Raw genomic sequence first — 62,329 nt, 5'->3', positions numbered from 1 at the left:
TACATAAACCATGCCATGGCAAAACTTTCCATAACATCCAATAGAAGTTTAGTTATTGGTACCATGAAGTAAAAGTAACAATTCAAGTGCATGCTTTCGGATGGAAAAAAATGCATGGTGTATTGAGTTATCTTAGCCAGCACTGAAAAAAAGAAAGGAAAGTTTGTAGGATTTGCAGACACAGGATACAAGGCACAGGTGCATTCTTGGGTCTAAGATGTTAAATGAGAGATGGCAACACAATGCTCTTTGGTGTTTGTTTGGACATAACCTGAGCCACCATCGTTGTGCTGATGTTTGAGGAGCATGCAGGAGATGGTGCCAAGTACCTTTGGTGCCCAGGATGTAGGGTTGCCCCAAGCTCAGGACCGTTTAGGCCTCTGCTTTGAGATGAGAGCTATTGGTGCTCCTCAGGGAACTGTGTGAGCAGCTGCACTGAGACACGGATTTTGCAGGGGTGAAGAAAATTTTGGTCCATGACAGTAACTCTGGGAATGCATTGCAGTGTCTTGGAATGAATGTCAAAGTTTCTTGCCAGTCTCCCAAAACAGAGTGAGACCATTTCCATTCCTAATTAGCTCTATAGAAATTGAATTAGCATGAGTTTCCGTGGAGAGCAGGGCAGCCTCCAGAAGCCATTCTGCTTGTGGTCCAGATGCCAATCAACATCTGTAATGTCTCTGTCCTGCCTGGGCCGAAATCAGATGTCATGTCAGTAAATACATATTTATTGCTTTATACACATAAATTTGCACAGAGCACAGCCCACAGATACACATGTATTAGTCTCTGTATTGCACACATATGAATTTCCTATTTTCCAAGGATGAATTTGTAGCTGGAAATAATGTCTGGAAGCAGATGGGCTGAGCAGCCTTTGATGAGCAAATGGTTATTGTTAGTTTCAGCAACAAGAGCGGTCATCAGTTAGGGAGAGTGCCACTACAATTGAATGATGATGGGTTTTAGTATTTCTTTGTATAGAAAAAGGCTGAGCTTTAAAAACCAGTATTGTGTAAATGTTTTATCTGAATAGTCAAATTTCTTTTCTTGGTCTAGCTTGGGAAAAAGTCAGATTCATGCAAGATTTCTGTGTCTGTGAAGCATTTGTTAGGGCTTAATTTAATTACAGACTTAGATATTTTTTAGGGCCCGTTATGTTTCTTTAGGAGTCTTTTAGTTTGCTCTCCTCAGATTTAGAGATTAGCATTACTTTCTGAATGGGAAACAGCCTTGTAACAGGTGGAAAACTAAATTTTTTGGGACAAAATAGGCAGTACAATTCACAATATAAGAAATCATTTAACTGAGAAACAAAGTCAAAATCATTGGGTAAATCACTGTGTGCATGGAAAGGGGATTCCACTGCAGTGAGTGAAAAGGCACCAGACCTGTGCTTGAGCTGAACCACTTCATCAGGGCCAGCTCCTCAACCCTAATCAACAGCAAGGAAACTGTGAAAGAGATGTCAAATGGACTTTGCATGTTCTGAAGTCTAGGTTTTCTCTTCATGACAGCATGATCTTTTTTTTTTTCCCTGAAGTCTGGCTTCAACATACAATTTCATTCCTGTTTCATTCATTTAGAGAAGTGGGTCCCTAATGTAGCATGTGACATTTAGAGTACGTTTATAGAAATATATCTACAATTAGGCTTCCTGATTCTCCTCTGCATTAACTCTAAAAAACATACAGATAATTGGGTTAGTCTAGTGATTGCCATTTACAGATCCATACTGGCCCACAGGATTTCTGTGATAGGTTACAACAGGTACCCTCAGAGGATTCATAAATGTAGTTTTTAATACATAACTTTAGTTAGCCAATATAAATCTCTCTGAAGATAATTTCCTGATTTTGTTTGGTGGCAACTGTGAAATAGAAAGGAAAACCCATGCTTTAGGATCTTTTTATACTTTACCCATTTCATAACTGTAAGAGGATGAAAAAAACTCACTAGATGTGAAGTACATTTTTTATTTTGCTGCTGTTGTCAGTGTATTATCTTCATAAAAAATGTAGGTTCATTTTAGTTGTAGTAACATTTTGAACACTTGTACAGTCCAAGTCCATGCATTTTTTGACACTGGATTGACATTATGGGAGGTGCTATGAGGTGCTATTTTTGATGTGAAACTGTCCAAGAATTAAACAATTTTCCTAGTCCCATGACCATATCTCCCTCTTGCTATATGTTCACATTTTGGGACTGCAAGGCAAGCAGGGATGAGCCACCAAATGTTCCAGCTTTGTGAGGAATATTTTACTCACAGAGCTTTTCATAATCTTTTTCCTTTGAAGAGTTCATTGGAAGTCACATAACCCTGTGAAGTCCTACATCAGCTACGTACAGGAGATGGGGGAGGAAAGAGTGAAAGAGATGACTGTATATGCATGGTGCTTGCCATCTCTTGCTTCACTTTCTCTTTGAGTTAGCCTTATTTGCTGCCTCTTGATCCCCATGCGTCAGCCCTGGGAGGCTGCAGCCACACAGCCCAGCATGGCCGTCACCATCAAGCCATTCCTGGGATGTCAGGATGCAGCTGGGTGCAGGATTTCAGTGACTGTCCTTGGCACCCTGTGGCGAATCCAGGCAGCCAGATAGATTTTTGGCCTCTACCTCCAGTATTTGTGGCACCTTGCAGGTACAAACTATCCTGCAGATGGGATCAGTGGAGATTTTTTCCATTCTGAGGAGAGAAGGGAGCTCACTCACAATTCACACAAGCTGCAGTGAGCTCTGACTTCCAGACCTGCCCGGAAGGCTGGACTCACAGCAGGGCAATGGCTCCAAAAAGTTAAACCACCTCAGTTCCCACTCTCTGGACATACTTCTGCCATTGCTGGGGATGTAGCTGCCCAAGATAAAAAGATCACAAGCTCTCATTGTTCTTAACTAGCAGCATTTCTCTGTAATTCTCTAATTCAAAGCAGGCTTTGCTCACTTTTGTGCTCTCTTTACAAGCCACGATGATGATAGGATTTCCGAAATCAAAGCTGAGTGCTGAACTGAATTAAGAGAGAAAAAGCCTCACTGCCTGGTTCGGGAGAGCGGAGAATAATTGCGGAGGATCCTCCCAGCTGGTTTGGCAGTGGTGGTGGGGGAATGGTTTTCTTCTATCAAACTTGTTTTATTTTTATTGTAAAATAAACATTTTCTGGGCACTGGATAGCAATTACTCACTCTGCCCCTCCAGGGATGAGGTCGCACCAACCACACATCACAGAAGAAAGCAAAACTTTCCCGTTTAGATTAAAACTTACATCAAACAAAGTGAACATCAGTGGAGTAACTTGGTGTTTGTTCCTCCCAAGATTGGCTCACACTATTTCTCTAAACACTATGTATTAACACACTGGGCTTTGAACTTTGATTTGACAGACAAACTGCTCTTCAGATTTTTGCCCCAGTATGTCAGTAGGGCTTATTCCATATTCCTTTATGTGCTTTGCAGGAAAACTTTTTTGCTGGGGCATGTTAAATAACTTCAAGTACAGTATTAAAGAAAGTTAATTAAATGGGGTAGTAAATGTATTGAAAAATGACTGATTATTAGCTAAGGTCACTCACCATGGCAGAACATAACAAAAAGAGTAATTAAATAAGCTGTTTGAAAAATAATGTGAAATTGAGCCTAGAGGAACAGTTATCTTTCAGGATGACCTATTTAAACTGCACAGCTCTGCATCACAGACTGTAAAGTCAGAAATATGTGATATCTCAGCTCCTCAAGGTTTTCCTTCCAAAATATCTTCCAAATTTATACTGAAAACAATAAAGTGATATCAAAAGATACATTAAAAAATTTAAGTTTTCCATGAAGCTACAGCTGCCCTGTTAACAATTGTTTCTTGCTTCACAGTGAGAAAGCAAAGCAGTCTAAATGCCACTTCAGGGTGACTGGTTTGCTAATGCTGCCTAAGTAATGGTTACCATTTCACTTTTATTGTGCTTTGTTAATTAAGTCCCACAATTAAAGAAAATAGAAATTCAATAAGAGGAAATGGAGTTCTTAAGTTATTAAATGCCATACATCTGTGAAATCTGGCTGAGAAATAAGTTTTCAATACTACAACATGTAGCATTTAATAGTTTTTTATTAAGTTCTGGGAACTGAAACAAACGTTCTTTGACCTACATAGCCTAGATAAACCTATTTTAAATGTTGCTGAAGGTAAATAAAGAAGGGGGAAATGCTATCTGCATGTTAGACTTAAAATTATGTGTGCAAAATCATGGCCTGTTAAAGTCAGTGGGAATTTACTCATACTGGCTTACGATCAAGATCTGTACAGTGGGCAGCAGCAGACCAGAAGCTGGACTCACTGTCTCCTACCAGGGCAGCTGTCTCTCTTTTGTGCAGGGTGAGTGATTGAGACCTGTCTCTGAACAGGCATTACTCACATGTGGACCAGATGGACAGATGGATGGACGGTGGGATGCTGCGAGGCAGCCCAACCTGGAGCAGCATCCATTGAGCATGTCCTGCCATGGATCATACTCAACCCTCAGCTGCTGATGAATTAGTCACTGATGGTGTCACTGGCCATCCATGCACAGTCACTACTGGATCTTGGTTACAACTTTATGTCAGCTTTTCTGGTCCACTGCAAGTGTCTATGAAATCTAAAACAAGAAGGCAGAAATCTGTTAAACATTGAAACAGAAAATCATAAAGGATCTGAACTGTCTAACTAAGCAACACTCTTTTTCTTTTACTTTGTTGATCAGGCATGTTTACTGGCCTATTTGTTATCCAGGCTACCAAATCTATAGCTCTGCAGATTCCCAGGAATGGGATGTGACAGCAGTGTGATGCTATTCGATCACGTCAGTGACCCCAAGCACTTGTACTGTGGCACTTTGGTTCTAGCACTGCTTTATTTTACTTTCCTTAAGGTTACACAAATATACATTTTGCACCAGAAATATTTGATCAGTAGTGTGATGGAATTGGCTTCTTTTACCAATATGAAAAAGTATATTAAAGACTGTACTTGGATAGTGCCTATTGAACAGCCATGAAATTATCTTTCAGAAAGTTTTCCCATCTTTCTCCATGGCAAAAAGGCACCCTTTTACTCCTGCATTCTTCAAATTCCAAAATTTACTTCCTTTGTACATTAATGACTTTTTAAACTTTAAATATTTCTGATTTAGACTGTAAGGTTATGTACTAGTTGTACTCTGCGTGCATTACCTGACTGCATCTCTCTGACAAAAGTTGAAATCTGCATCAGCTTACCTTTCTTGCACTCCACCTGTTTTTGACCATTAGAGGTGACTGATGAGCAGAAAAGAAATGAGCTTTTTAATTTTTTTCTCTGTGGTATATAAAAAAGTTCTTCTCGCATTAGAAGTTCAGACTTAATCTGTCCTTGAAAATGTTATAGGTTGCTGTAGGAATTAAAAAATTGAACACAGTAGTATGAGGAAATAGGAAATTGTTCTTATCCCACTGGGTTTGCAAATGCAAAGCCTGCTGTGTAGGACAACTGTTCCTGAAAATGCAGAATCATGGAAATTATACCACATGATGTATTCTGTTTCATGTGTTGATATTTGATTCAGTTATGTTCACATGCCTTTTAATTTTAATTTTTTAATAGTAACAGTAAATGAACTGTGAAAATGCGTGTATGATATTTCCATGGCTAGTTCAAGTTTAATTATAAGGTTTTAGTACTTATAAATATACATTGTAACTATTTGATGTAAACAGATAGGAATGGATGCAAAAATACATTCTTAAGTGCATCAGGCTAACCTGTGCTGGTAATGTACCATATTTAAGTGTGAAAGGGACAAAGATTTCATCATTCCTGTATGTGTACAAACATGTCTTGTAAAGTTAATTGTTTACAAATCTTTCATAGGTCTCTGGTAATTCACAAGATTAGAATACTACATTCACAATATTAAAATTAATAAAAATGCCAAATAACAAAAAAGAAGTAATTTTTTTTTAGGCTGTATGCAATATGTATGTTTTGTTGACTTTGAATTAGAGTTTTCAAACCTGACATGAAATCACAGAATCACAGAATGGTTTGTGTTGAAAGGGACCTTAAAGATCCTCTAGTTCCAACTCTCCTGCCATGGGCCAGAGCACTTTCCACTAGACCAGGTTTCTCAAAACCCTATCCAGTCTGATCCAGCCTAGCCTCCTCTTTACTGGCAGTCACTGCTTCTTACATAACCACGAGAGCAAAGAAGCTTTCCTATGATGTCTGTGAGCAGCCTTAAATTGTCTCCCCACTGCCAGGTATCTTTGCCTTGCAAAGCTTCTTCATTCCTTAAGTGTCCACACTGACCCACCGTAGGTCTCCTTTGTCACCGCTTTGTAAATCAATGCCTGCAGCACTTTGGTGTCTGCCCTGCTCCCCAAACTGTTGCATTGCTAAAAATACTGACATAGCAGAGATGGTAAGAGAGCCAGATTTTTAATCTTGGGCGTGTCTGTTTGTTTCTGTGTAAATATTTGAGTTAAAATTTAGTGTAGTACCAAACCACACACTTTGGAGAAGTTCAAATAAACTGCATCAGTCAACAGGTTGCCTTTATCAACAAGAAATGTCATCTTCTCCAAAACAGAGATAGTTTGTTTGACGAGATCTGTGCTCCTTGAAACCCTACACGCCTGTGCTGGTTCTGTATTACTCTCATAATAATCTTTTTTTGTTGTTGTTGTTTGTTTAGAGAGAATATGTTCCATTATTTTGCTTGGGTAGAGAAGCAATGTAGCAGTTCCTGGGTAGATCCTCTCCTCCTTTTTCAATCTTGGAAAAATAAGAATGTGTTGAAGCCAGGGGAAATGCCAACGTGTTTATTGCTAAAGTATTAATTTCAGCAATTCCCCAGTTTTCAGGACCCTCTGGGGTAAGATATTTGGTCCTTTTGATTTAAGAAGATTTAATTTTAGTCGGTCTGGCTTGCAGTGCTTTGAATGTGTGTCCTGTGAGTCGGATCAGTTTTTCCGCTTTGTTCTGAAGGCAAAAGCTTCTATTACGCATCTACAGAGACTTTGTTTGAGCTCCTTTTCTCCCTCATGTGTTTTATGTACTGCATTATTAATGCCACTGATGACTGAACTTTCATTAATTTCTTTACCTTTTGTCTGTTTTATCAGTTGACTCTAATTTCAATTTGTTCCTCACGTCTTGTTATCTACTTTCCTCTTATATTCAAACACAAATGTTTCACTTCTGTTGTTCTGTTCAGATACCCTTCTAACTGAGATGTTTTTGTGGCCAGAATAACTGTTTTTCCCCCTTCTCTCTCTGGATTTTCAGTCTGGGTGCATCCAGTAGTATGTCCTTGAGCAATTTCCAGCTTTTGCTAATATTTCCCACTTCAAATGATGTACATTGCAATGGCAATGAATCAGGAACTGACAGATAGAATTAAAACCAGTGTTCAGCCCTCCTCAAATTTGTAGAAGAAGTAATGGAATAAACAATGTCAGAATAATTTAATACTGAGAGAAGTTATTGAATTAAAGCCCTTTTGTGTACATAATGTCAAAATGCATAAAAGAAAGTAAGAAACCCATATGTGGAAAGGAAATACAGATTTTCAACAAAATCAGTTTCAGAACATGCAACGTTCCTACAAATTTCCCTGCTTTGTAAATGCAGACAATTACTCACTTTCTTGCATAAGACGCAGCTGACAGCCTGATGTTCACCCTCGTATGGAGCTAAAACACAATGCTAAGTCTGTACTGCTGCATCGGGGTTTTAGCACCCAAAGATCTCAGAAGAATCCTCTTGTAGGATGTGATGAGTTACCCCTGGAACTGTCTTCCCAGTGTACTTCACTGAATTTGATGTTATTTTATTCTACTCTCAATAGCTATCCCATGCGCCTGTGGTTGGATGAGAGGAGAGCCATCTGCAGGGAATGCCGCAATGGAAGGTCCATTGGGGCTGGGGAGTGCCAAGCCACATGGTGTCCGAGCACAGCAACAAGCTCATAACCAGACCAGGAGGCAACACAGGGCTACAGCTCAGGCAAGTTGCTCTGAGACCTCCAGATTCTCAAGGAAATATTCCCTAAATCTGGAGGTGCTGACATGCCTTGGGATACATAAAAGTGAGGCTAAAGCCTGGTAGGAGGCTTTCTCACAGCTGGACTAAGGCTTAGGAATGTCACTGATGTCACTTATCTTGGACCATGGACCCAGAGAGAGATATAGGGTCCATGCAGTTGCCACCTCGGTTCTTGAGGCAGTCTCTCTGCACTGGGCTGTGGTAAAGATGGCAATATGAAAAATATAGGATGCTGAATAATTTCATGATTATTTGTACATAGCAGATGCTCTCACCTCAGTATTCAGGATCCAAATTCCAGCCTGAGAAGAGACCTGAGGGGTATTCTCCAGTTCTTCAAGGATGTCCCTTCACATCTTGCAATATGTCAGTCACCTGAGGTGCATATTGCAGACACTCATAGGAAGTTTATTTGGTAATGTCACCTCTTCCTTGTGGTCAACACCAACACAGCAGTGTCTTGTAGGCTGGGGTGTGGGAAACTGCCTCAAAAGCACACCCACCGCCTTCCCACCAATTCACACATCCTTTTTATACACATTCTATTTATACTTTCCTGTGAAAGTCCAGATATTTTTCTTCATCTGTGCTCCCTTTGGTTAGAAGTGAGTGAATATCTTCATAAAGGAAAAGGTCACATTTTGCTGAGAAGAGATCAAATAGGAGGAATGGAGATAAGAAGGACTGGAAACAAGAGTTTACCTAGATTACTAGAGAGCAGGAGTCATCCTATGGTTGAATGGATCTGGATACTGTGAACAGGTGGGTGGAAGAGATGCTAGTCTGGGGTAAACACAGAGCAGAAATTTTGAGTTAGATCTGATGACACAATGCTCAGAATGGGATGGAAATACCACAGGTTTCTGGAAGCAAACTTGAATATTACCTTCACAAAACTTTTAGAAATGTCAGCATTTGTGAGGACTGGTCATGGTTAAAATACTATCAGAAATTATATACTTTTGTCTCCCCTTGGAATTTATAATTTAGAGGATGTCTCAGACCTTTTTTCCCTACTGCTTCATTCTATTACTACTGAGATTAAACTGGCCTTGTTTCTTTTAACATCGGCTATTGTCAGTTTGAATCTTTTTATGCCAACCTCTATAAATACTGATGTTTGATAGTTTTTCAAAGTAACGCTTTTCTTTCGAAAATATTATGCATGTGACAATGTAAAAAAATTTAATTCTTAAAAATTCTTATTGAACAGATTTAAAGATTTCACCATCTTTCCTTACTAATTTTTCTTCTGTGTATCAGCATTAAGTTATGGTGAATTTAGCTCCTTAATTTAAATATTTTACTACGAACAAAAGAAATGTCACAATCATTAGTGCAAGGTAGATGATCCATATCTTATTTTCTGGTAAAGTGTGGGACAAAAAAAACCATAACAAAGTTGGTTATATAATCAACATACTGAATGTATGGATGGAAAATTTGAACACACGTTTCCAGGTCTGTCACTGAGGATTTTCTCTGTGTCTTGAGAAGAAGTTCCAGGCAACTCCTCCCCACCTCTGCTTTTAGGGGAGTTTTGAGGCATACCAAACCTGAAATGCATACTGTAGAATGTCAAAAGACAGCACCAATTTCACTAATGGCAGGCACTTTGTTTTCAGGTTTTCCTAATACTTTAAGAACCAGAGACTACATTAAATACTATGCGCAGCTTGTGGCTGCAAGCCAAAAGGAAGCCCACATGACATTTAGTGCCCTTGTCTGCAAGCTGATAAAAGAGTCTGGGTTCTCTAAACTCTTTAAGTGCTCAGTGTCAAGCTGGAATTCAGTAACTGCAGGCCGAACAACTTATGTTATTTAAAAATGCACACTTAGCTCTAAGAGGTTTCCAAGCACTCTAATGCTGGGGTATTTGAACAGAGTAATGGGGTGTTTTTAAGAAAGCTTTTTATTTTGCAACTTTGTTTTCTTCATCTTGTTCAAATATTATTTACTTTAGAATTCAACTGATAGACTCATAAAATTAAACATGCCACTCAATATAATGGGACAGGGCTCTGACAAGCCTCAGGAAACTAAAAATCTTTGAAGTGTTAAGACTTCACTATATCACAAAGTAAATTTTGCACGGTATGAGTGTGAGCTATGAGATCACATAAAAGTGCTGGACAGAATTATTCCCTCGAAGTCACTTGACCTACCCAGACCTGATGGTTTGTAATGTGCAGAGGAACCTGTGTGTTTGCTCCTGCCAGGAGCTCCAGAGTTGTGGTAACTCTGTATAAAATTGTGCTGAAATCTCCATGCAGGACAATCCCAAATATCACTTAGCAGGCTCTTTGTCCATTCCAGATAGGAACTAAATTTCCTGTTCTTTGTCTTGCATGTACATGAGCAAGTACAGCTCCTAACTCACTGCAGGTACTACTACCTCTTGCTTGCAAAGATATCATGTTCATTTAGATCCTTTCATCTGCCACTGCAGATCCATGGCAGGGTGGGGGAATCATAGCCTCTTGGTAAAACTTTGTAGAGTAGTACTGCACTGCATCCTCAATTCCTTTAGTTAATGTAATTATTCACATTTAAGTGAAACATGCTGTGCCTGTGGTGTAGACTGAGCATATTCCACAATCTTCCAATGAATTAATGGAAAATTGAATTTCTGAGAAAACAAACTTTTTTTTTTTTCTGATCTCTGCAGAAAGAAGAGAATTTACAGCTAAAATTAAAAATAAGGCAACCTCTGAGACTGAAAATAAATTAATTCTCAATGGAATTCCTAAATTCCTAAATCCTACAGCTCTATGGAGCTGTATGCTTTATACCTCTGCAGAGCTTTGTCTGTTAGCAAATTTATCTCCTTCCCCTGTCCCACACCAGTGAGACATAGAGCACAAAGGGAATTCCTTTGGCTTAACATTAGCATCTTTTGGAATCGTGCAAAATGGAAGATGATTTTGAATTATTTTGCCTCCACCGTAGTAGCATCTAGTTCAGTGACTGAAAGACAACTCCACGTATTAAAATGTTTTAAATGGTGCTAAAGAGGGCACAGGAAAGGTTTGTCCATCAGCAGTGAAGCTCTTCACCACCCTGAGATGCAGGGTCTGGCAGCTGGGACCAGTGGTTAGCCAGGTGCATCCAACTGGGAGTTATCCTATGCTTCAACCAGCTGAGGAACATTACCAGTGAAAATCCTGTGCAGAGGAGTGTGGATAGAAAAAAATGTGAGCAGATCCTGAGAATTCTTAAAAGGAGCTGCTTAGATGGACAAAATAGATATTGATAGAGAAGTCATGCAGGAGAGAAGACAAGTTTGTGTTAAAGCTCATTCTGGTGCAGTAATGAATGGAGAACAAGTTAAAAATGAAATAAATAGTAAATGCTCACTTCCCCCCACCCAAATGCCCATGAACAGAGATTGCAGGTTCTGTAGTAGAAAACAGTGAAGAGGAAAGATGAAAACATTGCTGGCGTGACAAGCTGGCACCAATGCAGAGCAAAGGACATTGAAAAGGGAAGCTTTTTATCTGTATCAGGAACAAGAGAAATGGAAACAATGATACAGGACCAGTATTTGAAAGAGAGATGGTAATGATATAAAATAAAATATTCAATAAACCCCACTATTTTCCATTTAGGAAATAGAAAGATAATGGGCTACTGCCACGAGAGGATGATAAACGACTTCAGTCTGTTAAAGACTAAGTAGGCTGCTGGACAATAGCTATTAGAAATAAATATTTTGAATAGCTGCAGATGATATCTTTCATTTGATGATATTTATTTGTTATAAATCTTGAAATACCTTGTTAATTTCAAAAGTGCCAAGGAAAGTTATAATGATGCTACTTTAAAGAATATTTGGGTGGGTTGGACAGTTATTAATCAGAATTCCACATCAGGGAAAAACTGATGCTGAACTCATTTACAAAAATTATCCAGAGCTGTTAGGCTGTTTTAATTGGATAAAATTGGATTTTTCCAGTTAGGAACAAAAATATGCAACAAAAGGAAAGCCCATGTCCTAAAAGCAGTATCTATGCAAATTATTTAGGGTTTCTGTGGCTGAAAACTGCTCAGCACGGCCCAAAAACATCTAACATGACCTGAATATAAGAAGAGCAGTGAAAAGATCAGAAAAAGGGTTACAAATCTAAGTTAGATCATCTCATCCTGCAAAGTCTTTTCTAGGTCTGATGACTTCACAGTGTGCAGAAAAGAGAAAGAAATAGATTTTGGAGATTGAAACAATGCCTTATAGTGAAGTACTTTAAACTGCTCATTCTGGTTGTTTACTTAGAAGAAAGACAGAGATGGCATTGTCATTTTATAGAATTCATTCACAGCATATTCAAGGGCTCTTCCTAAGTAAAGAAACTCATTGAAAGAGGAGAGAGAGGCAAATTTATACCTATGAAAGAGATCAGTTTTTCTCCCTCCTTTTATAAATTCCATTGTTTGGGATTTGGTTTTTGTTTTGTTTTGTTTTGTTTTGTGTTTTTTTTTGTTTTGGTTTGGTTTTGGGTTTTTTTGTTGGTTGTGATGTTTATTTTTATTTCTTTGGTTTTTATTTTATTTTATTTTATTATCACAAATAAAGAAGTAACTTAATTTTTGAAGAACTTTGTCCAGATTTCCTGAAAAAAATGTGCAAACTTGAAACAAACATCTGGATTGAGTTGAGACCTTGGAATGAAACTGCAAACCACAATAATTTCTTGCGGTTTCTAGTAGCACTGGTATTAATATCACCTTGAAAGTATATACCATACCTCTGAGTTGCAGAGGTAGGTCTGCAGCAATACTTGAGACTATAATCAGATCACGAGCTGTTCAGTAACCTCTGCTTTAAGGACAGTTTGAAATGACGTGTCCTAGAAGTAGCCACCACTGATTCAGGTCAGAGTGTGGAGCAAATACTTCTTTATCAAAATTGAACCCTGTGTAGTAAGTAGGCAGTTCCAAAAGTAAGACAGAAAGTCTAGAACAGGAAGATCCCAGCATCCTTAGCTAGCTGGTCTACAAATTTCTTGTCAGTGTAATTTTGGTTTTTTTGGTGCAGTAATTTCAGAAATCTTGGTTCCTATACAGTTTATTTTCCTAGTCCCAGGCTTACAATGTGGGCCTTATATAGAAAACTTTTCTTTTATTTCTGTTTGCGCTAGAATGAAACAGGTTTAATCTACAAGTCTGATCCAATGACTCCTATATTCCTCCATCATTACATAGGAAAAAAAAAAGAGGATAAGATTTTGATTAAACAACAACAAAAAATTAAATAACAATTAAAAATCCAGGACAAGTATGCAAAAATAAATTAAAATAATAAAAAAGAGAGGAATTAGTTGTATAGCGTCTTGTGTTCATGTGCTATAGTAAGTTCAAATTCTCTCCAGAGGGATAATTCAAATTCCAAGTTTGTGACATGTACTGGGGGAGCTAAATGAAAGTCAAAATGTCTTCTGAAAAATGGGATTCCTAAAATTCCATCTTCTAGAAATGAGGTAGAACACTACTGAGTGTATTCCAAGACATGGTACATTTTCAAAATGCAGACATTTCAGAGCAAAGATGTGTAATAACTGAGTTTCTGATGTACAATTTGCCTTTTCAGAATTACACCAAGTAATGACTCAACAAAGAAGAAAAACATACCTCATTTTCTTTAAACGTCTGTAGCAAATTTGAAAATTAAATAATTCTGACTTCTATTTCCTGGTCATAAGAGGGCTGTTTTTTTAATGATGCAGAACAGAGATATATAAATCTTCTGAGCTTATTGATATTCCCTATTTCTTAAAAAAAATGAAGCCTCCAAAGGAAAAGTTCTCTCACTTTCCCCAAATATGACAATTGTTCCCTCTATTAATTTTTAATATCTTCCCAATTTACCAGGACAGCTTCATACAATTAATTATAGGAGAAAAATCCCATGTGGAGTCCCTATGTACAGAGACTCTATTTTTGATCTCCCTTCACCCTTCCCAGAAGCTCTGTGTTTTCTTGGTTTGGTTTTGTTGTTGTTTTTGTTGTGTGTGGTTTTTTTTAATTTGTTTTTAGTTCTAAGATTCCATTTCAGAATTGCTTCAATGAACCTTCAGTTCTAAAGATGAGAAGCACACTGAGAAAACATTTTGGAGAGTAGTAAAAACATGTATAAATTGCCCCCTGCTGCCTGCTGGCTGGACCAGGCAGGTACTGATGTGCTATGGGCACTGTGGCTTTCCTGACCCTGATGCCACTGCTCTGTGAAGACCCCAAGAGCCAGTCGAGAGTAACACAGCTCTGGCTCTCCTTCTTTCTCACTTAGCATCAGCTTTTTGGTCTGAAAGGCAAACACAGCATGATCTTAGCTAAGGGAGTCAGAACAGCTGACAATTTCTGGCATTGATCTGCTATGATCCAGAGGAGACAATGGATTCTTGCTTCACTATTCCTTCACCTGAAAAATTGAGGCAGCACCACAAAGGCATGAGAGTTTAGAAATGTTTAAGTGATAAAGTTGCAAAGATGCTGCTATTATTTAAGAAGCACATGCTCTTCTTACACAGGTGGATGAAATTCAAGACTCTTCAGACATGCTTGTCCAGTGTTGCAAATGGAGGAGAGATTCTTGCCCCTGACGGAAACTTTGGAAGATGCGTTTGGTTGATGGCTCCTGGGAGGCTGTTAACATCTGCCTGTAAGCATTGGCAGAATCTGACCTCTCACAAGATATTCATCTGGTCAGGACCCCCATTTTCTCACTGCTGAGACTGATTCTCTGGTGTCTTACATCGGGTACAGGTTTTTACTCACCATGCAAGTACATGTCTTATGAGCCAAGTGGTATGGGGTGGCAGGCAAGGCAAATAAGACATAAGAGAATGCAAAATATTGAGATTTTGGGTTGGTTTGGTTGCTTTACCCCTGTAGTGGAATTGCATTTCTACAGCCTCTTTATAGTCAGAAGCACTCGGAAAGGTTCCAAGTATGTAGCAGTTTGAAACAAAGGAGCAAAACCTTTCCAGAAGCCAGAAACCATTGACTTCAGTCAAAGGATTTCTTCCTAAAATGTACAGCCTGCTAGAGAAGATTTCCAGTAGTCATTAAGGTGCCCTAGAGGTTACCAGAAGTGAAGTGTGAATTAAGACTAACATGGAGTATTGCATCAGGTGAGATAAAACACAGATTCCCTCTGGCTGAAGCCATGATAACCCTTTCTCCTAGGAAAATAATTCTGCTTATATCTTGCAGGTGCTTGTTTCAACCAAACAGAAGCTTGGAGAGAGATTTCTTTAGTGTTCTGAAGACACTTAGAAGCAATAACATCTAGGTGACGTGAAATATTTGATGAAAATCTCCAGCTCATTCTCAAGAAAAGTCTTTGAAGTAAGAATAGTAGCATTTTATGATTCTGGAGGTGTATAAATAAGTGTAAATCTCGCAGAAGTACAGGCACAGGAGGAGGACATATATTTGGAAAGTACATTTAATAGAGTATAATAATATATTACACAGCACAAACAAATTCTCTCTTTAACATGTGCTATAAAAATATTGTTCTTTGATGCTTTCTGAAGAAAGAGATATTAATTTAACTTGCTGCCTTTCTTGTTTTGCTAAAGAGAGAGACGTTTAACTGCCTCACAGAATAGTCATTGCTTCTGCCATTAATGAAACAGGATTTGTGATCAAGTCCAGCTATGATGATCTGTTTTCTTTACTTATATAATAAGCAATTTGGTTTAAAAATAGTTAAACATCTCCTGTTCTTGTTTTACTTTGGATTTTGTCTTTTGGGGAAAGATAGCTACTGTGAGTGCACAACATCTCCGGCTGTCGCGTTGCTGAAGCTGGAGGGCTTTTTAAAATTTTATTTATTTACACACCCTTCCTTCCACCCTGTGCTCCTGCACAGATGAAGAAGGGATATCCCCAACCCTCATCTCAGAAATCAGATTGCAGATGCTCAGCATGTCGAAGTGCTGGTGTAGGAAACAAGGGGATAGTTTCCCCTCCAGCTTCCTCACTCTGTGTGCCTCCTCATCATGCCCCATCCTCTCTTTGTGCAAGGCCTCAGGCCCTCAACACAGGATAGTTTGTCCAGAGAAAACTGAGAGAGAGCAAGGCACTAAAAGTGGGGATATATCTCCTCTTTCCATCAAGACTGCATGAAATAGTATGCTGCTTGACTAATGGTCCTGCAGGAAACTTCCTCTGTGGCAGCTGCTGGTTTTAATGAAGCAAGTCAGTATATTGCTTTAATGGCATCTGTTTCTTTTTTGCTCCTTTTGCAAACACTGGTAGGCTCAGCCCTGAGTAGACATCCTCTGGATATAGGCAAGCATAAATTAAGGTCTCTGCCTAATCACAGACTATGAACCTCAGCAATGCTTTGGTATTTTTCCAGTTTATAACTGATAGTACAATTGTGGTGCTCCTTCTGGGAAAACCACATGTCTCCATATTCCTTGCCTTTCCACCAACTGTGTCTTCAGAGAGGCTCTCTGTGAGGCTCCTGGGGCTGTGTGGCCTTGTCAGGTCTGAGGATGAACACTGTGACTGAGTCCACCAGGATTTCTGAACTGGGCTCTGCAACCCTCCTTGGGAACAGAAATGCCCTGGAGCTTGTGGGGTTCTGTTTGTGTCCAAGGGGAATCAGCTGGGGCAAGGACTTACACAGCACTCTGCATGGAGGACTAATGCTACAAGGCTTGTGAAAAAATGAAAATCACAGTTCTGCAATTTGCCAGAAACTTTCATATAAGATGAGTCTCATGTGCAGACAGAGGAGTGAGGTAATATACAGCTGGGTATGAGGCACAGCAGATGTGTCCATAGCACGTCACCGAAATCAAACACAGTCCTCACCTGTGTATCTCTCACTTTTGCCTCCATGTCCATGTTTTACTTCATGGACTGAAACCAATCTTTTAGTGTTCTAGTGCCTGTTACTTTATTTTCTTTCTTCTTTATTTTTATGCTGGTCCTTTCTTCTCTGTGGACTTTCTTTATGTTCTGGTAGTTTTTCTGAGCCATTCAGTCCTAAACACTTTCATTCTCTTTCCATCTTTACTCTCTCTCTCTGCCTCCCCCTAAATTTATCTCATCTGGCTTCTCCCATCATGATATTTTTTAAAGTCAATATAATAATTTTATATTTATATATAGATATTATTTTATGCTTCAAAGTCAACTGCTTCAAAATCTCCTACCTCAAAGACCTCCCTGTCCCTGTCATTGTGATAGACCCACCCTGTGAGACAGATCACCTGTGAGTGTCCTTGCTCCCTGCAGTGCAGAGCTAGCTTTTGTCCCTTGGAACCCTACTCAGACAAGAATGCATTCTGATCATTTGCTCCGGTCAACTTACTTTCCAACAGGGGAGCCTTTGCCTGCTTCCTACCTAAAAACCATTTCAACCCTTTTGCTGGTTCTCAGTGCAGACCTTCATTTTTACTGGGAACGTGCATGCCCCGTCTCTCTCAATTACTGGATATATCTAGTCTTTGTTCTACTGCCCTCGCATGTGACTCTGTGGGCAGTAATTATCTCTTACTATTGTTTTAAAATCCCTAGACAGTTTGGGAGGTACAGCTCCAGACATGCCATGTCTTAAACATCAGCTTTGCCACAAATATGTGGTGTAAGACAGAGGCAGCAACCCAGCTGCCCTGTATCAGTTATGTAGGCTCATTCCTCCGTGCAGTTAACTTTGCCTCATTTCCACCTGGTCATAGTCCCCCCTTGGCCTTCTCAGAGCCCCCACAGGCTCTCAGGTGTTCATCTCATTTGTGGCTTCACTTCTCCCCATAAGGACCGAAGGGCCCCAGAGGTAAGGAGTTCAAAGGGAGCCTGGTCTGGGGACAGGAGAGGAATGAGGCAGAGGCACTGGGCTTTTTGTGAACCCAAATGGCAATTTGTCAAGTGACTTGCAATGGATTTTCTCCCAAGTACTTGTTCAGTCTTCCCTTGAACTGATTAAAACTACCTCCCTCCTTTGCATACTTTTTCAAGTAGTTCCACAGCCCCGCAGCACTGCAGCAGTACTTTTATGGAGTCACCTGTCCTAATCCTAAAGACTTGCTCCTCAAAAGAAAACAGTCAACTCAGTGATCAAAATCTGATGTGTGAAACTACGACTGGTTTTCATGGCGCTTTTTTTCTTTATCCTTAGCTGCACAAAACTTCACCTGACATTTCATACAGTCTCACAAGATGCTTCTGCAATTTGTCATAACCTGCCCTTATTACTTTAAACAACTTTGTATCATGTGTGACCTTTGTCTCTTATTGCTCATGCCCTTTTCCATGTTATTTATTGGTGTTTTGAACAGAATAGACCTCAGTGCAGATCCTTGAAATTTCTACTGGTAACTTCCATCTATTGAGCTAAACAACCATTTTGCCTGTGCTCTATTTCCTGACTTTCAGCTATTTCTCTATGCCAGAATTTCTCCCTTCCCTTAGTTTCTTAGTTTCCCTAGAAGTCTATGGGGAGAGACTTTCCTAGATAACCTTTAGCAATACATTCATCATTTCTTTCAAGAACTTTGAGAAATTGGAGAGGCAATATTTCCAGAAGCCATGCTGGCTCTTACCAAGTGTATCATTATCTATGTTTTAAGGTGTTCCCTAGTCTGATCTTCTATTGTAACTTCTATTATTTTGGCTGGTACAGACCTCAGACTTACATACCTCCAGTGCCCCAGATCCTCCTAATACTTTTCTTAACCTTGGTGGCTCTTTTGCTTCACGACATACCAATGCATTGTTCAGCAAGGTGGGCACTTAAATCGAGACATCTTTAGGTAGTCTTGAATCTCTTGCTGTTTCCTCTTAGCAGTCTGGTGGGCCCCATCCCATCTATTTTTGCCTTGGTTTCTTCCATGCAATCCCCCTAAATTTTGGAGACACCCTAGCCAAGTCCTCTCTCAAGAAGATTCCAGTGTGGGAATCTCCCAAGAGCTCATGGGCACCAAGAATTCACCTTGCTCCTCTGCAGTGGCCTTGCCCTACTCAATCACTGTTTTTAGACCCCAGACTTCAGCCGTCCTCACAGACCTCTGCCAAACCTTTTGATTCTGATATGTTGAAGCAGTGCTTAGAGCAGCTTTAATTTTTCTTTTTTATGCCATTGCTCCCTAAACTGTTTTGTAGCCGAATTATATTTTTAAATTTAGACCACTGAATTTGCCATTACCATTTGGATAAAGTTGCTTGAATGATGCTTTTGGAAATCAATCAGCTCTTTAATCTGGTGATTCAGCAAGGCAAACATCTACGCTTTCCCAAGGCTCTCCTGATAGGTGCTGTGTATATCACTCTGATCCCAGTGCTATGACTGCCATCCAATGCTCTTCATATTGCGGGAAAGATTTATCTGCCTCAGCTTCTGTTCTGCCTCCTCATTTATACAGTTTACATCTTTGCATTCTATCACGTCTGTGAAAGAGTTATGGGGCTCTTTTGCTCAAGAACGGATGCTGGATCTAAGTGTGATGTTTAAAACCCAAAGGGATGTTTCCTTTATGAGATCTTGAACCAGCCCAGTATGTCACTCTTTCCTGAGGACAGGGCTGAATTTCCTCTGTGGAGTCACTCACTTGCTAATGCCTGGATGCTGCTAGTGGTAGCATCCCGAAACCTACCCCAGGCTTCATGTCCCCGTGTGGCAAATGGCCAGTGCATATGAGCGTGACTGAATGAATTTGGTGCAAGAACTTTTCTGCTCATCCTACCTCTGTGATTTCTCTCAGTGTTCTGCAGTCATTGATGGTGTCCCTGTAAGACAGGCAGAAATATAGACTAAATGCCACGTTATTATTTTTTAGGCCTGAAAAATACAGGTTTAACTGTTCTTAAATATATAAGTTGTCTTCAAAAAGGTTTCTGAGAACAATGTAGTCATTACTGGGGTCCCAAATATTAAACTTTATCTATTTCAATTAAACTTATAGTCTAGTTTTTGGTTTATTTCTGAGAATGCTCTTGCTGGAAGAACAATCAAGATACACGTTTGCCATTGTTTTTCTCTTAGATCAGTAGTGTTCGTCAACATAAAAATATTTCAGTTCTGTTTCCTGGTCAGACACGCCTTGAAAATTATATACTTTCAACAGAAAGCATAATTGTGTATGTGAAACTAGTGTTCATTTTGCTTTATAACATGCTTCTCATAGCCTGTGGTCTACTGTAATCTTTACTCTCTCCCTTACTCCCCAACAACTGTTTTGAGAAAGGAATAACCTCAGAAGTTTGGAAGTGTAACATTTAACTGCCTGTGCCATTTCTAATGCAATCTCTGCCCATATTTCAACCAAGATGATGTAGCATCGACCACTTCAGCGCCAAATGGACAAATTTTCACAGACGTCTTGGGCAGAAGAGCACCTTGGGCAGCCTGCCTGCCCCATAGCACACAGGGTTCATCTGATAGAGTGAGTCCTGCTGAGATGAGGGTGGGGGGATGGGACCACACCACCCTTTGGAAATTAAAAACAAAAGGAATATTAGAAAGAAAATGAAGGAGTGAGAGTGCCTCCTCTTCCATCATCTCCTCCTGTTGTCACTGTAATCCCTAATACAAGCTGGCTCAAAATGCAGAGAGCCTTTCACAAGATTATCTGTATCAATGCAGGCTTTGAAGTACAAGCTGCCGGCATCTCATTACAGACAGAGATCAAACCCTGGAGATTAGCATGGTCCTAGGCCTGCTGGACTTCATTCACACATCACAGAAGTGCTAAGTTATCAAAGTGCAGGGCACTGCCTGTGTGTTACCTTCTCAGCCATAAATCCAGCAGCACACACCCACTGCCAGCTATTTTTTTAAACAGTTAAGTCTTTTTGGTCTGTAAGATGCCATTTTCTTCATAAGCCTTCATAAGGCTTTCTTCATAAGGCTGAAGATTGGGAAATTGATATAGTCTAAGCTGAAAGATAAATTGAAGTAATATCCAAGGGATATTTTGGCCAGATGCTGACTGCATCTCTTTTTGAGGTAAAGCAAACAGAAAGTAATTTTAACCACTGACTTGCTCACTATCGGGAAATCCCAGAGTGTAAAGGGCCATCCTGGTGCCAGCCATTTTCTGCTCTCTTCTGGTACTCTTGGCTGCTCAGGAAGCACATCAGCCAGCAGGATCAGGGCCTGCTCATAATGCTTTGAATTAAGCTTACAGACAGCATGTCCTCTCCAGCCCATCCCGCCCCAGGCAACTAGGTCCCTTGGGCAGAAGATGTAAAGGTGGGTTTGATTCCACCTCAAAATGAGCTGAAGGTGGAGCTGACTCCAAAGCCTTTCTAGCTCTTGTCCCATAACTGCATTTAGGACAGGGTTGTGCTAACAACTTGCACCAGAGCTCAAAGTCTCAGGTATGCCAGCTCTCCCTATCACTGCAGCAGCATCTGGGAGCTCACAGTGGCCACTGACCCTGTTCCTGGCCTGGGATTTGCAGCCCAGGCTTAGATTTCTGTTGTCATTACTATGCAGCAAACTAAAAATGACTGCAAAATGCAACACCGGGATTCGGAGACAATTTTATTAATGAAATCTACTTGCATGCTCCCAAGCACTGAGAGACACAGCTGCCTGTCTGGATGGAATTTTTTCTGGATGGATCAACATGTACACCTTGCTGAAGTACCACTGACAGGGCTCTAAGAGGATTGTGCTTGGAAAGTTGTATAACTTTTAAGTTAGGGTCCCTCACATGCCTATCAAGCACACCAATGTCATGGGCAGGATGTTCCCACACAAAAGGGAGTGCAGATGATCAGGTTTTCTGAAACAGAAAAAACAGGAGAATCAGCTCCACCTGCTATGCCAACATGGGCTTGCACATAGTCTTGAAGATAACCAGGGCCTGGTGGAGATATGTCAGTATCTCATCAGGTTGAGTTAACCCTGCCTTGCAAGGCAGAATCTCAACAGCGTCTGGGCTGGCCACCAGCCTCCAGTTCGCAGCTGGGTCGTACCTGGCTGGCCTGGGCATGTGATCAAAGTCTGCAAAGCACCCTGCAGACATGCCTGGTTGTGTGCATCTTTCCCCAGGCAACTTTGACATGGCACCCTCGTCCTTTTATCATCTGAAATAGAGGATATTCTTTTAACACTCATACCTGCAACTTACAACAGAATTTTGACCAAAGAAGCACAGATACACCAAAAACAAACAAAACCCCTCCTATTTCCTTCTTTCCTTAATACATGAAAAAACAGTCCTCAGTCATCTCCCTGATTCCTGGTGGGGGTGGGTAAAAAACTCCAAGGCTTCTCTTTCTATGGAAGTCAGAAAGTCATCATGGTGTCCTCTCCAGCTTGAAGATATTTCAAAGGTGTTTTAAAGAGTGCTGTAGTACACTTGCTTGTGCAAGATCATATAATTTTCCTGGATTACTTAGCAGCCTCCTGATACCATATTTAGAAGGACTGTGCAGTGGAGGGATACAGGGATATACAGTACAGGGATATACAGTGCAGGGATATACAGTACAGGGATAACTAATATTTTGCAGAACTTTCTTACATTTTAGTTTCAGTTACACCATAATTGTTGTCATCACGACATTGGTTTCTGCTGTTGGGGACAGCCTGAGGAATGGAAAGCAGAAATACTGGAGACAGCTTACTGTGGGAAAAGACCTAAGAATGTAGGAAAGAGAAAAGGAGGGGAGGGAAGAAGAAAAAGCATGGAGGCAAACATTGTTTGTGGGCATTTAAGTAACAGCACTATCTGAACAGCAAATTCTTTGCAGCAATTTGTAAGGTTCCTAAAAATATGCTTTTATCTCTTTTACTGTTTGAATTTGGCAACAGTGCAGTGTAACCTCTCTTTTGACCAGAGGAACCTACACTTCCAGGACCCATCCCACCAGGGTATCTGAACTCCTCAGAGGAGCTCCCATAACCTTCCTCGAAGGGATAAATATATTATTTGCAGTTTCTCACTGGGAGATTGAGACACAGCAGGGGCTAGAGGCTGATCTTCATGGGCAACTGCATGATGTAACTACAGAACCATAGCTCCCCATGTGGACCCTTATGCTGCAGGGCAAGAGCACAGAGACGAAGAGAGTTAGCAATATCAGTACAGCATTAGCAGTACCCTAATGACTTACTCAAGGAGGCTGTGAGGCAGTAGGGACTCAAAGCAGACTTTCCAACAGCCCATCCACTGGAGATCACTTCTATGCAAAACCTGAATATGTTCCATGTAGAGATACCTGAGCTAGTTTTTGATTCAAGAGCTCATTTCATGCACCATATCCACAGCCTCAGGCTTGGGACACACTTTGCTAAAGTGGTTCACAAGGTTTTTGGTTCCCTCCCATCTCTGCTCCATTGAAGGGAAGATCTGCTCAGATCTGACATCAGTCAAGTTCAGAACAGATATGCTTGCTTGGGTGGGAACCATGAAGTTTTAAAGTAGATCTGACATTTGAAAATGGAACAAGGGCTGGAAAACTTTGAAGACATCAATACTCTATGCCATGCTACTCTAGGACAGAGCATAAAGCATGTGAGGGCAGACCCTTAAAGTTTGCAACTCTCCCAACTCCAATGTTCCTCCCAGCAATGACAAATATCTTGAAAGTCCTAACAAGGAAAAACCAAGCCAAGCCAAGTGTACTTTCAGTATGCAATTAGCATAAATATACTTCGTGCTAAACTGCCCAGAATTAGAAACAAAGAGCTTGTGAAGGTCCTAATTGTTTCAGAGGGAATACATGTCACGTAGAGAAAGACAAAGGAGAGCTATGTCCAAGAAGACACGAGAGAGAGGCCAAACCAGCAATTGCCTGAATCCAAAACAGCACCAGAGGCTGTCTCTGAAGACCTTCCAGTGGAGTCAGCATTGGAATTTGCCAGGGACTCAGCTTAAATCTAGCCACAAACCTTGCCACTCATCGCAAACGATACATCTCAGTTGGCACTATGAACCTGCTGCACTTACAGTGAGAATGGCCACAATTACTGACTTTATTGCTCGAGTCCAGCAGATGAAAGAAGGAACATCAAGCACATCACCAGAAGCACCACATTTAAAGTGAATCTTTGTAATTGCAAGATTTCTTAAGAACAAAAATGTTTGTTTGAAGCTTTTTTCCTCCTAGCTCGTGGTCAGCAGAGCAAGTAGCAGGATGTGGCAATATAGTGAGGGCACAGGGGAGACCTTCAAACTAAATTGATGAAGAATGGCAGGTAACTCTAGCCCTGATAATTTCTGAGCCTGCCCTCCCATAGGACTGATAATGTTTACTCAGACCATCTCTCAGTGGCCACCATATGAGACTCAAAATACAAACTCCTCCATCTGCAAGCCCCATCCCACCCTGCATTGAGAATGTCCTTGCATTCTTGTTGCTGTCAGGCAACACCATGGTAACTTTGACCTTGCGGCCAGCTCAAAGCCTGTCCAGGCAGTGCTGTGCAGTCAGGGCAGCAGATGGGGAAAGCTCACACTGCCTTTGTGTCCCTTCTGCTTGTGTCTGCTGGGATTTGATGCTGTGCATGCTGCAGGTTTGCCCTCTGGCTCCACAGTGTTGGGTCAGGTCTGTCTTTAGGCTTTCAACATGTCCTGAGTATTCACAGCCAGGATCCTGAGAGCTTTCTGTGTGATGCTGCAGATGGGTCCTTTGTCCCCAGCTCAGACTTTCAGACTCCTCTTGATCTAAAATTTCAAAATTGTCTCTCGGACCAGCTCACTGCACTTATTCCCCTCTCTCCCTCCTTCCCCATCCCCCAGATAAACAAGGTTTATTTGACTTGGAAAAGAGACAATAGTTTTCTTCTTAATTATGAAAGCTGTGCTGTACAGAATACCTCTCCTAAGATTGTGTGAAATTGCATTTAGCAATGTTAACAATGAAGTTACAGTGCTGTGATCTGAGCCTCAGGAGCCATTTGTCTAACCTTCAAACCGGTTCACAGTTTTTGTCACTTTACTTTGTCACTGAGACTTACTTTATTTGTCTGTACCTCTTTCTTTTATATGAGATGCAATCTTTACTATGTAGACATGAACACAAATATTTAGACACAACCAGAGAAGCTTTCAGATATTTGCTCAGAAATAAATCTTTCTATAAGTCCTTGGTTCAAGATGGAAGCAGGAAGTAATTGCCCATGAAATTCCCTGTGGATTGGCAAGAGGAAGGGATACTTCATATCTGTCGAAGGATGGCTTTGGGTAAATGGACTGCTGGAAGTTAGACTGATGCTGAAGCGCAACACTTCAGCGAAATGTTTTGTGAGATTTGGTTTGTTTCCAAACAATTTGGGAGAGCCTAAAAAGGAGAAAAATCAAAAAGATTCTGTTCATGTGTTGACACTTTCTTCCATTAACACACTAGGTGCAAGGGGGAATCTGTGTCTCCATGTCAGAAGGACTGTCTAGGTGTAACAGATCAGTATGTGTAGTGGCTCTCCTTTCACCTCATTGGATTTTGGCCCAAGCCAAAAGTGAAGTTACCAACAAGCTCCTACAGGCTTTAGACCAGACGCACAAACACCCACTGTGTCTCCAGCTCAGAACTTACTGCAGCTGCCCAACTTACATGTCAGCTGGGGCAGAGACTGTCCATGGATATGTGCAGGTTAGGCTGCAGAAGTTGTAAAGGGTCACAGGATCATAGAATATGCTGAGCTGGAAGGGGCCCACAAGGATTATCAAGTCCAACACTTATCCCTACAGAGGATCATGCCCAAGAGTCACACCATGTGCCTGAGAGCATCATCAAAATGCTTCAAATGCAATCAAACCTTCTTTCACTTAGGTTATGTGCAGTTGCATTACTTGGCATTTTGAGAGTACACACAGCTCGGCTGATGCTCAGTAACTGGAGTCTCAGGAACTTGACCTTGTTGCTGGGCTTTTAAATTTTCAGATTCATCCTGTTCTCAAGAGGGACTTAGTTTCCTGTTTCAATGGTATAACACGCTTGCTCAACCTTCCTACATTTCAATGGGTTTCCACTAGAGATATTTTTCCTTTTCAGGTTTTCTGTCTTGTGAGGAGTAAGCAGCTTCAAATGCTTGGAGAACTCTGCCTTGATGTCAGTCCATTTTCCAGGCATCAGGTGTTCCTGCTTCCAAAGGTAGCTGGAATTTCAGGAAGTTTTCTTATAAAAATGAATAACTTAGAATTTAATTTAAAAATCTTACATTAAAATTGTACATATATGTCTTCTTGTTGATACTTCCCACCTTCAAACACTAATGGCTCTATTTAGGAAATAGAACAGTATTTCACAAAGTTTTACAATTCCAATTTAACTTTGTAGAGGTATATTTTTCTTCAACAAAAGAGGAGGAATAGCTTCAGTCCATGGCTGCAAGTCATTCATTTAGCAATCAAAACTGCAAAAAACATCCAAGTCTCTTCGTGTATCAGTTTTCTGGAAAGGTTCCTCCCACCCACCCTTCTGAGCGAGATATCTCTCTGCTTTGCGATGCCCAAAAGCCTCGGGAGCCTTCTAAGATCAGCAAGGTTGCCTCCAAAATGCCCCTACTCAGAGATCAGACCAGCTCATGGCTCCAGCTTAGGAGGCAGGGGATGGGGGGGGTTGGTTTGTTTGGGTCTTTTAAACCCTTTTGTGTTACTTGGCTGTAGAGGCACCATGAGGTCATCTCCTTCTGGATTCCTTGTCTGCATGACAGCACCTGGTAGCTGAGGACACCAAAGGTACAGTAACTCAGCTTCAGGCAAAACAAAATTAGAAACAGCAGAAGCAGATGCCAAACAGTAGCTGCATCTGGATTTTGGGTGATTGACTCCACATGTATTTTCCTATTACTACACGATATCCTAAACAAACATTTTTGTCTTCCTTTGCAGCCCAGGATCTCTTCATGTCTGAAACCTGTCTTGAGCATGTTGAGTGAAACCTTTGCTAGATCAGAACTGGTAAGAAACTGGTGGTGCAGTGGTTACATTGCTTATTGGAACCACCTCCCATGTGATGGCAGCACAAACACATTTCACAAAACACATGCTCCACAAGCTGGGCAATGTAAGACAAAAATGTGTAACTTGAGGCACATTGTCCCAGATCCCAAAGATCTGGCCCTTGCTATATTTAGGTTATTGAAATCAGGTCTTGGTCACTCCTAATTTCAGCAGCTACCAGACAACAAATTGGATGCAAGGAGTTGGAAGTGTTCTCAACTTTTCATTCCTTTCTTTTTTTAATGCTATTTTTTTCCTTTCTGCAGATGTTTTTAATATAGCATTCTGAAATGCTTACAGCTGTCAGTGTCTAATGAGCCTCTAACAGGCCATTTCATACTATCGCTTTATGTCATTGAAACATCATTTACAGAAAAAAAAAATTATTTGTATGATTTGCAGTATTTCTGGAATAATCTAATTCTTGTCTGTCAGTATTTATTGTCAACCCTTTTTTTATAAATGTCTGCATGTGTGGGGAGAGATATACACAGACATACATATTTTTATTTTTTGAGCTTAGTGGGAGATGACCCAACAAGAAGCTTTTCTGAACTTTGAGTAATGATTGCAGTGAAACCAAATCTATGACTTGATAAACTAATTACACAAGTTCTTGCACAGGATTTTTTGGTCCTTGGATCAAAAAAGTGAGGCAAAAGCAATTTGATTGCTCACAAGAGTAAATCTGCTCATAAGTATAAAGATTAAATGAAATGTGTATGTTCATTTACCATAATTATTAAAAAAAAAACCATGAAAGTATTTTAGTAAAAAAAGTGTGGCTTTAATTTCTTTTAATGATTATTTTGGATATATAAATAAAAACAGTTATAAGAAATTAAAAAAAAAATAAAGGAAAAGCCAGATTTTCCAAAAAGCAGCATCTCTCATTTCAGCACAGCACCAAAGCAGTTCTCTGTGCAGAGCACTTGGCGCTCAGCAGAAGCTACTGCTCTGTACTTTGAAAGCATTGCCACCACAATGAGTGTCCTCAAAGGGGTGCACTAAAAACTTGGGACCAGAGCAGGTTTTGAACATGTTTGAGAAATATGACCCTAAATGCTGAGAGGTCCCTCTTCTGCTACTAAGCAGCCGGCTTTACTGTGCAACTCTTGGCTGACGAACAGTTGTTCATGTTCCCAAATGCTCCTCTATTATTCTGCAGTTGGTCTGTCCCACAGCCCATTGAGGTCCTGATGCAGTAACCTGGAGCTTGACTGACATGGCTACTTTTTTTTTTTTTTTTTTTTTAAATCTTTGAAATGCCCTTTTTTTATGTCCTCAACAACAAGGTGCCATCACACCACACAGAGCACTTACAGACTGTTAGTGTCCAACCCTTCTTGGAGGAAAACTCATTGCTGCTGCCCCTTTCTGAACCTTCTCTTTTCCCATTTTGAAGACACTTCCTGTGGCCTCCTATGTCTCCCCAAGGCTGTCCTGTCCTCCTTGCCCTTTCTAAACCCCAGACTCCCAAAAGACAATGGGCCAGTGGTCTAAGGATGCACTGTGGCCAGTGTGGGACTGCTTTCAGCCAGCACAAATTATCTGGAGCTCATCATTGCTGCTGGCCTGGCCTGGCCTTGAAATATTGCTAAGGTGCTGAAAAGTAGCAGATGAGCTCCTCCACATCACTGTGAATCAGCGAAAGTACTAAGCAGCATTTTAGCTGTATGGGAGGATCTCTGACACTGGTGCCTGAGCAGAAGCAAACCTCCAGGAGCCATAGGCTCCTGTGGCATCACCTGTCTGGGAGATGGCAACTCTGTGCCTAGAGAGAAGGTACCCAGGTAATTCCTTATCTTTTTGGTGATATGGCTTTTGGGGAGCGAGCCTGAGTCCTGACCTTGGTAGAGAGGACAGAACTGATTGCTGTGTCCCTGCCCATCCCAAGGCCTGTCCAACACCCAGGCAGCACCATAGGTCTCATGAGGACCAACAATTTTGTTAGCTGTTAGTTCTGGCATCACTGTGAGCTGTCTGACCCAAGCATAGAGGCTGCCATGGTAGGAAGAGGGGCTATTCCTATGTTTCACAGTGTTTAATGTGTGCTGTGCTGGCCCCTGGCAGGAGTGATAGGTGCCCCTGGCAAAGCACATCACAAGCAAGAGTAGACACCACAGCATGGGGGAAGAGCCAGGTAGACATGCAAGTCTCAGCTAAAATACTGTGTGCTGCTTGACACAGCAGTGGATCACATCCCATATGGGAATTTCATGGTGATCTCTTTTCTGGAACAACAATAAGTTGAGTTTGAGTAGGAATGATAGAGGCTTTGTGGAAAATGGTCCTGCTGAGATGGCAGCAGAAAAACCTTGAATGATGGAGGACCCTAGGCACCCAATGCCTAAGCCTCAGCTCACCTGGTTCAAGTATATTGATAGAAGAGGGTGCCACAGAAGTACAGGCACACTTACAGCCACACTCGCACACATTCACAGTACAATCACGGAGGCCTCATCATGCTGTAAAAACAGGGAGACGGCATATTGCTTCCCTCTTCCCCTGGGCAGGATGGGGAAAGAGCCAAAGGCATGGGGTATTCTGGGTTTTCTGGGTTTTCCAGTGACACTGCAGTGAGTCTGGTCAAGGTGGTTTCAGGGAACCATGTCTATGTGTGGAAGGGATCACTTGTTTTATGTGACTGGCAAACAGAGCTGAGCAATGCATTTGACCACACAACCTCTTTTTGATGGTGAGGAGGTGCCCTCACTCTATACTGAGCACAAAGTTTCTGTTTCTGCATCAGGCTTGGAAAAGGGCATGCATGCCCAAAGGGCTTGTCCATTTTTTCCAGCTCTATTCCCTCTCTCCACAAACCTTACTTTGCCACCAGAGCTCCCACAGTGCTCATGTCATTCATGGATGGTCACCAGGGATTTAGAAGTGACAAGATGTTCTCCCGTGGTCGCTGGATTGTCTTGGACCTGGGATTTGCTCAGTCAAAGAACAGTCCCTCTTTGAAGGTCTGGCTTCCTGTGGCTGAGAGAACACTGGTAGTTCATGGACGCAGCTAAATCGTGGGTGTGTTTATTGGAATTACAAATAGCTTTATACAGACGGGTTAGCCTGGTCACTGGGAATTTGTATGGGTAATTATGGGCTCATTATTATCTTCCCTGCAGGGAAGACACATGACCCAGTAGTCTGAGGAAAAAGTTGGGCGCCAGGAACTCCTGGACTCTAATCCCAGCTCTGACACTCCCTTCTCTGGCCCCAGGCAAGTGACTTAACTTTGTGCCTTGGTTTCTCCGTCTGTAAAAAAGGGATAATATCTCTGAGGAGTGTTGTGAGGATTAATTAGATAATGTTCACTTAATGCTTTGAAGATATGAAATGTGAAATCTTATTATGCAGCTTGGAATGCTTTCCAGGCTCTTTTGATTTCTGACCGCACGCTTTCATTAGATCACCTCCTTCCCCGCGGAGGTGGATTCGCTTGGGAGCCACCCCAGCTAATTTGGGAGTTGTTTTTTTCCAATAGCTTGGAGCGGTTCCCAAACACTCTGACTCACACCAACTTGCTGGAGAAGCTGCCTCTGACACCTGACCTGGCTGGGGAACGCCTCTCCTCGGTGTGTGCTGGCTTTCAGGAGACAAGTCAGGGAGTGGCTGGAGACAGGACGAATCAGGTTTAACTGTCTCTAATGAACCTAGGGATGGATTTTGCCCTCTGGACTTCTCCAAAAGCATATGCACTCTGGGATTCCTGACTGACCAGGGATGCAAGCAGCAGCTCCTCTCCTGCTGTCCTGCCACAGGTGCAGATGCTTTCTAAGCATCTAACTAGACCCTGTTCCTGTCTTGATAATGTGAGGCATGGATGTGTGACATCGAGGGGTTTTTTTAAGGAATGAAATTATCTCCCCAGTCATTTTCTTTACACACAGATTCATTAGAGGAGTGACTCCTTGGGAAAATGGAGACTTCTGTGGTGCTAAGTTACTGTTCAGGATACAGTAAGGTCAATTATTGCTGATTAAACAATAGCCAAAGCAGATCTTGATCCTCAAGTCTACTCTTCTGAATTTTTCAGTGGTCCTGTGAGCTGTGTCAACCAGCTCCTCGGTGGGAACCTGCCCCTTCCCGCATGGTGCATGCTGCACATCCTCATCCAGCAGCCTTTTGGCTGCAGCAGCTGTGGTGACAAGGACAGGTGGGAGTGCAAAGGGTGCCGTGGCCAATCCAGCTGCTGGGACGGGTGGCCAGAGCCCTGTACAACCTGGGCTGAAACTCCAAAGGCTTGGGAGTGCTTTACCTCACCCAGGAGCTCTGTAGACTCCGACACAAACACCTCCTCCTCTTTCCAGAGGAAAGGAAGACCTGTGTGTAGCCCCCACCGGCACAGATGGTTTGTCACCCGCAGGATTTTGCCTGGAGGTGCTGAGAGGATTTGATTTCGGCTTCACAGAAGCAGGAGCTCCCTCGAGTGGAGCGATCACCCCACTGCAGCGCGGCGGGGCTCGGCGGGGTCCCCCTCCCCGGGACGGCGTGTCCGCAGCGCTCGGGAGGCTCGGACACGGGAACGGTGTTGGGAGGAACAAGCAACATGGAAATAATTGATGAAAACCAGCAACTTTCAGAGCCAGCTCTCGCTTCCTTCGAAATCAGGATCTTCCTCAGGGTAGACAAACTGCTCAGGAGACTAATCCCCACTGCTGGAAAGTGTAGTACAGTCAGATAAACACAGAATTTTTTCTAGATTTTGAAATAGTCCCAGTTTATTTGCTCATCCCCTACCTTGAGAGTGAAACTGTTGTTCAGAGAGACCGCTTTTCTGCTCACTGTTGTTCCCCCCAATATCCTGAGAAAAAGTTTTGTGAGGACATAGGTCTCCAGATAGTACTTGGACCATAAAATTTGTTTGCATATGCCCTATCTGTAATGCCTGCAAAAAGATCAATTCTTTGTCGTACATCTCAACTTTTCATATTATACCAGGCAAATGAAAGAAACCCCATGTGGAAAACACCTGTGTGGTAGGTGTTCACTCTGTAGCTCATGAGTATGGGAGTATTGTCCTGGGGTGTTGGTAGCTGAGAGACAGTTTCTCCACTTTGGGAATGCTGATCATTGAATACCTTATCAGTCACAAATAACATAGGTTGCACCTGGGAGTTATCAAACAACTAGAACAAATTGTGATATGGTGCAAGGAATTGCTAGCTGGGCATCCTGCTTGAGTGCTTTGTCACATTCTACATTGAACAGATATAAGTTGTATTCCTGAAAAGTGCAAGGGAAAAGAGAAGGAAAATGAACCAAGTACCACCTGGAATCATAGAATCATAGAATATCAGGTTGTAAGGGACCTCAAGATCATCTGGAATAAACTTTCTGGCCAGCTGATGATGAAAAAACTTTGTACTAGACATTACTGCAAGATGATAAATGAACAGCAAAAGGAGAATCCAAGAGCATTTCCAGACTGCAAAAGCATATGTCAAAGTGGACATGGCCCCCCATCACAGTGGCTGTAATTCGATTCTGGGACTGTGGCCAAGGCTTATGGGCTTTCCAGTCCCTGTCCTTTGACTCACCGGTATTCCAGATGCTGATAATATTTTAGGCACATCAATGCAGACTCATGCACAGGGTGCTGTAGTCAGCACCCAGTTAAAGGAACAATATGTCTGTAGAGAGCAAACCTGTTTCTTTAACTAAGCTTTGATTATATATGCTATCTGCTAAGTCATTGAAATGTCTTGGAATGAATACGTGGAAGAATTATTGTAATTGAATCTAAGTAGTGCTCAAATTAATGTAAATATGACGCATCAGCCTAATAATTAAAGTTGTCAGGTATGGGTTTTATTCAGGGCTTGAATTAGGTTCCTGCTTGAACTTGTTGATTTGCCTTAGAGCTTGCAAGGCTGAGCTCAAAAGGCAAAGTATTGTGGCAATGCTGAAAACAACACAGCGAGCTCCTCTGCTCTGCTCTGGGGTCCTTTTCTCACACCATCTGCAACACTCCTCACTGGGGACTTTGCATTATATGTAGCAGCCCCTTTGTTTCTTCTGGGGAGGAATTTCATAATGTGTATGTGGCGGCTACAGCCCCAAAAGGTCGTCTTTCTCCCAGCATTCTTCACCAGAGGGCCCTGGCAGAACTCCACGTCTCAGCCTGTCCAGCTCTGGGGCCAGGAGGCATGGCTGGAGCAGGCTGGCTCTGCCCAGGGCTGACTGGGCACCTCCCCAGTGCTCCCAGTTCCAGCAAACAGTGTTACTTGAGTTAATTCCCTTGGGAACTGCTGTCTCACCAGTTAGGAGCCACTAAGCTGGGCTCATGTAACCACAAATTTCAGCTGGAATGACCCCTGGAAACAGCCTAGTCGAACTTGCTCCGCTATGCCTGGCCTCAGAACAGGGTGCCTGAAAAAGCAGCCTTTAGGAAAGAAAATGATGTGTTCCTACGGATATAGCAGTTCAGTGGCTCCAAGCATTTTAATTTTCAAGGCATGATTAGGAAAAAGAGGCTTAGATTCAGGTTTCAAAGTTGAGAAAATACACTAGGAATAGTAAAATGGTTCCTTTGGAGAAAAAACTTGCTAAATCAACTGGACCACACCTTCAACACATAAAAGCCCAATTAAAAAAAAAAAAAAGGAAAATAAAAGTAAGGCCTTCCACCCCCCTTCCCCAGCAAAATTGTTCTCATTTTTTCTGGGCCACTTGTACGTGCTTTGTGTGTTTAAGTCAGGCAGTTGGCTACGAACATAGATGATACATGCACTTACTCACAGATGTGTGTCAAGTGTGCACAAATGCATGCATGAATGAGGTCCAGCCAAGCCCTTGTTCCTAACATCCCATGCAAAAGTCAATGTGGGATGTAAACAAATCAGAGGGAAGTTATAGCCTCCTTCTGTGTAACGTGAAGTCCTGGGCAAGTGCATCACTTGTCCATTCTACATGGTATATGATTCTGGTGGTTCCTTGTGACTTTTACCAAGAGGTGGAAACTACCAATGACAAAGTTGCCAAAAATATAATTTTCCTGTGGGAAATTTTCCATTAGCAGCAGAGAAAGCACAGAGAAACAGAGATGTCACCTAATTCCCTGCAGTTGGTGTCGGTAAGTCTCTCTACCAGCATCTCTCCAGTGTATTCCAGGAATCCTGTTTTAAACATAACTTCTAACCAGAAGACCTCCAAGCAGTCTGAGCACTGCTAGGGAGGTAGTAGTGTATTTAGGACAAAATCCTGCTGTCAGACCATCACAGCACAGCCAGGTGCACCCACAGATATGGTGGAAAGTTTGGCCTCTTGGTGTGATGAAGAAGAATCATGTGCGTGTGTTGTCACTTCAAGGAAAGCTGGCTTGGACAAAGTATCTTTGTTGTCTCGCTCTTTGACTCTGCCTCCTCCCAGCTGGGGATGAATCCTGAACAAATGATTAAAGAAGACCTGATGACATGGGAAAAGACCCAAGTCCTTCCCTATGTGAAAACCTTGCCCATGCAGCTACTGACATGGCCATAGGAGGTGGATGTGGTCCCCATCCAGCCTGCTAGCAGAGCTGGGGCATGGGTGAACAGAGTCAAATTGTCCAGGACAGAAAGAGCAGGAATGGCAAGGATGGACCTTGCCATGAGGACAGTGAGACTGTCCTGGTGGCTTCAGGCTCCTCTGTTTCCTGAGATGACATTACAAGACTGGTATTTGCTGAGATGTTTGGCAGCATTTCCCCTGTAGTTCATGAAAAGGCTTTGTATGAGGGGACAGTGTAGGCTGCATTGCAGAGAGGCTGCCTTCCCACAGTGCCAATTAAGTATAATCTCAGTGACTGAACTGTCTTTTTCTCAGTCTGGAGCTGTTTAGCCCACTCAATTTTATGCCCTTGCAGTTGAGCCCAGTGGAGCTGAACATAGTTCTTGTTTTTTCTATTTCACACAGAGCTGAGATAACCAAACTCCCATTTAACCACTCTTATATTTAGCATTTCCTCCTGCAGCATCACCATCCCCTGCTCCTCCAGGATCTCACCACATTTACAAATGGAAGGAGAAAACACCAAAGTAAGAAAAGAGACTAAGCAACGTTCCCTCTTTCTTGATGGAGCTATACATGGTCGGCATTCCTGGGCACTCCTTTTTTCTTCTGACAAAAGTAAATAAACAGCACCTTGGAAAAATGTCCTTGGGGGTCTGCCCACTCAGGCTGAGCACAATGAAGGCTGGCTTTCACCTTCTGGAGGGAAAGTTGTGCTCAGGTTCCCTCCCTTCCCTGTGTGTTTTTTTCTTGTTTTTGTTTTTTGTTTGTTTGTTTGTTTCTGGTAAGGCTGTCTTTATAGTGCTAGCTGTGGGGGGTGAGCTTGGAAATTGGTCCAGAAATTTGTTGTTATAATGACTTGGTATATATTCGTTGCTAACAACACCCATGGTACATTACAGGTTTTCTATTGTTGAAGAAGGGGCAGACCCAACCCATAGGACTAACTCCAAGCTCAAGAAGAGGTGAATCAAAGATAGAAAGAAATGAAGAGTAACCAAAAAAAAAAAAAAAAAAAAAAAAAAAAAAAAAAAAAAAAAAAAAAAAAAAAAAAAAAAAAAAAAAAAAAAAAAAAAAGTGCTGTTCTCAGCAGGTGGGAGTAGAGCAGGGCACACTGATGCATGGGTGACCTGTAGGCTGTCCCACCCCCAACACCAGCTGGTCCCCTGTAGGGATGCTGTGCATCCTGGGTGAAACAGGAGCTACCCATTCTCTGACCTCAAAGCCTGCATCCTCCCTGGCCATGGCCCTTTGCCCAGCCAAGAGTGGGGTGACTGACACACACAGGGCAGCAGGCACACACCTGGGTCATGTGAGGATGTGGCTTATCTGAGGCCTTAGTCACAAGAGGCAGCATTTAATAATAGTAAGCATTAATGGAGGCATGGACTATGAGCATATATGTCAGGACATGAAATAATCCCACTGGTGAGGAGCACAGTACAAAATCCTTGCAATGGGAATTGTCAAAAACATGCTAGGTTGGAGCCAGCCCCTCCTGGTTAAGGCTGGGATTTACTTTTCAGATGGTGGTCTTTTGTTGTGGAGAGATCTTTCTCTCCTGAAGTCAAAGTGCAAAAATACAATCATGCTTCTATTATGCATATCACTTGCCTGTGTGATTTTCTACTTTCTTTATGTTAGTGGATAGATTGCTCTGATGATTGTGTTGACATATGTTTAATGGTATTCACTTGCAATTTCATATTATAAAAGTCTTTTCTCACTTTGAACTGCAGCATTTTCTCAAATGTGGCCTATGGTGGTTTGCACTGACTTTATTATTCATTAAAAGTAAACGCCTTTCTTGAGAACATTTCATTGCCATGCAGATGAAGCCAGCACCTTCAAATGGATTTTTCCACATTTTATTTCTTTAAATGTATTACCTCCTAAAGCCTGATGAAGTAAGAATTTGAATAACTATTTTTGAAAGGTAGAATTCACTGATAAAGTTCAGATTCTTATCACCTCAATTTAACTACTTTGGCTTATTTAAATAGGGGAAAAAAAGCAACTTGCAATTCTACTAGAACAGCTTCTCCAGAGGTTTTTACTTATGTTAGTCTTGGACTGGGTTCAAACGCTGTGAGGATGCCTTTATCCTGTCAGCACTTCCATGCTCTGAGTTTTCATATTGACTTTTCAGCCCATACGAGTCTGCTGAAGCAGTCCTTGTTGCTGCAGTTGTGTCCAAATACATAGAGCCAGTTTTACAGAGTAAGTTGCCTGGGGATGCTCAGGACTACCTGCCAGCCTCAACTGTCTACGTGCTTGCATTTTGATGCCAGGCACCTATGGAAAAATTATGGTGCCATGCTGTTTCCTAAAAAAATTACATCAGTTGGATGCTTAGTCTTTGAAAGTCTCTGAAATTCCCTTTTCCAGACGAAAATTCTGTGGCCTTGTGTCTGTGTGTGGGATTCAACTACTTTTCTTGTCCTCATCTTTCAGATGGAGGCCTCTGCTCTTTTACCATTTCCCTTCCCTCCCCTTCCTTCCCCTCCCCTCCCTTTCCTTCCCATCTTTCTCACCATTACCTTTATTTACAGACTACTACTGCCATCCTGATCCACAAAACTAACATCCCGTTCACATTCATGGGGCCCTGTAAGACCCAGTTTTCCTACAATGTCCATAAAAGGAGCTGCTAAAATATCACTCATCTAAATTAAAGCTTTAGGTGTTCCTTTATTTGAATTTTCCATATGCCTGTGTGCTCCAGTTTTGTCTTTGAACTACTTAGTCTCTAGAGTTATGTCCTACTTTTTATGCCTTGGGAAAAATTGAAAGGACTAAGTGATTAATAATGAACTTTTTAAAGCCATACTCTAACAATATAGCTCCAGAGGAAAAAAAAAACCCCTCTCTCCTTTCATTTGAATCAGAAGGTTCTGATCAGGAAAGATGAGAGAGACTAGTGAAAGGATATCTGCAGCTGAGATGTCATGGTGGCCCACCTTCATTACTTACAGCCAGTAGCCACTCCAGAAGGAGATTGGAATGTACTGAAACAGAGCTCTCTTGCTTGTGATTTCCAGTGATGTTTTGGTTCTGTGTCTGGGAAGACACTTCCAAAACCTTGGGATCCCTCCGTCCTTTCTGTACAGCTTCCACTAATGAACATGCTCTCCCATTTGACACCAGTCTACTCCAGGGCCAGTGAGAGCAAGGAGTGGAGTTGGACTCCCCTCAACTCATGTATCTCCCAATTGTGCAATCAATGGCATGCTCCTCTAATTTTATGTGCAAGCCACAGGGGAACAAAGGAAAGAAAATTTAAAAAGGAAAAGAGAGGACTTACAGCTTGTCTCAAAGAGGCACCTTATTTTGACATAGAGCCAGGCCTCTCTCCTGGGCGGGCATGAAGTCCTATGCATAGCAGAGCCCAGCTCAAAGGCCACCAAGAGAGGGTTTGCAGGCAAGTCACAGAGGCAGCAGCAGTGCCCAGCCTCACAGGGATCATTTTGGTGTGAAACTAGACACACCTTGCCCAAAGCTAGCAACAGCAGTGTTCCTGTGTGGCCCAGTAATAATAACTTCAGTAAAAGAAAGTTCAAAGGTGAAATCTCAACACCTAAAATTCATCTATCTCTAGCCATTTTTAGAGATGTCTCAGTTGATTAGCTGATACCTGGCTCTCTGAGCACTCACAGACCCCAAAGCTTTAGCACTCAATAACATGGAAAAGCCCTGGGCTTAACTGGAAATGGGGCTGAAACATTAGAAACAGTTAGCATGGTGGCTTGTAGCTTCTTGTTCCTTTCTGAACACAAGGGCTCTGTGTGCACAGGCATGCAGTGGTCACAGACAGAGAAAACAGACAATGACTGCTCATCTGCCCACCAAGGACTGCTTTTCCAAGCATTCTTAGCTGCTGTCCACACAGCCTTTGTTGCCTCATTCCCAGGCAGCTTCTAGAGCCAGCAGCCTTGAGAGCAGCTAGGAGAGGATGAGGTAAAGCAGCGAGGTGGTTCTGCGTGGGAGAGGGGAGGGAGGACAGCCTCTTTGCTTCCTGGGTGTTTACAAACAGAAGACTGGTTTAGAAATCCGAAATAGCTGTGGAAACTTTTATTTCAGCTTACACCTAGAACCCTCCCCCAACTCTCTGAAGCTCAGGCTTTGTTCTCAGTGAAGTTTCTTGCACAATCATTAAAAATGTGGGCTGTTTGCTCTCTTAAACAACAAACCTGCTGTAGTTACTTGTGCAAACTGAGTATAAGTGAAGATTTGTTTCACTTGGGGAATCTGTGTCTCATGCGGAGGAGGAGGGGGACAAGCAGGAAGGAGATGAGCGTGCCAGCCCTGCAGCCATCTGCACGTCATGGTGCCACCTCACCAGGACAGCAGGGATGTGGGAGAAACACCACTGAATGCTGGAGGAGAGGCAGCAGCATTGAACTTTTTTTACTGGCAAGCTCAAAATATTTCAACCAGCTTCAGCAGCATTGCAGAAAAATCTTGTGGAACAGATCTTACCCTGTTTTGTTTCTGCAGCTTAGCTCAGCATCTGATGCCTCACTCAGGTTTTATACCAAGAAAAATGGGGAACTAACTTCCTGTATAGCACCAACCGCTAATTTTAATAATGAACAGCTAACTGAACATGTCATGAACAAAATTAATTATTTCATTTTCCAAGATCTACTGACTAGAAATACATCTTGAGGGAAATTTTACATAGATATCCTATAGACACTCACACTCCCAGCACTCTGGAAACTTCCACCCATTTTCAAAGGAAAATATCGTATGTACTCTTTCTCCCACTTATGCCTGGATCCACAGGAAACATGAATAAGGTGTTTTCACCTTTATCTTTGCACACTCTATCTGCAAAACCTCATTCCACCAATCCGACCCTTGCTCTCTTTCTCTGGCCACCACGTGCTGACCCCCCCGAGCTGCCATGTCCTGAGGGACACATGAACACTACATTTTTGTCTTTCCTTATGAGAGTGGTCCCTGTGCTCTATTTACAGACTCTCTTCCTCAAAAGTTTTTATTCTTCACTTCTTGCTCAGGTCTCGATGCCTTTAAAGTTCATCCTTCCCTGTTCTCAGACTACAGGCTGGAAGCAGAAATGGGTTGGTTGGTGCTCACCTTGAAGGTGATTTTCCCTGGATGTCCAGAGGACCAGGGCTTTCTGAACAAACAGTTTTTGTTGTGGCATCACTGTGCTGGGGCACCTATGATTGTGCTTGGTAGAAGAATCATTTTCATTTCCTTGCAGACTTCGAGCTGATAGCCAACACATTTTAAGATGCATTTGAGCAGAATACCCACTCCATCTCAATTCCCATACACTGGGACTAGATATGGTGCTCTTGGAAGGTGACAGAGACATCTTGACACTTGGACAGTATTTCTGTTCCTTCCCTTTTCATTGGTGCTGCCAGACACATCCTCTAAATTTGGAAGGCAAATGCAGCCTGACAAATGACCTTCCTGATTTCTGCTTCCTGGGTTTCATTGTAGGAAGTCTGGAGGTGTTGCAGCTCCAAATAAGGCTGCACAGCATTGGAAACCCATTGCAGAGACCAAGAAACATCCAGGTGTACATCTATATTAAACAAGGCATCCTAAAATCTATTTCACAAAACAACTGTAGAGCATATGGGGCAATGCACACTATTTTCTTTCAAAGTTAGGGTAGTAAAGAGTGAGAAAATGAAAAAAAAATATAAAAGAACCCACAACAAACTGGCTACACAGTTGCTTTTATAAAGTGAATTAGCTCAGTCCATCCCTAAGCCAGTGCTACTTCTTTCCTGTAGAATCTTAGACCTGGGACTGTTCACAAGTTCTCTGTAATATGTTGTTAATGACTCCTGTCAAGTTCTTTGTAAAACAAGTTAAAAAAGGATACCGGTGCCTCATTGTTCCCATTTTCATGATTCTACAGGCACAGCCTCCCTCAGCAGTGAGGTCTTCTCTGGCTTTTACCACCCAAGATTGCCCTAGTGATGATGACTTAACAAGATCTGACAAGATCACAGCACAGGCCAGTATACCTGCAGGTAAAACAAAGGTCGCTTTGGAGTCATTTTCTCACAGTCTAGAGCACATAAATGTTCAAGAGTTTTTTCAGTGGCAAGGGGAGACAGGTAGCCCAATAAATGCAGTTGTACCTGTTTGATGGACATGCGCCAACCAGCTGTCAGATGCACGAGAAACAAGCACAAAATCAAGTCCTTCTTGTAACTCAAAGAGCAGTTCCCTCAAAGAACAGCTCCATTATGTTCATCCTTGCTAATGTCCCATATCACTAATGTCCAGTTTACTTCAGTCCCTTGGTAAGGCTCTGCCATAGGTCAGATCTTCTCATCTTTAGGTCAGATGTCTCTGCTTATGTTGCAGGGGTATTGGACTAGATGACTTTTAAAGGTTCCTTCCACCCAAGCCATTTTATGATTCTATGATAAGGTGCACTGTCGTTTAATTTTCTCTCCAAGCTATTGTATCTGTATTTGCAAAATGAAAGAACGCATTTAAATAACCACAAAAAAGGGGCAAAAATCACCCAGTTACCCTCAGTCAAGGTAATGTAAGCCCCTTTTCCCTCCCTTGCTGGGAGCACTAGGAAGGCAGAGGTGTGATACTTGCTGCCAAGTTCTTTACAGAGCACCTGGACACTGCCCTTCCTACCCCCAGCATGCCTCACCCCCTTTTAGAGAACAAACTCTTTTGAGCACAGATATCAGCTCTTCTGGGCCAGTGTGCCACAGCCAAGCAAACAGCACAACACTAGCAAGCTTAGCATGTTTTCTTTGTGGAGTTTTTCTATGATTTCCCATAAATCTTGGCTGTGATCTTCTGAACTCTTCCTGCCAGCTGAAGACTTTGTCATGCACAGAAGTGGACTGTGAATTTGCAAGACCTATTTTCTTGAGACAAAAGTGGAATGCAGAAAAGCCATGTTCACAAGAGCCCAGTCACAGTGCAGACAACACTACCATAAAGACTGGGACCCATCTGAGCTCAGGGTGCGTGTTTGGGCGGGACTCCAGGGAGGAATGCTTGCATCACAGGCAGGGATGATGCCTCTTAGAGGAAACTCTGGACCTAGCAGTGCTGGAGGGGGAGGCACACCTTCCGGAAATGGGAGTCAGCCACTGGGAGCATGAGAATGGCCTAACAGAGCCCACAAGTGTAGGAAGGATTTTTTTTACCCCTTTACAAGGCTCTGCAGAGGCATAAAGCCTGCTTGAGTGGGGCAGTGGGTGTGCTCTTGTGTAGCACAGCTGGGTGCAGTCTGGCAAAAATTTTGTGGTGGAGTCTTGGAAGAGAGACAAAATAAAGCCAACCTGCGTGTTAGGATGGTTGCTGCAGTATGCTTTATCTATGTCATCTTTCCTACCGTGTTCTCTAATGTAGGGAAGTGAGACTTCCTCATGTGACTGATTGTATTATTAATTATTAGAATGTCTAGGGCATTGGCAGTTTGGAGCACCCCGTGCTGGGGCTTTAGGAGGTGTGCAAGCTCTGTGAAGGTGGTGCCTAGCCCGAGGAGCCCATGCTATAAAACTCATTAATGGGTAGATAAAACAAGAAGATTGGGAGGAAGCAAGAGAAACCAGTGGGACAGGTTTGGGAGGCACGTCAGCCAATAATGGCAGCTCATCAGTGTAATTCTGGGGGAGTTGGGCTGGTAGAGGCGTGATTTGAGAGAGGTAGCTTTGGGCTGTTTCTAATGGGGCTTCCTTCCCTAGTGAGAGACAGTCCAGGAGGGAAGAAGCAAGTTGCTGCCAGAAAATGTGCTTGGGCTTTGCTGCGTGGTGGGGGAGTTGGCAGTACAGTGGCACCTGAGAGATGAGATGCTCAGGAGTCCTTGGAAGCCAAGACAAGTAGATACAAGCAAATTCCCATGCAGTGCCCTGCCTAATAGATCTTTTTTCACTCTGAGGATCCAGAGTGTCTGACTCCAGCAATCTGCAGGGCCATAATGTTGACCGCAGTTTCCCCCTCCCTCTCTCCTTTAATTTTCCTTCCTTCCTTTGTGCAAATAAAGAAAATGCACTGGGAATTCTTTTGAAGACAGTATGGTTGGGGTTTGCACTGGAATTTCATAAGGAAGCTTATGAGACATTATAAGATGTCTTTAGAAAAAGGCTCTTTGAACCTTTTATCTTAATGTATTTACCTCTAGAATACACAGACTTTGCATTCAAGAAAAGCACTTTACAGGGAGAAAATTAAATGCATAATGACTTGCAGGAGACCAGCAGACTATATCCTGAGAAATTTTACTGTGGGTTAGCACCAGGGAAATTAAACCACTGACATATTCTTGACCTTGATTTTGGCATTTCTCTTCCACGACACAAAACAATCAAGTTAGTAAGAATATTTTATTATGATCCCCTATAAATAAACTAGAAGCAGGATTCTGTAGATAACTATCACTCATAATGGTGTAGTTGATAGAAAGTTCTATTTCAATATTTCACTTCAATTATAAGAGCTCATATTACCTTAGGTGAGTGTGGTAAAAAAAAAAATCACATAATAACAGGTTATTGTACAATGGACTGTAAAACCATCAGTCAGGGGTGTAAGCTTTTTATTTTTTAAGTGAAAACCAACTGAATAAAGTGCCTGAAGTAGTTTCTGTAATTTTTCTGGCATTCTTCTTGTTACTTTCTGATGCATGCTGAAGACATGCCACAACTTCAGTTATCAAAGTACTGTTGATTTTCATGACATAAAATTATTATGTACAATTGGATGAATCACCTTAGATAGGAAGACAGGAAACTTAAAATGCAATGTATTCTTCTGAGAACAGCATAAGTCAAAAGGAAATAGTGAGCACCCAGGCATATGTTTCATGGAGAAGGTGGCTACTGGGAGGGCTGGCCGTGTTTTCCTCGTGCTCATGTAGCAGTGTGACAGCCCTAGCATGGATTTCATTAAACATTTATTAAACTAATGAAGCTGTGTCTAGAAAAGAGGAGATTGCATTAGACAGGTCTAAGGCACCTTTACACCTGTGGATCCAAGGCCACAGAAATACAGTGCACTTGCCTAAACCTGTTTCACCAAAGCACAACCAAACTGCAGAGTACATGTTGGTATCATGTATCCTTGATATCTTCTCTGAAGCTCAGAACAGAGGAGGATGTTTAGTACTTCTTACAATGGTGTTTTGGAGAGCAAATGGACAAGAATATACACTGACAGCCAGATAATTATATACAAAAGATTCTATAAAATCTATGTCTTCAGGGAGCTTCTTGATAGATACAGGGCTACACATAAAATTAGATAATTTAAAAAGCATTCTGCTGTAGAATGCAGCATGAATTCCAGGCAGGCATTGCACTGCCCACCTTTGGTCACCTACAGATATTTAACCTGTAACTACCAGGAGGGGAATAGTGTTACAGAATTTTTTTGTCTTTTTTATTGTCATGCTTTCCCTTTAGCCCAGAGCAAAGTATAATGACAGAAATTTTGGGAAACAGTTACTAAGGCAGATCATGGATCAGGTTGTTTCCCTTACTTTGTCTTTATAAGGAGAAATGTGTCCAAAACTTCTGGGAAATAAAGGGAGCCCACGATGAGCTCAGATGTTAAAGGTGACCCTTCCAGAATACCTACTGAAAGAACAGCTACAGTCATGCAACAGTACCTGGAGCAAATGGATTTCATAGAAATACATAGGAAAGAAATCTACTGGTTTGCAATTGCACAGAATAGTGCAATAATAATTTGCAATGGAATTAATTATGAGTTAAAGTTCTGTGCTAATTCATGCCTCACAAAAAAATGAAGAGAGCACTGAGGCAACAGCTCTGTCTCTTCTGAGTCACTTCTTCAACTATTACATTTCTGAATATTGTGAATCAGAAATCACATTGGGATATAGGGTTTTAGCAAAACGGGTGTTCCTGTCTCTAGTTGCTATCCTGCCAGACTCACGCTTCTCTGTTGGAACACGTTTCATGAGGTCTTGCTTTGACATCTGTACAACCAGTTCCTATGCAAAATCTTGAGTTATAAATAAAACATGAAATATATACACAAGTGTATGTGTGTAGACCTATATGTGTCCATATACATTTTCCTATCCTCTGAATTCCTAAATGCTTTTAGAGGCAAACTACTTTGTTTTGGTGGCATATGCTGCCAGCAGAAAACTCTAGGATGAAATAGAGGAGTGATTCCTGCAGTTTTGTGTTGCAATCTGTGCAGGCCCAATTCCTGCCTGCTGAAGGGGTTGATTGCACAGTTTGCTGCTCCCTGAGTGGAAGTAAGGAGACAGACAGCATACCAAATCCTTCCTATTGACTGATGGCTGCCACCACTTAATCTTTTTTCCTCCCCACTGTTTATGATGTGCTCTATTTTTTAATGTTTCTCACCGGATCTTCAGATTCACTCCTGTGGGGGCATCACAGCATCCAGCCTCTGATCCTTGCCACATGTCTGTCAGCAGCCAAACCAGCCATGCCAGATGGCTTAGAGCTAATAGAGAGACTAGTTCTATTACAACTAGCCACCATGGTAAAAAAATGGAGTCAACAGTGTTAGCTAGGATAAAAAATTCTGTATTTAGCTAGATGTATCTCTGACTGGGTACTTAGTTCTCTGCTCTGAATTGTATTGATTTTCCCTGATACATTCTTTCTTATCTGAACTTTTAAAAATGCTTTCCCAGTGCCAGTGGATATGTTTTTACCTTCCAGTGGCAGAATCCTCTTTGGACAGTCTGTGACTATGAAGGTCCCCAGTCTCACCATTAAAGGAGACTGTGAGAACAAACTTGCTTGTACAGCAAAGTGCTCCCATAAATAGAAGGCTTATTTGGTAAAGAGTGGTTTTGTTAGGCAGGGAATGGAGAGACATTTCATGGCAATTTTGTATCACTAGATATTTAGGTTCAGAAATATCTTTATGCACTTTGGGAATGCACGTCCTGTTTTGACTTGCACTCTAAATATATATAATTTTTAAATTACAGGTTTACGTCAAGAGAACAATTTAGTCAAGTATTACTTTCTTTGGAGAATACATCCTTGTTGTTACTCGTAAATTAGGGCATGCATTCAGCCATAAAGTATGTACGGGTATAATAATCAAAAGCCATGATCCACATTATGGGTTTTCTACTGGAAACAGCTCCTCTGGACATGAGGCAGTTGATACAAAGCTGGCAAAATGAATGGCAAAGGGGGTCTGATTGGACATGAAGGGAATTCCTGGTCAGGAAGGACAATGCAGGACAAGAGGACAGGGCAAAGGTTTTGGAGGATCCAGTCCATGCCTTGACATTAACCTGTGTGCAAGCCTAGCTGAGATGGCCTGGCCCACAGTCAGAGAGAGCTTTGCCTTCTGAGCAGAGGTCTTCTTACTCTGACAGCCTAGGGAAACAAAGCAGTAACCTCACAGGGTGCAGCAAAATCCACCAAAGTTCAGCATCATTCAGCCACCCCAGCAGCTGACAACTAGAAATTTGTCCTTCACTAGTGGGCTGTCTCTGTGCTGAGTCTTGCTCTAAGCCCTGGATTGCAAAGAACCAAGTGGAAAGATGCCCCACATTGTGGATGTCCTTGCTAAAGAAACTTCCCTGTCCAGAGGACCCAGTTCGAGCTGTAACTTTGTTATTTAGTTATTGCACCAAGATGAAATCATTTTAAGGATCAGAAAGTCTGAAACTCTTCTATGAGAAACCAGGGGTTGAGCCTGTATGGAAACTTGGTCTCACTACATGAATGTGGTGTGTGTAGTTGCAAAGGGGCCTCAGTCCCAGCTCAGGTGGTGTGAGTGTGACTACCAGGGTGGCACCTGGATGGTTGGACAGGGAAGTTTCCTTAACATCCTGGCATTCCAAATAGATTTGCTGCAGATAATACTGTAAGACAGGATTACTCACCAGGATGGTCCCTTGGGCATGTCTCCAACCTGCACATCTTTCAAAGGGTAGGAGTTTGCTGTCTGATCCCTAGACAAGGAACAGGGCAGTTGAGGGATTAAGTGATGCTGGGATTTTGTTCAAGGAGCAGCCTGCTGCAGTAAGAGCAGGAAATGTACAATTAGAGTAAGCTATACTCCAACTCACATCTATGAGAGTTGCAGGAAGGATGTAGGTGGCCCAGACAGTTTTGATGGTGATTTTTTTCCAGAAGCCCAGCAGGCAGGAAGAGATCCAGAACTTTGTTCCAATGTTCTTTTCCAGTCCAAAGACTGGACATATTTATTTCATGGGAAGTTTACCCCAACAGCTCTAATGTGTGATCATGAGAAGAATGTCCCTCTAAACCAGTTTTGCACATGTGTTTTCTAGTGGCTGTTGTACTTCTTGAGGTTTATACTGATTCATGACCAGTATTATACACTGTCATAAAATTCAAGCACAGTGTTTGATTGCATCTAAAGAATTATCATGTGTAAAATAACACAATTACATACTCTTCTGACTACTGAACAGGGTTTATCCGTATGCAATTCAAAATATCATGCTTGAAAAATATGTCTTTGTCTCCCATGTGAATTATCTTATTAGAAGGTGAACCTGTCCCAAGGAACATTTGCTTATGTTAGTACCATGTCCACCAGCAAAAGGCCAATGCTAAGACCTTGTACAAAATCTCTGCCTTCCTTTGGGGTTGAGAATGGGACTCCCTTTGGAAGGCTAATTCTGCTAAGCTTTGAACTTCTTGGTGCACCTCCCTCCATGGAAATCACCTTATAACTTATACAAATGGCCTTGTATTGTTCTGCTGCAGCAGCCTCGTGGAAGGAAGATGGTTAATTTATATATCCTGCTTTCACTTAAAGCATTTTATAAGATAAAAGTCTGAGAAACAACCCTGCCCCTCATACACACACTAGACAGTGATGTGTTTTGGTGTCATATTGGCCGATGTCATGCGTGTGAGTTTTTGATGGAATCTGTGTGTTCCATGTGACAAACCCAAATGCTCACCTCCACTGTGTACATCCTTAACTCTCAACCCTTCCCTAATTTTAGAGCAGTCTGCACATCCTACATAAACCTGCCCCAAGGAATATTTGATTCCCTGTATAGAGAGTAACAGCATCTCTTTATGACCACTGAGGTAAAGAGAAATTGCAATGAGAGTTTGGCAATGAGTTTTGAGTTTTCACCATTAAGCTGATTCAGCAAGGCTAAAATGAAATGGCCTGTCGGAGCATGCCAAGGGGAACCATTTACTGCTCAGAGAACTTGCAAAGTGTCTCTTTGTTTGTTTTCCCCAGTATCTCAACCCCAAAGCTTTCAGGAAAACAATAAACAACACCTCATTATGTTTATGCAAAAGAAATATGAAATTACTGTGCACAGCTATCAGTCACTGGCTAGGCTTCAGCCCCAAATGATTTTGGCTAAAGAAACCTTTGCAGTGAACACAGCCACCCTCTTGCTCCACAGTGCTGTGAAATCTCTGAACCAGGGTCACTATCACTGGTAAGACAGGATGTGCTGAAACCCTTGCTGAGCCCACCCACATTGCAGCAGTCTTGCTACTAGAAGATCCCCCAGCTTCCTCCACTTACTTAATCTTTCTCATATCATTATACATTCCCTTCGGAGTCAAGTTCCAAAACAGTGCCCATCCTTTTCATATTGGTAATGTTTTTTGTGCAGCACATACACACATGCACGTACACACACACACACAGAATGGTTCCAGCTGTTATAAATTACAGCACAGAAACTGCTCTTTCCTTAAAACAAGAAAAAGAAAGGAGTGAATGGAAGATCAGCACACAACCCAGATAGTGAAGGAGTAAATGTTTCTCATTAGTGACTGGATCTTTCACACATTTTCTGCATACTTGTATTTTTTGGTTAGTTCCTTGCTCTCAGTTGACTTGGGTTGGACTGGAACACTTGCTGGTCAACTTTTAAGAGACTTGATCTTCTGTGAGGACATCTTGATTGCTCTTTTTGTTTGAAGTTTGAACTTTATGAACTCTCATCATACCTGGAAAGAACATTTAGATCCGTGTCTTTGGCATGAATCTTGGGTTAGCTCAGTAACATTTATAGGAGCAACAATGCCTCTGTCGAAGGCCAGCACCAAAGCCTCTCACCAAGTCTCAAAAGGAAGGCATAAGTGATGCTAAAATATTGTCTAAGACTTTTGCTGTCCTAAATAGTATCAATCCCAACTATTTTTCCTTGGGACATGTTCAGTTTGTATTAAGATCTTTCGTATGTAGAACTAATAGTATTTCTTTCCTGTAAGTGTGTAAATTACTCTAGAGGTCAAAGAAATGTTGATCTTTGAGTATCCAAAAGGATTACAGCAGCCAGAGAAAATAAATTCATTCTTTTCTTGTTGGACTGTTCTACTCCTGCATGATGGTAACTTTTTTGATACCATTGATCTGTTTGAAATGTGTTATGGGTTTCTCTAACTAATAATAAGCAGCCTAAGTGTTGAATACCAGATGGGATTGAAGCAGACCTGGTACAGACCTACCAGAGAGGAAAATATGTCATTCACAAAATATGAAATCCATGCCTAATGACAGTTGTTTACATTTCTCCCATTATTGGTCCCCAGCCTTCAAACCTGTATTTAATCCATTGAAATATCTCATCTGACAGGCTGATTTGTGCTGCTACTCAGCCAATATAACAAACAGTAAAATAAAGCCAAGTGCTAGGAATATATTAGAACTGTTGCCAAAATATGCTGAGGAAAAACTGCTAAAATTAACAAGTGAATTGTTTTCCTCGAAAACATTATCTGTCCTGAAAATGAAGTTCAAGACAGTCATGTTTAAACCTATTGGCTTGGGCCAATTTCTAATCTTGTTTAACTGATGTAATTGGCATCAGAAGTTGGCTTGTGGTGTGCTTACACTAAATCTCAGTGCCACTAGCAGTAACTGCAACAAAACTGGGGGCATTTTTTTAATATGTTCTACTTTACATCATATATCCATAACAATGTCTCTTAGCAAATGAGATAATTCTTCTAGCTGCCCACAGAAAAGGTATAGATCAAAATAACCCCCAGCCAGAAAGAAGCTAACAGACTTCACAGCTGAATTTTAAAGTATTCCATTGGCCGAAGTTTTCCTTTGCAAGAAACATTGCACTGTCTGTAAGTAATTTTTGCTTCAACCACAGAGAATACATTGGTACACAGAAAGTTTCAAGAATGGCTTGTTAACCTAGCAATTTAAAACTGCTCTGAGTGCAGAGTGTGGGAACAGTAAATAACCTTGGTTTCTGCTTTTCTAAGTCTGTTACAGAAAAGCTCCATGATCTGTTAACTCTTTATTCTGCATATAACACTGGGGGTTCTGTGGAGACAAGACTGAGGGCTTCTAGTGTCTTCTGCCAATGCCATTCTCCAAGCCTGGTTACTAAGACCAGACAAACAAACTATGAACTCAGGCAAGACATGCCAGAGGGTTCCGGACTGCTTGTGTGCAAACTGGCAGGAGTTTTTAAATGATATTACAAATAAAAATTCAGGGACTTTGGAAAACAACATAATGGCTGAGGCTGAAGACCATGTAACCTGAGAAACCAGACCTTTTTCAGACACCACTCAACTTTCTGTACATTCGTTTTTCCAGCCAGCTCATTGTTAGGCATCCAGCAGCATCTCCAGCAGTACTGCAAGGCAGAAAGCACAGGGTTCTGAGGAGACAAAAAAATTATTTGGGTCTTTCCTAGCTTTAATGGTTCTATGATTCTATGCTCACCACACTTGCATACATTTCAGTGTTCATGTACATTTATGTGTGCCAGGGAGGTTTAGATTGGATATTAGGAAAAAATTGTTCATTGGAAGAACTATCAAGGGCTGGAGTTGGCTGTTCAGGGAAATGGTGGAACCACCACCCCTGGAGTTATTAAAAGACATACAGATGTGGTACTTAGGGACATGGTTTAGTGGTGGACTTGGCAGTGCTAGGTTAATGGTTGGACTCAATGAACTCAAGAGTCTTGTCCAAACAAAACTATTCTATGATGCTATGTGTGCTCACTCAGTGATAGGCCCAGCACAGAACACCACTGCTGATTCACTGGCAGAACTTCACCCCATTCTTGCTTACTGGTTTTCATGGGTTCTCCGAGCCAAATACCAAACATACTTGGCTCTGTTCTGCTGTGAGGTCTGATGAGCTCACAGAAAGGAAAATGCCCTCAAGACATTGCAATAGAAATCAACCATAAGACTTCCTCATGGGGAAATGCCTTAGCAGGCATGAATCAAATGTCAGCAACACGTAGATTGAAGAAATTCCTTCCAATCCAGTGCCATATATGGATCATAATCAGCAGGATGATCCCAATCTGGGCCAAAATCAGCATAGGCAAGGAAAAGGGCTTTCTGGAACTGAATGTGAATGTGCAGGTTGCAGATAAGAGTCTTCAGACTTCACTTTGAGTCCACACATTGTGTACTGGTTGTGGGTTCATTTAATTTCATTTAGGGTTTTGTAGTTCATTTCACACACAAAACTTTCATATGGAAATATCCATGACTAGTGCCTTCTCTTGTCTCTTTTCAGCCATGAGATGGTCATCCTGTTATCTGCCAGGAGTCATCAATCTGACAAATCATAACCTAGTGGTGATTGAACCTATTAAGTCTCCTATTTGCAGTGGCAACACAGCATATCTAGACCTGAAGTCTTGGGCTGTGTGGAAATTTCAGCGAGCATCAAGTAGCATGAGCTACTGTAAACTCAAGCACAAACATTATTTTCCCTCTGTGCTAGCTACCAAGTCCTATGTATAGTCCTGGGTGCAGGTATCCCAAGACCCTACTGAGAACTCTGGTAAACATAACCATTTCTTTGATAGAGTTAACTTTCTGTATGTCTCTGTGAGAGGCAGATGCTATGGACACAAGCCCACAGCTGGCTAAAGCCATAAACCTCGTCTAGCATTTCTCCCCTGGTGCTGGTTATGTGGGATGTGCATCCCATCCCACAACTGGAGAACATATATCTATCCCTGAGCAGAGCTTCTTTATGCCCTTAAAGATCAAGTAATCAGAAAAATTGAAAGTTCGTCTGTTATTAAATACTTAGCAGCAATATCCAGCTCCAACGGCCATCACACCACCCCAAAAAGCCTCCAAATCTTCAGCGGTGCAAAAATGTTCAGCTATTCCCCTCCTCTGGCATATTTTCTCTTGGCAAAACCTGCAAAAAGACCGCAAGCTTGCAGTGCAAAGCAAGGTCATGATTGTCAAAATGACAGAAGTTTAAAGTTAAGGTGTTATTTCTTTTTGTATCTCACAGTGATGAGCCCGAATTTAAAGCATCAATGTGCATTATGAAGTTAACATCAAAAAATCACAGGACCTTTCTAGTATTTTGGGAGTCTGTTCATTTTGTTGGAGATCCTTCCTCTAGACCCCTATTTTTTCAAGACCCAGTCCTCAGATTTAGAATTAAATGGTGCTTTTAATTGATTATTGAATGATGGGAATCGTGTTCTCACAGAATGAACTGTTAGCACATGCAATTCAGTAAAGGAAGGTCATCTGCAGAAGTAGCAGTCTTGCTGCTGCAAGTCACAAACATCTCACCTTTAGTACTGGCATATTTCCCTCAATATAGTGTGGTCTAAATCTAGGGTATAAATACTTTCTGTATGGCAGGAGTTCCTTCTGTTTCTGTTAAAAATTGCAGTACCACATTCTGCTATTTTTGGTAAAATAATTCAGCTTCTACAGAGATTTCTGATGTGGAGGCACGAGCAAGCCACAACGACGACTTTGTTATGATGTAGTTGGTAGTTATTTTATATTTACTGTGTCTTTAGATATATTATCTGGGATACTGTGAAAAATATCTTACATTAAATTATCCTCTATTTCTTACAGACTTCCTTCATCTCTCCTTCTCCCCCATAGCATGGTGCAAGGCATGTCAATACAGTAATGGGACACTGAAGTAAAAAAGACATCTGTCATGGATTTGGTCAAATGGCATATTTCTGAGTATTAATGTATTTGCTGAAAATTGCCGTTTTTGAAACCAATCAGATTGTGAATTGGGATAAAATTAAATGATTATTTTTGAACACAAATGGAGATTAGAGAGAGATCAGAAAAGTCAAAGCTTTTTGTTCTGATAGTATTAAAATGAACCAGCATTTTTCTTTCAAAAACTCATTTTAAAAGCCAGCAAAATTATTTTTAAAAGGTCTTATCTCATGAAAAATAAAGGAAATGTCTCATATTGGGTCAAATAAAATGTTTGTTTGAACAAAACTGGAGGCTTTTTGGTTTTGTTTTTACCTTTTTTTTTTTTTTTGAGTGTGTACTTTTGCAAGTTTAGCAACCATGCAATTATTTAAATTGAAGTAATCTTGCTCTGATCTATAAAAGTATTGACCAAGACCAATTTCTTTAATACTCACCCACTTACTTTGGAATAATATCAAAGTATCAGGACAAGTATTCAAAAATTTGATCAACATCAGAGCATAAAATGCAGTTTTATGCACTCAAGCTGAGGTAATGAAAAGGTGCTTATAATTAAATCCTTCCATTGAGAAATATTTTCTTTTTATTGAATACTTTTTTTAAAACAGGAAGATAGACAAGAAACAGGAATTGGAAATTATTACATCTCATGCAAGACTGATTGTTAAATAAATGCATAATTCTGTTCATTGCTGTTCAGAGAACTGATGAAAACCTTCCTTCATTGATTCAAACAATCTGTGCACCGTGGCCAAAATTCAAGTGATGTACCTTGGTGCTGTCAACACAATGGTAAGAGGTGTGCTGGGATCCCCTGAGGTCCCCTGGTTGCAGGTTGGTAGAAGACACAGGCTGGTGCTGGTACAAATGGCATTCAAGTGGCAGAATGACTCAAGGGATTACCACAGGTGGAGCTCAAGACAACTTGGATACAACCTTTGCCAGGCTGAGGGATATGCCAAGGTGCTGTCCCATTTGGTGCTACTGATTCCACTGACATCTCTTGGCCCCTCTCCAGCTCCAGCTGGACAGCTTTGTGCTTCATTTTGGTGAGACACACCTGGCCAAGCTGACCCTGCTACCTCTGAGACACATGCAGGCTCTGAGCTCATGCTCCTTGGACAAGTTTCCACGTGATTCTGATTCCTGAAGCAGCTCCCAAAAGATCCTGAGTGGCTGGAATGCTGTGCTTCCCCATCTCCTGTGTGTCATCTGATTGCATGGTGCCCACCCCATCCTTTTCATCCTGCTCCTCAGAAAGAGGCACCCTTCTGGCACAACCAAGGGTGTTCTTTGGCTTTTGTACCTATCTGGTACCTTTTTGGTCCCTCATTTCCATACCAAAACTGGCTGCCACAAGGCTTGGAGCTCAAACTGGGACATTTGAGTGGCTGTGTATAAGTAATATGAGTTCAAAACATGTCTTTGAACCCCAAACACTGTTTTTATGATTTCATACCCATTTGCAGAGATACCTTCTTTCAAACTGCTAAGGCTGCTACAGCTTTTCTAAGACCATATACCTTGTGAATATAATGGTATTCTCTTGTGAAAGGTAGGAGAACCTTCAGCATATTTTTCCTTTGGCAGAAGGTCTCTCTCAAAAGCACTTCATGTCAAGCTACTGCTGAAGGAACATGTTTGGATTGTGCCTCTGATGTTATAGACTATGTGACAACAATGTTATGTGTGATATATCTTGAAACAGGGAAATACCAAGAAACATTACACATATTGCATTCATCAAATCTGCCTGGTCAAAGTACACCCCTTAATAGCAACATTTAGTACATAAAACAATGTTTGAAGACTGTTTTAATTTTAGCTTTTGATTCTCCCTCAAATGGTCAGAAATACTCTGTGTGTGCAACTGAAATCTGTGTTAAATTAGGCTTAGAGTGCATAAATATGAGGGCTGATATTTATTCAGTTTGGATCACTAAATCAAGTTGAATTTTAGCCTGTGATGAAAAAGAAGTATCTTCATTAAATGATAATAAAACCCAGAATAATTTAATTTTTCCATATAATTATGTCAAGCAACTTTGTTTGCAGTAAAGAAGAAACCAGAAGTAAATGTAACCTTTGAGACCATGACATAAAGCCCCTCCAATTTCAGGAGATATTGGAGGCATACATCAAACTAGACATATAGAATTACCAGCTCCTAGAAATGATGAGCATCATCTCTCTTCTGTGAAAAGTGACCTCCAGTCTAAGAATTTCATCCAGAAGCAGAATAAGTTTGAATTACTAATTGTATTTACTCTTCAGCAATGAAACTAGCCAGCTAAACCTATTATTCCTTTTTTTCACATATTGCTTTAGAAAAGTGTTGGAGACCAGCTTGGTATACTGCCATGACAACCAGACAGAAGTGTCCTGATGCAAAGTCACCCTTTCCTCTGTGGGAGCCCTTTAGAGGAGGAGAGACTGATACAGGTTTTTTAAGTTCAGCACAATGTGGCTGGGCAGGTTGGCTCAAGGCCCTGCCAAAGACACTCATCATCGTTGCCTGATGATGTCTGTCAGCCTTTCCTAGAAGAGGATGTCCTTCTATGTTAATACAGTCCTTCAGCCTCAGAGGCTTGGTTCCATTAATAGAAGCTGTGACTCAAGGGAATCTGAATCAGTCATGAGCGATCTGATGTTCAGCTTCATCTCCTGACTCCCAGCTCCTCCAGTCACCTTTAAACTATTCTTCTCGTTTCCCGGGTTGTGGATTCTGGCCCTTAATCTTTCTCTGTAATCTGGTCCCTTCAGTACCTCTTCAACAGTACAAAACATTCTAAACACTGTTATTTTTTTATTCATTTTTCTTCTGACAATACAGAAGGCCATTTCTTTTATTTTCTGCCAGTTCTTGACAGACAATTGACAGATCTTTTCTGCCAGTTATTGACATTAACCTTCCTTTTATTTCACCTTTCTCTTCTATGTCTTCCTTTCGTCCATGCTCTCCTCTGCCATTTACTGCCTGCGTGAATAAGTGGGTGGCTCTTGTGAGGGACCTCAGTTTATCCTCCAGCTCACTGGGACATATCAGAGTGCACCATTCGGCTGCCATGGGTTGGGTTTTAGGCAGAGGAGCTCAGAGTATCCAGGCCAAGTGGGAGTCCTGCAACACTCAGGGGGTCCCTCTGGCATCAGGATTGTTGGTCAGAACTCTGCAATGCTCTGCAGTGTAAACCTGCTGCAGAGTTCATATACAGGCTAATACTTGACCCATCAGATGAAACTGTGGGATTGGGTGGGGAAGATCCTGCCTTGAGCATTTGTCTTTATTGCACTCTCAGTAGGTCAGTACCAAGAGCCTTTTCTTCTGCTTCTCTCACATAGCAAAATGGACTGGGTCAAGTTTGGCTGGTCTCTCTGTGTCTCATCACCCAGGGAGCTGATGGATCCCAGACTGGCACCCATAAGGTGACAGTTGAAGGAGTGGGTATTCCCAGCCCCCAAACCATTTCATCCTGTTGCTGAGCAGGGAAAGGAACTCTGGGGAGACAAGACTTCATCACATCAGCTCCATCACACATCCTTTGTGCCAAGGCATCAATGTCAAGAGTTTAGATTTGCAGCACCCACTCTGCTGAATTTTCAGCTGGAGTCTAGTTTGCTCCCTTAATTCTTTACAGTGCCTAATACTTCTTAAACACTGCCAAAATTACTCACAGGTATGCCCCCAAGCATTGTATGTCCTTAAGCACTGTATGGACTCCAGACCTCAGGTCTTCTGCTAATCTGCATTTTTGGTCTGCAGCTGGTTGACTTCAACAGAAGGGGCAGATGCAACTTCCTCCTGAGGCATGAGAAGCACCTCTGCCTCCGCCTCTGATCTTTTATTTTCCTTATGCTCTGGGCCATGTGCCCTGTGATCCTGTTCTCTGAGTTAGTCTCCTTCAAAATTTTAGGAGAAAACAGAGATGTGCAGGAAGTCAAGGAAGAGGAGGGTCTGAACTGGGAATCCAGGCCAAAAGTGTTGGTGAGTAATACCTGGTTGGGTTGTAGAGGACCCAAGGATGAGTTATGTGAGAAAAAGGTCATGGGATGGCCTCAGGTGGTGCTGATGCAGTGAGTGCAAGAGAGAGGGCCAAGATGGGCAACTGCATTTCTGTAGACTGATGAGAGAGAAATGTGTGCCAAGAGACACAAAAGCAGGGACTTAATCAAACTGGGAGAGACTGTGATTTAAATCTAAGGGTTGAAGGGAGAGGAACACTAATGTAATGTTTCTAAATCCCAGACTAAGAACCAGATTCCTTGAGAAAGCCTTTGGATTAACTGATAGCACCACACAAAATATGCAGACATAACTTACATTTTTCTCAGGCTTTAACTACCTTAATATCTCAGATAATAGAGGGATGTCAGAAAAATTTAAACACCTAGAAGCCTTCGGAACTGGAAAAGCTCTCCCAAAACTTAATTAGACCTTGTTATTGAATCAGGAAAATTATTTCACTACTGGCTGTAATTTTTTAAATTTTTTCTTTCACCTGCTGTGCTCCATACTGGAGTTCATACACACTCCTGTGGCAGGATCCCCTCCACTGGGTAAGACCACCAAGTCCCGCATGTTATCTTTTGCCAGAACTTCCAAGGAAGGTGTGCTATTCTCCAAGACTGAAGCAGACTGAGTCAGCTAGGCTCGGCTTAGCTACAGGATGTGGCTGACAAACCTCATGCCTGGCCTCTGTGACCTGATGCTTTCCTACCTAACCAGTCAGAATTACAAATATTTATGTCCCATAAAGACACTTAACAGTTGAGATTTTACTCCCAAATCCATTCCTAGTTCTTTCTGGGGAGAAATAGATCCCAAAACAACCAAAGCAATAGACACTGTTTTGTGCCACATGATGCTTGTTCAATTATATCAAGACACTTCAAGAAAATGTCTTTCTTGAGTTACCATTTCTCTTTCATAAGGGGAAGAATAATAAGGAAAAAATCTCATTCTTTTAATAGTCATTAGTGAATTGAACATCAGCTGATAACCCCACATGAAATGTTCTTTTCTACATTTTTATAGAACACTGCAAAAAGGGTAGAAGGGTGCTCCTAATAGGAGCAAATAGGACCAGAAGAACTTTAAATGGAAAAGAATTTTCTTCTTTCTGAACATCTGTAGTCACAGATTTCTTTCCAAACCCCACCAGATTCAAGAAAGCTCAGTGTATCTGTAAGGCTGTTCATAGAGGAGCACAAATGAGGTGAGGGAGCTGTGGTCACAGACTGAACTGCTGACATATCAAGTAGGCAGTTCAAACCTCCTTCTTTCTTCTGCCCTACAACTCCTTATCCTGCCTGTGTGCCCTGGAGGAGGCTGGGGAGAGGATGCGAGGGAAGCAGATCTGCTGCTTATGACAAGTCACAATTCTAACTGCAAGGAAAAGTTGACAGGAAGGCCAACAGAGAAATGGCTTTAAGGTATCCTGTGCCCTGTACAGCAAAGGGCACCTGATGTTTCTTATTGACAGATCATTTCAAACACCAACTACACATCCAGACTCCATCACTCTTGTCGTCTGTCTTGAGACAGGGGACAGAAGGGAAAGGGCAGCTGTCCCTCAAGATGACTGACTGCTGCCCTCCAGGTTTTCCTGATCCTTGGACTAGGGGTTGCCTCTTTAAAATTCATAATACCCATCCTCACTTCTCCCCTTGGGGATTTCAGAATCCCCTGGCCTGTGAGTTCAGCTGACTCCACTCTTCTGCATATTTAGACCATGCATGTCTTTGTCATCTCCTGCAAGTGCACCAGCTGTACCCTCTTGCCTTGCCTTGCAAGAGACCCATAGAGATACTTTATGCAGTCAGGTGTGAACATCCTGAGCATCTCATAACTTCACTTGGGCATTAAGCTCCTTTTCTGTCTCTGTCTGTCATCCCTGATACCACTGCTGTCACTACTTTTAGTGCCAAAAGTCAAATAATTTATGTCTGATTTTCTTCAGCCCCTCACAGATCCACCAGCACTTGAGGCAGAGTCGGACCCTACCCATCCCCAGACCTCACCATGAGGCTGGGATACCTTTCTACTGCAGGACAGGTGGAAGTTACATGACCCAAGTACAGAGCATCAGGGACAAGAGCTCTTCAGCTGAGCTTGTCACCTTTAGCTCCATCTAGGAGCAATGTGGTGTGAGAGGTGACCACATAGTATAATTCAACTGATCTCATTGATGCATCTGCTTTAGGATGGAATGAATTGTGCCCTAGATTCACTGACTCCAGATACTCAGATTGGGGTGACCACTGCAGATAAAGATGTCTACAAAACTGCCAGAGGAACCGCACCCTGTGAGACAACTTGCTCTACAAGTGTGTGGTTAACTCAGCAATCTCCTGAAACAGGTCTTTTTCTGTTTCACTGAATATGAGCTCAAGGCAGTTTGATAATAAATTGTAATATATTCTTAAATTTAATAAAAATATTCATGGAACACATGGCACCAGGCTGAACTGAACTGGTGCATATTCTTATGTAGAAAAGGTGTGTGGTGATATGCTTGGTATGTTATTATGAACAACTGATTTGACTGAAGTAACCCTTTTTTGCAACTAACAAAAATATACTTGAGTAACTGAAGAGTTCACTTTTCTGAGACTGTCACAGTATCAATGCCAGTCTGTCCAACGCTCATAATTACCAAGGATTTCCTCATGTTGATTTTTTCCCTCCTTTGTTTTTTAAACTTTCTTGCTTGATCTAGAGCAGTTCATCCCCCACATGTTATTCACAGTTCAGAACTGGAGCTACATCAGTTATCCCAAAAATGCTCCAGTAATCTGTAGGCTGACACTTCTCTAGCCAGAGGGGCAAAGAGGCTGTGATCTCTGTGTATAGAATAGCTTTGGGAAAAGTCAAGGACTGAAGAATTTTAGAAAATATTAAATGCTTCCTTTACAGACCACATTGCTGTCACAAGAGTGCAGTTTCTGGGGACAAAGTAAGTTAATTCAAGGCTTAGGGAACAGTATAAATTTGTTATCCAAAATAAATCTATCTGCCTTAAAGTTTGTGAAATCTCCCTTGCTGGAACAGCTCAGGTCAAATTCAAGTGACTTTGCTATAAAATGAGATGAAATGTATAAAAGAGGTTGATCTATGGGAACTCCCATCTTGGTGCATTGAGTTTACAGAGCGGTGCACAGTAGTGAAGTGATCTGAAAGGACTGTGTTCACAGAGTTACACGGATGCTTTTTCAAAGAGTGGGCTGACAACTGCCTAAAATATGAGAATCACGCTGAAAGATCCAGTTCTGAAAGGCATCTCCATCACCTGAGCCAGGCAGGCAGAATCTGCTTTCCCCATGTCTGCCCTAGGAGCTGCTTTCACTATTCTGTGATCCACTGAATGGAATTCCCTATCTGAGGTTCAGTATTTTGATGTCTTCTGCTCCTCTGCAAACTCAAAAGCAACAGACAAGGTTGTTTTGGGCCTTCAGACAGGGAGGGTGTCAGCAGCAAGGCACAGGACTGGCGGCAACAGGATAAAAGTCTGGGTTGCACATTAGAACTCTTATAAAAACAAGCCTCTGGGGAATAATCTCATTATAGGTTACTACAGCCTCATTATCTCACTATATAAGTTTACCCCCTGAGTATTAATTCAATAGTTTCTTGTGTGCTGCGAACCTGTTGTTCTCTCATGGTCTTTTGCCTTACCCTCCAATTAGAAGTAGTTTCAGGCAGGCACCCTCCTGTGAAGATGTTTGTCTGGAGGAACCTGCTCTGCAGTGGGGTCTTGGAAGTGCTTCTGTATTACAGGCAGAAAACAGCCATCCTGCCCTTCCTAAGAAGTCCTGGGCTCTAGAGGTGCCTGGTCAAACTGCAAAGTGCCCCTTGCTGAGGCACCTCACACACAGGGTGCAGGGGTGGCAGTGGGGGGCAAACAAAAACAGTGTGGACTTCCAAGAAGAAAAGGCTCAATCACAGAGATAGAGGCAATAATAAAGATCAGGCTGGTAAGTGAACATGGCAAAAAGATGTGTGAGAAAAAGCTTGAACCTGAGAACAGAGAGGCAGACAGCAGAGAGACTGCCAGGGTCTCAGTGCTATGGGTGTGTAGGCTGTGAGTGACAGAGCTGCAAGACAATTCCAACATCACTTTCCATGACTGCAAGAAGAGAGACAAGTAGGAACATGGAGTTCATTTCTGAGGGGGATCTAACCTACTATTTAATCTACTACATAAAAAAAGCGCAAGTCTAAGGGGTTAAAGAAGAGGGGAAGAGGGACCAGAATGGGAGGAAAGAGACAGTGAGGATCTTAGCGGAGGACTGACTCAGACTCCTCAGATGATTAGAAGCAGGATAGCTTCCAAATCTATCGAAAAATGCCATCATCATCTTCCCATGGAGAGATTTTTTCTTTAAGGGATATGATCTATAAAAATGAGCATTGCACAAGGATAGGTTTTCTTCCTCTTGTTTTGTCACTAAAGACCTCAAATAAACCAAGGCAAAGAGCACAGTCCATAACTCAGGCTATATGGTGGTCTCTGTGCCTGTAAAGATCACACAGTTGTCCTGCAAACCAGGCCTATAAAGACAGACAGTCCTTGAAAGTAAGCAGTCCAGAAGACAGAACTCCTGCAAAAGGCTATTTTGTGCTACTGAGAATGATCATAAATACACTTATTTAATGGAAGGATAAATGCGTCCTAATTTTCCCCAGCTTCTAGATTAACAGGATTGATCTTAATTAAAGGGAAAGGTAGACTGAGAAAAAGAGCATGGAGAGTTTATCTGCAGCCTTCTATGCAGAGTAAGACTTCTAGTGCTGATAGCCCAGACTCCATGCAGGAGAATGGGCTTTCCCTTAATAAACATACTCCTCATTCAGCATGCTCTGTTTACCTAATGACATTTCAGGCAATATATGCACAATCTGGCACAAGCTAGAGCAAATCCATACCAGCAGAGGGATTCAGCTAGACCTCAAAGGTGTGAGAAACTTTTCCAAGCACTCTCATATTACAGTCCATGGTGGGAGGAAGAGACATGCTTAAAAAATAATGATGGTCCTTTCCCTTATGGCTCCTTACTCAGGGGCATGTAGGCTGCAGTAGACTGACAACTAGCCCATCGAGAGGGAATGGAGATCATCAGTCCCTGAAGTGGACATTTCCTACTGTCACTGCCAAGCAAGAAGCTAGAAAAGACCCTCCAGCATCACTGCCAGGGGTTTCCAAAGAGCAGGTTTCTGTTTGAAAGCATATTCATAATATAAGGCTATTGAAGAGGCCTTATAGTAGTGAAATCTAAATGTTTCATTAATGAAAGAACAGCAGATGAATAATCACAATAAAAGTGTCTGTTACCATGGGATAGGGAAATAGAAACACAATGGGCACTTGATGAGTGGCGATTAGTCTGGCTCCACAGACTATTTGGGAAATGGAGAAAAAGAATGGATTGTATTAAATGCCAAATTCGAAAGACACAATTGGGAAGCTTAGGTCAAAGAAATTAAGGATGGCTACACCAAAATGAGATGCTATCTCTGTGGATCTATGGTTGAAGCGAAACTTCTGAGTAGAAGTTATGTCTATGAGCCTATAATTACAGGGTGTCAGGCATCACAGGGATGCGGAGGGGCTGAGCTCAGACTATGCATACCTCCCACATGGTGTTTTCTGACTTTGTGCAATTCTTCAACCTTATTGTTTTCTTAATGCATTCCCCAAACCCTGCCCAGATATTCCCAACTCAGAAATTGCTGTGACACTCACTGCCTGCGGGGGACTCAGTAGCTGATGCAGAGCTAACTTGCCCCGTGGTGAGCCTCACACAGCAGTGTGGCTGGTTGACTGCTCCAGGAGTGACTGGAGTCCTTCTGAGGTCTCCCTGCATGAAGTGGGACCTCCTGACCTAGCAATAGTCAAGGAAGAAACAAAAGAAAAAGAAAAATGGGATAGATGTGGCAGTGACAAGT

General features: G+C 41.9%; 1 long non-coding RNA gene across 1 annotated transcript; it reads left to right on the top strand.

Annotated features, from left to right (window-relative positions):
• The first annotated feature begins 22,681 nt into the window (after positions 1-22,681).
• On the top strand, positions 22,682-30,180 carry LOC114060296. Its single transcript, XR_003571863.1, has 3 exons — positions 22,682-22,716; positions 27,475-27,517; positions 30,085-30,180. It is a non-coding gene; the product is annotated as an uncharacterized LOC114060296 (long non-coding RNA).
• The last annotated feature ends 32,149 nt before the right edge of the window (positions 30,181-62,329 follow it).

The sequence above is a fragment of the Empidonax traillii genome, unplaced genomic scaffold (assembly GCF_003031625.1).
Source record: "Empidonax traillii isolate 1590-97213 ecotype Southwest subspecies unplaced genomic scaffold, ASM303162v1 scaffold270:size1067046, whole genome shotgun sequence".
In the NCBI taxonomy this organism is placed as follows: domain Eukaryota; kingdom Metazoa; phylum Chordata; class Aves; order Passeriformes; family Tyrannidae; genus Empidonax; species Empidonax traillii.
Note: the sequence above shows the minus strand (reverse complement) of the source record. Positions and strands in the feature narration are given on the sequence as shown.